Here is a 72089-nt window from a genome sequence, read left to right as displayed (position 1 = left end):
CAATGCCGCACTGCACATGGCTCTGGCCTGACCAGCACAGTGATATCCATGGTCCATGATATCCAGCGTTCCTCCTCTGGCATACGGGTTGCCTACTTTGTCTTGCACAAGCACAACTACCCAAATGGTGCAGTAGCCGTTTCCTCACACCTCGCTCAAGGTGTACACTCAACATGATTCCACACTGGTCCTTGCTCCCTCCAAACACCATATGTGATTTAGGGTCCAGGTCTTTTAAGTTTATGTTAGGCATCTGCTTCCTTCTGAAGCCCTTTCTTCCTCTTGAACGCAATCTGTCACAGCAGGAGCAACTCCAAAGCTGATAACCCCCAACACAGCCATGTGAGTGACTAGAGTTCGCTGCTGGATGTGAGCCACACTGGTATATGTATCAAAAGGTTAGCCCTGGGCCACAGCTCTAGTCTTTATTATTCTTAGATCAGCCCCATCATCTTACTGAGATGTGCCCAGGCCCCTTCCCTGTGATCGCTCTGAATCCAAAAGCACCCTTTGAAGTGTACAGGGTAAGGCAGGCTCTCCCCTCTGCACTGTGTCCCACACAGTTTACAGTAATGCAGCCATACCAAAATCTGTCTGGAATGATTTCTCTACTTCCTCTCCATGTTTCACTATGCAGTCCTGGATTTCCCACAATGGGACCCATAGTCTGTCGGGTGGCCAGGAAATACTTTATTCAGCCTATAAAAGACCATAAAGGTTCAAGAAAAAAACATACAGTGCATAAATTACTATCTGAATAAAACCACAATAAAAAATAAAAATGATATGACAGTACAATTCTAAACACACCCTTTATCAAACCCACCCAATTTATATGCAAGCTATCTGATTAAAACACATAGTACACAATGCTTCAAACAGTTAATAATTTTCCTTCTAAAAAAACATTAAAAACAGGTTAAAAACCAAAGCCGTTATAAATTGAAGTGCATAGTACAGTAACAATTAAACACACTGAAAGAGACTCCCCCACCACATCCTGCAATTTCCTCAATCTCCGTGAGAAAGTTAAGAAACTTGCAACAGGATATGTTGTGTATAAATCTGGAAGTAGCTGTAAAAACATAACAGTGGGCCTCACTTGTACAATATGAGTAGATTTAAATAATGGAAATAAAAACATTCTGCCAGGGATCTCATAAAAACTACAAAAGAAAACAAAGTGCAGCAGGTCTTGTGGGGAGAAAGTATCACAAGTACAGGGTCCCAGTTTCTTACTCCACGAAACAGGTTTAAGATGTGCCAATAACAAATTAAACTGGTTAAATCTACACCTCGTTAGAAGAAAACACTGGTGGAGATTAGAGGAATAAACCAAATAAGATGCGGTGGTATGAACCAGGGGTTTCGTGAGCTCAATTGCTTCCCTCTCTGTTTTTCTCCACAATAAAAAATTCTCCCGGGTCCAAGTAATATCTGCCTTTGTTATGGAGGGAGGTGACTTAAACAAAGCAGGCCTTCCCAGTTTAGCTAAAGTATCCCTGATATTCTTCAGTCAGCTAATCAGTCTCCAACCATCGAGACCGAAACATCCCTTTATAATCTTCTTACCCAGGTGTTTTTCCACACGCACCCAGACGGTCAGCCACTTAATCAAGGGTAGGAGGGTACTAAGGTCCGATAAGAATGGTAACCTTAATTCCTCATGAGCCATATAAGCAGATGTGGAGACAGGAACTGCTAATAAATGCCTGCAAAAAACATTTTCAACCACTTGGAGTTCTTTAACATTGGCATAGCCCCAAACATCACTGCCATAAGTAGCCACTGAGACAGATTTTGCATGATGGATCTTCAACAGGGACCTAAGTGGCTTACTACCTATTTTTGCAAAAAAGGAAAACAGGGCACCAATAGTTTTTGATGGAGATAAAATTTCTTTGCTTTCACCAAAGGTCCCCACGCAATTTGATTTCCAAAAACAACGCCTAAATAGTTATACATTTGAATCCTAGATAACCTATTACTCTGCACATGAAACAATCTTGACCTAGTCTTTTTGGGGCCCAGCATCATCACCTGAGATTTGCTATCATTAGGGAAAAATCTAAATTATTCATGTATTTTACAAAGCCATCAAGTAATGACTGAAGCCCCAATGTAGTCCTTGCCAACAAGGCAGTATCATCAGCATACAGAAGTGCAGGGATCAAACTAGAACCTATACGCAGACAATCCAAAGGCTTATCGAGTATTCTAGCTCCAAGATCCTTCACATACAATCTGAACAAAAAAGGGGCCAGTATGCAATCTTGCTGTACTCCACTTTGCGGCAATCTGAAAGAGCTGGTACAGGCCCCATCCATATTGTAATGTACTACTGCCCTCATATTCCTATTGAGATCAGCAAGGAAACCAACAATAATTTAACTACAGTATATTTGTTGATTAACATGTAAAAATTAAGACATCGATCACATGTGCCTAATCCTGGCTGAAAACCATACTGACGATCTGACAAAATAGACCCCTCCTCCACTCAAGCTCTCTCAAGGATCACCCTACCCATCACCTTCACAACTGAGTCTATTAGTGAAATGGGCCTAGAACAACTGGGGAGATCCCTGGAGCCCTTCTTGTTAACATAAATGATAATGGACTCAGACTAAGAGTGCAGCAGCTAAATTGAAAAATCTAGTTAGGATGGGGCCTAAAAACTGGGTAATGATTTAAACAAATCAGCCGGAATCCTATCTGGTCCAGGCACTTTGTGACTTGTCATTCCTTCAATTGCTCACTCAACCTCCTTTACATCAAAGATTAAGTTATTCTTAGCATATGCAACAGCCATAACAGGAGGCACAATCAATCCAACCTCACACTCTTCCCCATAAATACCTTCAAAATTCTCAACCCATGTCTCTGGAGCAATATGGGAAGAAGTATCGTGGGCGCTTTTATCATTGAAAAGGGGGCAATTAACTATCTCCCAGAAATTACCTGTGTCTGCCTTGTTAGATGCCTCCAGCAAATCAGCTCACGCTGTCTCTCTAAGTTCTCATTTTCTCTCATCAGTTGCCTGCTTATAGGCTCTACGTCTCCTAGAAATGAGGCAACGATCTTTAAGAGTGGCCTTAAGTGCACACAATAGTAACTTATGACAGTGGGAACATTTTTGGTTAAACCATCTGGCTTTATTACTGAGGAGCCTTTTGGAGGGAAGGGACAATCTGGTACAAAAATCCATTTGTATTGCCTGAAAAGTACTCTAAAAGGCTGCATCATCAGGCTAATCCCCCAACCAAATTTCAAACTCACTCCATTTAGCTACAACAAGGGTCCTCAACAGATCCTCAGGAACAATCTTTTCCCATTTTAGTCTCATTCCCTTGTCTGTAACTTTGGCATCCAAGTTAAATGTAATGTTTTGGACTGGGTTACTGTCAAAAAGATTACCAATATCAACAAATATGCAATAATATGCCATGAGCCAGGACCCCAAATGTAGGCTATTGGTACCACTCGGGGGATGGGTTCTCACATGATTTGTTTTTAGGATATGGATGCTTAGAGATGGAAAATATGTGATAGCAAGTCATCACTCTTTGCCGTTTGTCTAATATTATTGGATTAGCAACCATAGCCGAAAAAAATAATGGTTTTCATCTTTTTGATCAATAGCATACTATGGTGGTCATTACAACCCTGGCGGACGGTGTTAAAGCTGCGGTAATACCGCAAACAGGCCGGCGGAAAAAAAAGGTACAGACATGCAGCGCGGCGGTCACCGCCAACAGACAGGCAGAAGACAAAGTACCGCCCACAGTATTACAACACACCAATCCGCCACCTTTTCCGGGGCGGATTCACAGTGGATAAAAACATGGTGGAAACAGCTTTTGCAATGGGAAAACGCTCACCTGAACACACTCCACGAGGAAGGAGGCCACCATGGAGCCGAACTCCAAATACTCCCTGAGCTTGTCTTCCTGCTCCTCTACGAACACCAGCAACGGCGGCACCGAAGACAACGGTGAGTACTGCACCTACGACATGGGGGAGGCAAAAGTCAGGGGGACCCCCACCCTCAACCCGACCCTCGCACACTACAACACACACACCAATGCATTTCTAAACATCACAGGAACAACCCACAACCCAGCGGAAGAATGCAAAGACAAAACCAAATTACTTGAACCATTGTAATGTATCCAAATACAGTAAGCTCATATATACAGAAATATATACACATTCAAAATATATACATCACGATTAGTAGTGCAGGTATGCACATTTCAATGTCCGTGGACCACTGGGCCCACAATGCATGGGCGAGGCCCACACTAGATACCTGTCCACAAACGGAGAGAACACTGCGGGGGCATCAGATCGAAATACAACAGGCACCTCAGGGGGAAGGGAACGGGGGCACCTCAGCCGGATGACAGCACCACGCCGGCGCTCCATGCCCATTGATGTATCCTGGGGAGTGCAAAGCCACAGTCTCTCAAGTCTCTACAGTGGTTGGTTTGCCCACTGTACCATCCTGGGGAGTGCAAAGCAACAGTCTCTCAAGTCTCTACAGTGGGTGGTTTGCCCACTGTACCATCCTGGGGAGTGCAAAGCCACAGTCTCTCAAGTCTCTACAGTGGTTGGTTTTCCCACTGTACCATCCTGGGGAGTCTCTCAAGTGGATAACTGTCTCCACTGGTTCTGGAGGGGGACTGGTGCCCAGAGTGCTTCATCCTGTGAAGGATTCAGGTAGTGGATGCAGTTCTCCACTGGTTCTGGAGAGGGACTGGTGCCCAGAGTGCATCACGCTCCCCGTGACGGTCCCAGTTCCGTCACCCTCCCAGCTGCACATGGGCTAACGATGCTTGCCATGGCGGTCTTTGCCCTGTTTAGCGGTGCTTTGCCATGGCGGTCTTTGCCCTGTTCAGCGGTGCTTGACTTTGCAGTTTCCGACCTGTTCAGCGGTGCTTGCCATGGCGGTCTTTGCCCTTTTCAGCGGTGCTTGCCATGGCGGTCTTTGCCCTGTTCATCGGTGCTTTGCCATGGCGGTCCTTGCCCTGTTCAGCGGTGCTTGACTTTGCAGTTTCCGACCTGTTCAGCGGTGCTTGCCATGGCGGTCTTTGCCCTGTTCAGCGGTGCTTGACTTTGCAGTTTCCAACCTGTTCAGCGGTGCTTGCCATGGCGGTCTTTGCCCTGTTCAGCGGTGCTTGCCATGGTGGTCTTTGCCCTGTTCAGCGGTGCTTTGCCATGGCGGTCATGGCGGTCTTTGCCCTGTTCAGCGGTGCTTGACTTTGCTGTCTCTGACCTGTTCAGCGGTGCTTTGCCATGGCGGTCTTTTCCCTGTTCAGCGGCGCTTGACTTTGCTGTCTCTGACCTGTGCAGCGGTGTGTGGCATGACGGTCCCTCAGTGCTTGCGGGGCTGTGGCTGCCGGGGCCCTGATTGTGCTGCCCTCCTGGGCACTGACACTGGCGGCGGTCTCCTGACCAGTGACGATTGTGCTGCCCTCCTGGGCACTGACTCTGGCGGTGGTCTCCTGACCAGTGACGATTGTGCTGCCCTCCTGGGCACTGACTCTGGCGGTGGTCTCCGGACCAGTGACGATAGTGCTGGAGGTGGCGTCTTGGCCAGCAGGGAGGATGGTGGCCTTCTCCGCCGTGCTGCTCTTCCCAGACTTTGGAGACTTCTTCTGCCCCTTCACCACCTTGTGAGGAGTCACAGCTGACTCAGCACTCCCCCGGGACCCTTGTGAGCGGCTTTGCCGGCAGGAGTCTTCACCCTCTCACCCTCTCCCGTCGGGCACTGTCCAACTTCTGGTGCTTTACAGGGGGGGGACTGGCAGTGCTTTGGCTCCGTGTCACACTGGCTGCCCTGGTGCCCGGTGCACTCCATATACCTCTAACACGCACCACTGGAACCGGACTTTTTTTGGCTGAGGTGCTAGTACGGGACCTATGAATTGGAGGGGTGGGGGTGGTGGGAAAGAGGTCAACGTTGCTCAGGAAAAGTTTCTGACGAACACTGGGATGGGTAGCTGGAGGGGGTCTGGGAGTGGAGGAAGAGGAGGTGGTTGTAGGAGGTGTAACTTTAGATGATTTGGGTGCATGTTCTGGAGGCTGTTGTGAGGTGGATGGATGTTGGGTGTGTGGGTGCCCGCGTTTGTGTACTTTGGGAGGGGGCATCACAGACACACTGGGAGAGGACACAGGGGACGTGTAAATGGTAGTGGGGGTGGTGAGTGCAGGTGAGCGGGGTGTGGTGCTGGGTGTTCTGGTGCGAGTCCTAGTGGCTGTAGATGTAGTGCATGCAGGTAAGAGTGTAGACGACACTGGGAGGGAGGAGGGAGACGACGAGGAGGGGGACACAGTGGAGGCAGTGGATGTTGCTGTGTCTGTATGTGGGTGATGCTTGTGTGAGTGCCTGTGGGATGTGTGGTGCCTATGTTTGCCAGAGCCACTTTTGTGTGTTGAGGTGTGTACAGGCTGGTCTGATGGTGTGCTTGGGATAGGCTGGGGTTCAGGGGATTGTGTCTGGGTGGAGGAAGTTGGAGGGGGGAGGCTAGACACAGGGACAATGGCTGCCATCAGTGCTGAGGCCAGAGATTGCAGGGTTCGATGAAGGGCAGCCTGACCAGAATGAATGCCCTCCAGGAATGCATTACTGTGTTGCAACTCCCTTTCTACACCCTGGATGACATTCACAATGGTAGACTGCCCAACAGTGAGTGACCTGAGGAGGTCAATGGCCTCCTCACTGAGGGCAGCAGGGGTGACAGGGGCAGGGGCTGAGGTGCCTGGGGCGAAGGTGATGCCCACCCTCCTGGGTGAGCGGGCAAGGAGCGAAGGCTGAGGGGCTGCTGGGAGGGCAGTGCTGGTAGGGGGGGTGGCGGCTGTACCTGTTGAAGTGGGGGGCACAGATGGTGCCGCCACCACAAGGGAGCTCCCATCGGAGGACGAGCCTGTGTCGCTGTCTGCTGATCCGGTGACCGACGTGAAGCTCCCCTCGCCCTCCGTCCCACTGGTGTATTCGGAGTCTGTGGTGTGGCCCTCCATGGCCATGTGGGATGCAGCTCCCTCGTGCTCCGGTGCCACTGTACCTCCGCCTGATGATGCTGATGCACAAAAGAACAGGGAGAGCACAAAAAGGGGGGGGAAACAGAAGAAAGACAGGTTGAGTGCATGGCTTACCGCTACCGTTGGTGGACAATACAGACACAGCAGCCCCCTGCACTACGCCGTGCTCTTGGCCTCTACAGATGCAGTTCCTGGGATATGGCCTACATGGCTATGAGTGTCATCTACAGAGGTGGGGTGGAGTGGCACATGGCCTGCATTACGGAGGGGCCTAGCCTACGGAACTCGCCCTGGCCTAGGGAAACCCACAGCCCTCCTCCCCCACCCAGACCCCTACACTGCGTGCAAAGTCATCAGAATGTGAGTGTACTCACCCCCTTGTGTCTGCTGTGATGCCCTCAAGCACCCATCCAACTCAGGGTAGGCCACCGCCAGGATTCGGAACATCAGGGGGGTCATGGTGCGACGGGCACCCCTCCCACGTTGGGAGGCCATCCCCAGCTGAGCCTCCGCCGTCTTCTTGCTCCAGCGGCGAATGTCCTCCCATCTTTTACGGCAGTGGGTGCTCCGTCTCTGGTGGACCCCCAGGGTCCGGACTTCCTTGGCGATGGCACGCCAAATATCCTTCTTCTGGTGGGCGCTGACCTACATGACATGTACAGGGGAAGAAGAGAAGTCATTAGCAACAGCACCGTCGAAGTGAGTGGCCCACATCCCTGCCCTTGCCATGTAGCGCATGCATTCACACTCCTTCATGCTCGCATAACTCTGCCCCCTTCCTACTTACATCCAGCCCTCTCCACCCAGGCATAGCCCATACAACTTGCACCCTATGTATTCACCTGTTGGTCTGGAGGACCGTAGAGTAGCGTGTACTGGGGAGGACCCCGTCCACAAGCTTCTCCAACTCCTGTGCAGTGAAGGCAGGGGCCCTTTCCCCAGATGCACGTGCCATTGTCTCTTCCAGACCGAGGTCACAGCAGCACTTGCAGTGTAGGTCCTATGTTTGCCAGAGCCACTTTTGTGTGTTGAGGTGTGTACAGGCTGGTCTGATGGTGTGCTTGGGATAGGCTGGGGTTCAGGGGATTGTGTCTGGGTGGAGGAAGTTGGAGGGGGGAGGCTAGACACAGGGACAATGGCTGCCATCAGTGCTGAGGCCAGAGATTGCAGGGTTCGATGAAGGGCAGCCTGACCAGAATGAATGCCCTCCAGGAATGCATTACTGTGTTGCAACTCCCTTTCTACACCCTGGATGACATTCACAATGGTAGACTGCCCAACAGTGAGTGACCTGAGGAGGTCAATGGCCTCCTCACTGAGGGCAGCAGGGGTGACAGGGGCAGGGGCTGAGGTGCCTGGGGCGAAGGTGATGCCCACCCTCCTGGGTGAGCGGGCAAGGAGCGAAGGCTGAGGGGCTGCTGGGAGGGCAGTGCTGGTAGGGGGGGTGGCGGCTGTACCTGTTGAAGTGGGGGGCACAGATGGTGCCGCCACCACAAGGGAGCTCCCATCGGAGGACGAGCCTGTGTCGCTGTCTGCTGATCCGGTGACCGACGTGAAGCTCCCCTCGCCCTCCGTCCCACTGGTGTATTCGGAGTCTGTGGTGTGGCCCTCCATGGCCATGTGGGATGCAGCTCCCTCGTGCTCCGGTGCCACTGTACCTCCGCCTGATGATGCTGATGCACAAAAGAACAGGGAGAGCACAAAAAGGGGGGGGAAACAGAAGAAAGACAGGTTGAGTGCATGGCTTACCGCTACCGTTGGTGGACAATACAGACACAGCAGCCCCCTGCACTACGCCGTGCTCTTGGCCTCTACAGATGCAGTTCCTGGGATATGGCCTACATGGCTATGAGTGTCATCTACAGAGGTGGGGTGGAGTGGCACATGGCCTGCATTACGGAGGGGCCTAGCCTACGGAACTCGCCCTGGCCTAGGGAAACCCACAGCCCTCCTCCCCCACCCAGACCCCTACACTGCGTGCAAAGTCATCAGAATGTGAGTGTACTCACCCCCTTGTGTCTGCTGTGATGCCCTCAAGCACCCATCCAACTCAGGGTAGGCCACCGCCAGGATTCGGAACATCAGGGGGGTCATGGTGCGACGGGCACCCCTCCCACGTTGGGAGGCCATCCCCAGCTGAGCCTCCGCCGTCTTCTTGCTCCAGCGGCGAATGTCCTCCCATCTTTTACGGCAGTGGGTGCTCCGTCTCTGGTGGACCCCCAGGGTCCGGACTTCCTTGGCGATGGCACGCCAAATATCCTTCTTCTGGTGGGCGCTGACCTACATGACATGTACAGGGGAAGAAGAGAAGTCATTAGCAACAGCACCGTCGAAGTGAGTGGCCCACATCCCTGCCCTTGCCATGTAGCGCATGCATTCACACTCCTTCATGCTCGCATAACTCTGCCCCCTTCCTACTTACATCCAGCCCTCTCCACCCAGGCATAGCCCATACAACTTGCACCCTATGTATTCACCTGTTGGTCTGGAGGACCGTAGAGTAGCGTGTACTGGGGAGGACCCCGTCCACAAGCTTCTCCAACTCCTGTGCAGTGAAGGCAGGGGCCCTTTCCCCAGATGCACGTGCCATTGTCTCTTCCAGACCGAGGTCACAGCAGCACTTGCAGTGTAGGTCCTCTCCTGTCGAAGATCAGGTATCGAGTGATTGAACAGATGGAAAATGGCAGTGACGTCCGCGGCAGTGACGTCCGCGGCGGTGCGTATCATCACCGCCGGCGCACATCGTCATTGGCTCCTGGGACCCATAGGGTCCAATGTTAACCAATGCAGCATTGCGCCGCGGTCTTCGATCGCCTACCGCGATGGTGTACAACGCCAGCGCAGTTACCTCACATCCAATTGTCCCAGTTTAGAGGTCAGGCAGCCGCCATTTCAGGGGCCCACATGGCTTCATTTACAACTGCGTCACACATACCTAGGGCTGGACTCAACACACTTATAGACAACTTTTTGGATTATGTTTCGTGTACTGTGTAGCTGTAGGTACATACCTCTGAGTTGCTTGACTCTGTGGTCGCTGTTGTCCTTCCTAGGCACCTTCAGCTGGGACATGTGAGGAGATGGCGGAATCCTCCGGTGTACCGACCGCTGGTGGACCTGTTGACAATGGAGGAGCGACATTTAATCATCACCTACAGGTTTGACCGTGCCACAATCCAGGAACTGTGTACCCAGTTGGAGACAGATCTGATATCACCAATCCGCCATCCCACAGGAATCCCCCCTCAAGTGCAGGTGCTGTCAGTACTCCATTTCCTTGCAAGTGGGTCATTTCAAACAACAGTGGCCATGGCATCAGGGATGTCCCAGCCTATGTTTTCCAACGTGTTGTCCAGAGTGTTGTCTGCCCTGCTGAAACACGTGAGGAGCTACATCGTTTTCCCTCAGGTGGAGGATTTGGCTACAGTTAAATGTGACTTCTATGCCCTGGGACATATCCCTAACATCATAGGTGCCATTGATGGGACCCATGTGGCTTTGGTCCCCCCCCCACAGGAGTGAACAGGTGTACAGGAACCGGAAGAGTTATCATTCGATGAATGTACAGATGGTATGTTTGGCAGACCAGTACATCTCCCAGGTAAATGCTATGTTCCCTGGATCAGTGCATGACGCCTACATCCTGCGGAATAGCAGCACCCCGTATGTGATGGGTCAACTCCAGAGGCACCGTGTGTGGCTATTAGGGGACTCTGGTTACCCCAACCTGTCATGGCTATTGGCCCCAGTGAGGAATCCCAGGACCAGGGCAGAGGAACGCTACAATGAGGCCCATGGGTGGACTAGGAGGGTGATCGAACGCACCTTCGGCCTCCTGAAGGCCAGGTTCAGGTGCCTGCATATGACAGGTGGTTCCCTATTCTACTCACCAAGGAAGGTGTGCCAGATCATCATTGCCTGCTGTATGCTTCACAATCTTGCTTTGCGACGCCAGGTGCCTTTTCTGCAGGAGGATGGTCCAGATGACGGTGTTGTGGCAGCTGTGGAGCCTGTGGACAGTGATTAGGAGGAAGCAGAGGAAGAAGACATTAATAACAGGGACTCTGTCATACAGCAATATTTCCAGTGACACACAGGTGAGAACACATTTTTTTACTATTACATTTACTTTCACACTTCTACCTCTATCCTGTCTGTCAATTTGAAGCAGTATTTGGTAACTGAGTGGTACATTTCCATTACGGTTTCACAGGTGTGGTTACCAACGTGTGTCATCTGCTTGCATCCTTCATGGGCTTGTGATGTGTGACATAGGTATGTTGACATTACATTTTCAAAGGGATTTTGTCATTGTCATTGCTAATACACATTTTCAAAATCACAGACTGACTCCAGATTGTTTTGTGGTTCAAGGGTGTTTATTGAAGTGCTAATTATTGGAGGGGGTGGCAAAATGGTGATGGGTGATGGTGGAGGAATGTCCATGGCAGAGTCCAGTCTATTAGTCTCACAGGTGCACTGCCCATATGGGCACAGGAAGTGGAGCTGGAACAGTTCCAATCTGGACAGGGTGACAAAGTGGGACAGTGGGATGACAATCAGGGTGGTCTCATTTCTTGGCGGGGGTCTTGCCATCTTGCTCTGTCCTGTTCCTGGATCTCAGGGACCGCTTGCGGGGTGGTTCTCTGTCTGCAGGGGGTGGGGTGCTGGTGTGGTGGTCCTGTGGCGGGGCGTCCTGTCCACTAGCGCCGGCGGAGGTGGTGGGCAGTTCATCGTCCAGGCTAGTGTCAGGGGCCCCTTGGAGTGCAACGGTGTCCCTCATGGTCTTCTGTATATCCTTCAGCACCCCTACTATGGTGCCCAGGGCGGAGCTGATGGTTCTGAGCTCCTTCCTGAACCCCAAATACAATTCGTCCTGCATGCGCTGGGTCTCCTGAAACTTTGCCAGGACCGTCGCCATCGTCTCCTGGGAGTGGTGGTATGCTCCCATGATGGAGGAGAGGGCCTCGTGGAGAGTGGGTTCCCTTGGCCTGTCCGCCCCCTGTCGCACAGCAGCCCTCCCAGTTCCCCTGTGTTCCTGTGCCTCCGTCCCCTGGACCGTGTGCCTACTACCACTGCCTCCAGGTCCCTGTTGTTGTTGGGGTGGTGGGTTATCCTGGGTTCCCTGTAGGGGTGGACACACAGCTGATTGACGTGTCCTGGGAACGGAGGTATGGGCCCGCTGGGTGGGTGCTGTGCTGGTGTTACCAGAGGGTGGAAGGTCAGTGTTGGGCTGTGCCTGTGCGAGGGGAACCGACTGTCCCGAGGCCCACGATGGTCCGGGCTGGTCATCTTGATCCAGTTGGCCAGAGCTGCTGTCATCACTGTGGGCCTCTTCTGGGGGTGGGGTAGAGATATCTGGACCCTCCTGTCTGGTGACATTAGGTAGTGGTCCTGCAGGGGTATAAAGATTATTGCATGTGTGTGTGTCATGGTGTGCAATGGGTGGGTGAGCGTGTACCCCAGTGCTAGCTTTCCTGTGTGGGGGCTTGTGTGATGATGGTTAGGGGTTGTTATGGGTATGTGCAGTGGGCATGCTTTAGTGAGGGCTGTCCATGCTTTGTTGTGTCATGCAGGGCTTGGTGTTGGGATGGGTATTTGTGTTATTAGTACATTAGTGAGGAGCTGGAGTGATAGGGGAGGGGGTGAGGGTGGGGGTGTGTGATAGCATGCAGGTAGGGTGGGGGATATGATAGTTAAGATTTGACTTACCAGTGTCCATTCCTCCACCGACTCCTCCGAGGCCCTCTGGATGCATAATGGTCAAGACTTGCTCCTCCCATGTTGTTAGTTGTGCGGGAGGAGGTGGGGGTGCGCCGCCAGTCCGCTGAATCGCGATGTTGTGCCTGGAGACCACGGAACGCACCTTCACCCGTAGGTCGTTCCACCTCTTCCTGATGTCCTCCCGATTTCTTGGGTGCGGTCCCACTGCGTTGACCCTGTTGACGATTCTTCGCCATAGCTCCATCTTCCTAGCTATTGAGGTGTGCTGCACCTGTGATCCAAATAGCTGTGCTTCTACCTGTACGATTTCCTCCACCATAATCCTGAACTCCTCCTCCGAAAACCTGGGGTGTCTTTGGCGTGCCATGGGGTGGTGTAGGTGATGTGTGGGGTGGTGTATGTGTTGATGAGTGTGGTGATGTGTAGTGGTGTGTGGTGTTTTGTGCGTGGATGTTGTATGGGTGATGGTGTTGTGTGCCTCTGTGTGGTGGGGTTGTCTATTGCTGTGCTCTCTCTCTGTCGCCTTCGTCTCTAATTTTTGGTCGTAGGGGTTTGTGGGTGATGTGGGTGTGTGTTTTATATTGTAATGGGTGTGTGGGAGTGTTGTTTGTATGTGTCTCAGGTGTGTGCATTTGGAATTGTCCAATGTGGTGGTGTTTTGGAGATGTGTGTGTATTTTGAGCGCGGAAGTGTGTACCGCCAATGGAATACCGCGGTTGAAAGACCGCTGCGTGGATTCGTGTGTCGTAATAGCATGGGCGTGTTTCTGTTGGCGTGACGGTGGAGGTTTTGTTTTCGCCAGTTTATCACTGACCTTTGGTGTGGCGGACTTCTGTGGGTGTCTGAATTTCGGCGGATTCCGAGATGTGGGTCATAATAGCTGTGGCGGAATTCCACAGCCGTGGCGGTGTATTGGCGGTATTCTGCACGGCGATACGCAGCTTTTACCGCCGATGTTGTAATGACCCCCTATATGTGGAAATTAAATCTAATTCCACCAGATTGGTTTAAAACAATATAATTTAAAAATAATTATGATTATTAATCGTAATTATTAATTGTAATTTTAATATTATATAGTCCTTAAAATAACAATAAAACGTCATTATATTCCTCATACATTGATATAGATTGTATGCATAATTTTCACTTACAATTGCAAATGATAATAGTTGTCACATCTTACATAGGCAATGTATGTCATGAGTGAACATAAACAAAATTTTATCATTCACATTCTTCATCATCATCTTCTGAATAGGTGTCATAATTCTTTGCGTCTGTTGGATTTTCACAGGTGGGAAGTCTGCACATGTAACTGCACTTAAGGCCATTTAGACAGCAGACACATGTTGGCAGTTTGCAGTTCCTAATGCAATTGTAAGCTAGTAGATCTAACACAGCCTGAGGTGCTGGGTGGCCCTCCATCTAGTCCAATACCAGTTGCTTTGCTCCCTCGTGTTTTTCAAACTTCCACCCTCTCCCAATAGGACTAGGTTTCTGTGGCTCATTCAGAAGATGTCTCCTGTTTATAGCGGCTGTAGTGAAAAGCATCCATTGAAGAAGTTGTGGTTTATCTCTGGACGTTTCACTGCAAGTAATGTCATTTCGGCATAGTATACAGGAAGATATATAGTGTAGTTCATCCTGTCATAATACAAAACATCATGTGATCATATAGCGTATGGTGGTAAGAGGTAAATGCCAATTTACTTCTCGAGCAGTTTGCAGCAGAGTCAGCAAGATATTTTCAACAATATCCACAAACGACATCCAAAATGCAGAGAATTCTCCATTGTCATGGCAAAGATGTTCCAGGAATACATCCCAAAGCTGTTTTACTTCGGAGAGGCAGCATTCTGAAAGAGTTTGTCTAATCTCTGTTGGCATAGGTCTTTTGCAAAGTCATTAATATCCTCAGTGAAGGAGTAGACTACCTGAATGTTCTCTTTGTAATTCTTCTCCACCCAGGGGATCATTTCCAACCACGCCAGTCTCAACATAGCTTCAATAGGCACTTGTGTACCCGAACTGCATGATTGTAGATACCACCTTCTAGTACTGATGATATTGATCCTTCTGCTATCATGTCTGCTTCAATGCAAAGATCGCGAAGACGAGCGTCTTGAAAGCGTTTTCCAAGAATGGACATGACATTGCAAATGGTGTGAAAGGTGCCCATTTGAAGAATGGTTCTGTCGTACATTGCTTTACACTTCCACATGATTTCAGTTGCTTTTGCGTAGAGAGCTTGATCCATGACCACCACAAGTTTTACCAAATGCAGTGATTCAATTATCAGCTTTGACTGTTTAACAATTTCAGAAAGTGGCAGGGGCACTAATGGTGGGCAAGAAGCCAATGGAATCCTGTGATACACTAACTAGGTCTCTAGTACTAATGATACATCCTGTCCAACTTGGTATTATCTGTGCGAGGCTCACTTCTTGTCTTGTAACAACACTGATTATGTTCTTATTTTGTGCACATTTCAATTGGGAAAGACATTCCGGCATGACTTCAGTATTTGTCATCAATGGCTGAGGCCCAACTCGTTCACCAGAAACATACATGAACAATTCTTCAGTATTTGTGGTGGTCAATGTTCTTTGCTTTTGTTTCTCAATGCTTGGGAGAGGAGCTTTAAAAGGCTGTGGCCCAAACAACTTGGGCTGCAAACTATACCGTTGACTCAGGGAGTTGCCCCCTTGCCAGTAAGAGTCTCTTCCAGCCTATCAATGTTATCCTATGCTAAGTTAGTGAAGACATGAGGCTGAATGTCGGCTGGAAGAACAATTTGCTCATTTAAAGTAGCAGCAAGTTTTGGAAGCCACAATCCGGTATTATTTTCTTCCAGCTGTGGGTATGAAATCCCATGAACAAGTCCGTTTAGAATGCAAATGATTTCAACATTGCCTGTCAGCGTTTTTACGGCACATGGGAGCAACAATTGCTTCGGGGGGTTCTGCTGGCCATTTGAGACTGCATATATAATGTCCTGATTGCATAAGTGAGGCATCACTTTTGAACGGCTTTGTGTTTTCTGGATCTCCAGCCAGAAGTCCTCGTAGGAACCGTTTAAGGTAATCATGCAGTGTAAATTAATAATTATCAACGTCTGATAGTAGTTATGGCCATGGTGTTTATGTCAAGTTTATTTTATTCATTGTTCTTCTGTCCAATGATGTTTGATCAATGATCTTATTCATGTCCGTTGCCTTAACCTTTAAAACTGATCATTCTCTTTTTCAAAGTCTGGTTTACTCTTACAACGCTCTGTAGCATGACACTATCAGGTTGGGCCAATAATTTTCCTTGGTTGTCTGGGAATATGTGGAGGCTGCCACCAAACTCGGACTCCAATTTTCTCCTCATATGCTCCCTGGTTGATTTGTCTATTCTCTGTATTCCTCTGCATATCAAGAGGGTTTCAAACCTTTCAGTGAGAGTCGTCACACGTATTATCTCTTTGTTAGGAATAATCACTCTTTTAATGTATTGAAATAATTCACCACATGCTTCATCTCTCATATTTTTGCTGCAATCATCGGTTTGAATGCTAGACGCATGACCTTCCTCCTTTGCTTTAACCCTTGTATAGTTCCTATAACAAGATGCATGATAATGGGTTTCTGTAGCACCTATGTGCCTACTACAAACTGCCAAGAGCTTTGAATCACAATTAATGGTTGCACACTAGAAGCCTTTTCTCAACTCTAACCTCTGTGGCCTTGATTAATTTCTCACACATTGATGTTCCCTTGTAGCTATTTATTTTTCCACAAAATATACATTCTTCAGCATACACGTTTGACAATAATGATGTTCTTCTGTTTAAGTGTTTACTCATGCACTCACTCGTTCCAGCATCATCACAGACACTTGCTTCAGCTTTTTGCTTAATAGTATGTAAATCTCTCTTCATAGAAAACAGGCTGCTGCACTTCCTATGGTAAAATACTTGGGGAACCGTGTTGCTTTCCACATTTCTCTTGGTGTCTAACAGTGGAATGTGATTCCTTACTTGAGCTGCCTCTAACAAAGTTTTCCATGATGAGAAGTCCTGTGGGCTTGTCAACGTAACTCCATATTGGACATTTGACCATAAATGAAATATGCACTGGGAATCTGAGGGACAAGATGTGCTTTTTTCAGTCATTCACCACAAGCTCTGGAAAAAGAAATGAATTTAAAAAATCTATAAATTTTACTTGGTGTACTTAATATAATCACAATTACTATTATAACTATTATCAATTTATACAATCACATTTACTGTAATTGTAATTTTTAATAATAACATTCAAAATAATAACAATTATGAAAAGAATTCCATTTACAGCAAGGTATCTTGGCAGTGGAGTGTTAACTCACAAAAGGCAAAGAGTTATGACTTGCTATTACATATTTTCCATCTCTAGGCATCAATACCTTGCCAATAAATCATATTAGAACCCACCTCCCCAAGTCATACCGATAACATGGTTGGCTCAAGGCCTATAATGGTTACTAAAACCACTAATCTTAATATCAAAAGAGCCAAGCCAGTTCTGCAACGAGGCAGTACCAAAAATATAGTCCAACGTGGATTTTGCACATGACCTACAAAGTTTGGGAGAAAATGATCCTCTGAATCTAAATACATCTCAGTCATAATACAAACCAAGTTAAACCCAATCAAAATATTATTTAAAAAATCACTATTCAGAGTATGCTCAATATGCGAAATATTTCCACCGTGCATGTTATCACAAGAAGTAAATGAACGTGGACAGGGGTGTGAGTTGAAATCTCCCACTAAAATGAAGCTGACACGTATACCCTCCTTATACTCAATATCCATTAAATGAGACCTGATCGCCTGAAATGTGCCACAGAAGGAAGGGCCGTTAGTCACATTATAAAAATTCAACAACACAAAAACTACCACTGTAGTTGATGAAAAGAGAAAGGCTTGCACATTGGGTGACGATATTACCAATTGTTTAACCTTACAACCTGAGGACAAGAAACCAATGTTAATAGACCCCCTTTGGACCGCCCTCTGGAAGAGGGTACCACAGGATTTAACATAAGCGAACCATTCTGGGTTAGCTTTTTTACCTCTCACCCCAGCCACATTCCGAGAGGCTAACTTAAAAACCCCAGCAACAGTTCTAGTATTTAGTGATATAATATTCTCCGATGGAGCAAAGGGTGGAATCTCCCCATGAGTATCTAGGGTACCCTTGCTCTCAGTACTATCATTACTATATGCGCTAGCCCCTATTTCAGGAGGGACCGGCTTCAGACAACAAATCCCTAGACCCTAATTGCTCATGTAATAGTCTATCAGGTGTTAACATAGGCTGTCCTACTCGCATTATTGTTGTGATCAAGGAGCGAGAGAGTCAACCCACAGCATCCATCCCCAGAGCCTCAGACCTGTTATTTGTTGTTAGTACAAACTCAATGACCTCAGGTTGCCTTGTACCAACATTCTGCTGACATCTAAAATTTGCATTTAGCCGAAATACAGTTGGAGCACAAACTGGCCTGTAAAAGAAATCCAGCGGTAGGGCCCGGATAGGGCATGTACGGACTATCGTGTGAGCAAGATTTAAAACCCCAGGGACAACACCCCGACAATCAAAATTAATTACAACACATTCCCCAGCACAGTTCTTGGGGGAGGGTCCAACCCAATCACCCCTCCTAGACGTTACATCCCTGTTTGCCAGGTAACAACCTTCTGGGCCAAAACATGACAACCAGTGGTTCACTCTATTTTTTAAGGCCCAATAATCTTCCCTAACACCTGTCTTCAGTTCAGGAACTCCAGTGAGCATTACAACATAAGGGGCTGAGGCAGAGGGGAGGTTTAGGGTAACAAGTGCTAGAGTGGTAGCAGTATTTCTGTTATTACTAAGTGATCCCACCCCCACCTCAAGAGGGGCCTCTCAGCTACCCGTCCTTTACCTCCTTAGTCAATTCTAACATTTCAGGTTCATTTGTACCAGGATGTCTAGGAGAACCAGAACATATGGGTTAATTACCAAGATAAACCCAGATGTGACTCAAATCAACTGTGTGTGATGAAGATGAAGAGGTGGCTACATGCTGTCCACCCACTAAGGATGGTCCCAACTTCCTGTCAACCTTTAGAATCTCCTTCCGTGGATTTACAATAACAGAGCCTGCCACATCCACATCAAGGCCGCTTTCAGAAAGATAAGCTTTGCAGAACAGCAATATATTATTTAGGCTCATCTCAATTGATAAACGTTTATCCATAACTTTTCCTATACATTTATCAACCGACACCTCAATCAGGGGCTGCAATATGGGGGCAAGATCATTAATATTAATATGGGAAGAATCGTTGATGGTTGACTTCTGGCTATTACTCGCAACATTCACCTGTAGCACTGATTTATCCTATAGTTTGGACCCTGGACAATTAGACAGCATACCTGCTTTCTTTCCTTTCTTGTGTTTAGATGCAGGCAGACTACAGACCGTAAGCAAACTCATATCCCCTACCTCTGCCAAAGGATGATGTATGCCAGCAGTAATAGTCAAGTTAGCAGCAGAATCCCCTGGAGCCATCTGCCTCTTGGATCTCAACAAAAGAGTATCATCCGATATAGCTAAAATGGGTGCTGCAATATTAGAAGGGGAGGTAGATGCCGATTGAATACCCAACTTCTCCTCACAGGTGTTTATTTAATCATTAATCACCCCAGCCACTGTGGTTAAGTAGGAGAGAATAGATTATCTGGAAAGTCCACTACCAACAATGTCCTAAGTGGTGTCCCCTTGATATGTACTGCCAACATGCTCCAAACAAGTACAATCCGAGTATAGAGGCCCACTGATAACTGTTCCAGAGTCTAGCTTTAGTCATACGTCTCCCAGAAAAAAAGAGACCACCTACCAGGTGCAAGATCTTAATTGCTTGTTAATCCATGAGCTTGCGTGCTGTGACAAAGCCCCCTAAGACCCTCTGAGAGATGTAAAAAGAAGCACCTACTGCCAAGAGGATGGGTTAAAATCCAGTGGGTAACAAACACATCAAGGTGCTTAAAGCAAACCCTAAAACAAGGAACTAAGAGAGGGGTCCTGGCCTGGACTCCTCTGGTCTCTGTTGGGCACAGACGGGCCCACCCTTGGCCTGGGCTTCACCCGGGTGTGGCCCACCCGTTTCTCGCACAGCAGGAAAGGCCCCAGTTATTTATGAGGCCAGCGGCGTGAAGAGACGAGGCAAGCGGCCCCTGCAGCAAGGTACCCCGGGGCACATGGTCCTGGGCATAAAGTCGGCATCCCCCGCACTGGGGAAGGCACTGGTGATTTATGCATCTAGCGGCACGAAGAGACACAGCAAACAGCACCTGCCGCAAGGTACCCTGGGGCCCGTGATCCTGGGCCTTCTGTCAGCATCCCCATAGTCTGTCATGTATTGTACAATTCATGTGCAGACATACACCCAGTACATGCATATAACATACACACACTATGCATATAACATCACACACTATATCCTTCATGTGCTGCACCACTCACAGGCACACATATACCCAGCACAAGCATTAAACATGCATGTACTGCAAAGTACAGTATTATCTCTGTATTGTACCTTTCCAAGGCACACTTATAACCAGAGCAGATATCCCACTCGTGCTGCACATCACTCCACAACAATCTGATGTAAGCCAAGGGCTGAGTTAAGCACTCACTAGCTGAACTGTGAATGAGTGAGCCTGTAGGCCTCACACTTGTGACACAGATTAAAGAGGACTGGCTCACTCCTACTGATTACAAAATGGCTACCTCTGCACTCGTTCTGCTTAACTCCTGGTAAAGGCAATAGCCTTTCACCACCATGAAGGTTGCGCTTTGGGTGTCCCTAACGGTCCAACAAGACCACAACCCATGTGATAGGCTTATGTTGTGGTGCACATGCATGATCCACAACAAAAATCAACATTAGGGATCCATCAGTACAATTGGGGCACTCAGGTCAGGGGTGCACGCCCGATACTAAGCAGGGGGCTTTTCCGTCCCAACACCCATTAATGCTCTTAGTAGAAGGCAAGTACAATATAAGTAAAATAAAACTGAACCTCACATAAATAGCTTAAGTTGAGAACCCTTTTAGATAACTTGCTTGGCAGAAAGACCATGCTGTGTTTGTACAAAAAGCAGAAATGTAATGAAAAAGTTTCAGGTATGTTAAGGCCACAATGCACATCCTTAAAAGCAAAACTCCTAGGGGAAAGTAGCTATGCAGTTGCATTTACTACTCAGTTTAGATACTCAGACATGCCATGACAGATAGCATCATAAGTAGCAGAGAAACATTTAATACGTCAGAGATAGCATCATAAATGGATGAAAAGCAGTCAGCGAGCAGGTTTTTATTTTTAATGAATATCAATATTTCTTTGAATTAAAAAAAATCTCTCATCCGGTCGGCCTAAAAAAGGGAGATTCATCACTAGTCAGTAGTTGTTAGAGTCAGAGGGATTGATTCTGTGTTTTTAATATGGGTTTCCTGTGAGTAATTTGAGTTCTACTAGGAAGATTGCCTTGGTTAGGGAATGATTTATCAAGGCTAAAACCAGGATTTCAGCAGAACTCTTGAGGAGAATGTTCTTGGAAGTAGGAGATGGGTCTTTTGTGGAACCTGATGTGGGACCATTGTCTCTTGAGGGACCTTCTGTTTGATTTCGATGATTATACTTCCGGAGTAAGCTAGCCAGGAATCATGGGCAGCTTATTTGCCTACATGGATTTGAGCAGTATATGTTCAACAAAAACTGTAGTCAGGCGATGATAGCAATGTTGACTTGTTATTGCAGTGCTGGTTGTGAAACAGTGCCTCGCCGGGGGTAGTAAGCGCTACATATATACAATTTGAAAGTTGAAAGGCAGATTGTGTGGTGACAACCTTTTAATTGTGATAGCCTAGAGAAGTTGAAGGAAATTGTGTAACGATTGGCCCAGGTGTCTGATAGAGACTACATGACTGAGATTGTGTTGGAACAGGCAAAGTTTGCATCAAGTGTAGATCGCACTCTTTGGACGGGTTCAGGGCCTAAAATTCAAAGACTCATAGGCAAAGAGAAGGCTTTAGCTTGGTGTGATCCAGACCTATCGAACCAGATAATGAAATCCCAAAGCATACAAAGATTTGAGTGTGTTATGGTAATCTCAGCAATGAAGTTCAAGAAGGTTTCAGTGAACTATGTGGTATAGCGAGGGGGTCTGCAGATCAATAGAAAAGCGCAGATGTTGATTGGACGATGGACAGTGTTGGAAAACAATGATTAATGTTGAGCGACTTAAATGCCCTCTCTGCATTTGGTCTGAAGGACAGCCTTCCAGTGGCTAATGCACCACCAGGCCTTTTTGGTTGGATGAATGATGCCACCTTTGACAAGTTAGCAGAAGTGCAAAATTTGGCAAATGCCACACGTTAATAATGCTCTGTTAACATGAAATCTTTGCAGTGTGATCTTTTGGTGATCCACACATAATTCAATAATTGGCGTCTCGCGGGTACCTTTTTCGTGATATCATACTGGTACAAGGCGAAGAACATTAAGACAAAAATCTGCAAACATCTGATGCGTGTTATGTGCATACTACTAGCGCACCCTATCATGCAACTTGTGTCGATTTTTGCAGATTACCATACCATCCCCTTACTACTTTAAACTACTCTAAACCATAGATATTTACAGATGGCAACACAAGCTGCACCTACAGCCTGCAATATTAGAGTGGCAACTCTTCCAGGAATTTAGTAATGCTATGACAATATGCTGCAACCTACACATGTGAGTAGCAGTGTTCCTCAGTTTCCCATGTGTCACTCCCTGCAGGCATATACTACTGTAGCTGTTCTGATGGCCTGCACAGTTATTAGGTTCAGTAGTGAGTCCCAATTCCTAGAAGATGTCATAGCCAAGAAACAGACCCACTCTGTTTGCTGCAGACTTTAATCAATGGAATTATCTATAAAGTACATCCTAATGAATTAATGAGGTGGGGATACTGAGGCTAGGATCATGGCTGTGCCATTGGTGGAGTATTTGCTCGACGATACTGTCACTTCAAGAGATCCCTCACAGAAGTACAGATGTGGGGAAAGGAGGCTTGTGAAACTGGGAGAATAAGTTTGCCGAGCATGTTAATGAAATACATCCTACTTCTGGATCATCACATGCCCATGCACTTGCTGAACCTAATAATTAGTTGATGCTACCTAGTCCCTTGGTATCAAAGCATTATGATTTAACTATCATCTGGCAAAAAATACAATATTTTTTATAACAGTCTTAAATATTGTTTACAAAAATATCGCCCCACTAGAGTTTCCAATAGAAACCCCACAGCCAATTGTGAGATATTTTTGTAAATGACATTTGGACCACGATTTTTGTGTCAAATGATACTTTTGTTAATGTCACTCTGACCTACGATCGCTCTCTGATGCCATGGATGTTGACACCATTTCCACCGGAAATAAGATATAATGCTGCACCCATTCCTCCAACACAATTTTATTTCACACATTAGGTCCAACAGTCAAAATCCCTATATAAATGCCCTTCATGATACATTTTCATTAAATCACACAATGCTTCACTTATGCCATCACAAATAACATCATAGCATAATCAAGAATGTCACATAAGACCAGAAAAGAAATGGTAATGAGAGGGGTGAAAAGTGACCTAGTCTCAACACAGCATGAACAGCACCACAGGAGACTCTTACGACCATAGATGATATTTGCAGTAGGGCTGTTCCTGGAGCAGCATCTACACAAATATATAGCATAAGCTCCAGGTATTTTTTGTGTTTTTTGCTGCATTCAGCCGGTAATATGGCTTTTGCAAAAACAATATGAAGATGAGGGAAGTAAGGAAATGAGAATGTAAGAATAAAAAGGAAAACAAAAAAAGGAAAACAAAACATGGGGATAATTTGCTGAGTCTATTCTATCTTTACAGTCCTTATTTTCTATTTGGTAGTCTGTCTACCATCAGCCGCTTTCAAGCTTTTTTGTAATGAAGATTTTAGAGAAACATAATGAAGAAATTCCACTTGGCTACATCAAGCTATGGTCTAATGCTTGCTGGGCAGCATCCAACATATTTTGATTCTCTGTCAACAATTAGTCTCTGTTGTATCTGAACAATCTTGTGCTAAGGGTGCTTAGCAACCAGTGCTCTTCCACAGGATTCTAGATTGTGAATTCCTGGGGCAGAGAGAGCAGACAGGGAGGTTTAGCAGGGGTTGTTGTCCTGTACTCAATACATTCTTAAAACATACATGGATTGAGTCTTTGAACTTAAAAGTCTTTTGTTCTGATTGCTTTCTTTAGATAGGATGCCACTTGTCTCGTCACTCCTGCATCTTAATCTGGCAATAGGTAGGCAGCCTTTTCACTATCATCTTCAGATGCACATGGGGACAGAACTTTATTGTGGTAGTTGTTCTAAAATAGGAATATCACGGGCATATGACAGAGAAAGTAGATATATTTTGTTTTGACTATGAGACATAGGCATGATTTGATGTTACTGGTTCCCCATTTTTAGTTCTCGAAATGTTGTAATCTATTCTATGGGCTTTAACTACGCCCATCTCTTTCATTGGTTCCTGGGCCTACCTTTCAAAAATCCCTTGATGTCGTTGGTAAGTGCTTTATGCTTATCCCGCATTGAGGCTGGTTTGTACTAATTTCGAGACTGCAGTTTTATATAGCGTGAAGTCAATACAAAGGTATTACAGTGCTTTACATGAGCACGGGTTGCACTACACTTCAACACATCCATTTTTGGTAGCAAGGGGAGATGAAGTGATTTGCCCAGAATCACAGGATGTTGAGCAGGTGCTGAGACTTGAACCATGTTCCCCAGCTCCAAAGTCTGCAGCTGTGGCCCTTACGCCACATCCTCTCCCATAGGGTTCTTTGTCTGGTGCGTGTTGAAGCAGCCTGGGAATAATTTGCGTTTTTACATACCGCTTGGTAATACAGGTTCTGCCATTTCTTAGCGCTGCAAAGCAGGTCATTTGCAACGCCCTTGCAGAGATGAAGAGGTGAAAAAGCTATGTGAGTGTTCTAATCTGTGACATGCTCATTCTGTCAAGACCTCTGCAGTGGGTGCATTAATCAACTGACTTGAGTAGAGCTTAACACTAGGTGATAGCATGTGCCCTTGATAACCTCTAGAGGGTCACCAACCAAGCATATTGGTTAGTTCTAGGCAAGAAGATGGCGAAAGGAGTTGTCTCCAAAATGGTGGAAAAGGAGTCGTGACTCCAGACCCAAGCACTTCACGGCCTCAAGCTTGATAGCGGAAAACATCTATCCTTTGGATGTAAATTGGGCCTCTTCAAATAGAGTTCAGTTGGTAAAGGCAGCTATTTTCCTAACCCTGTAGCACAAAGAAGCTAAGACAAGGGTTCCAGAGTGAGAGGAGCAGCGTATGATAGAGAACAAAAGTGGAGGAAAGTCCATCATTTCCTCCTCTCAAAATTCACTGGTGTCATGGCTTTGACAGTCCCCTCACAGCTACTGCGGCCTTGCGGGTGCCACTTTTGGAAGCACGGTCTAAAACAGCACTCGAATAACGCTCCTTCCTGTTTGAAGAGAACCTCGAATACCCCCCAGTCGCTGTCACAGGCGCACGGCTCTTTCCCATTACCCTCTCGACTCCTGTGTATAATATCACAGCCAGTCTGTAGGAATGAGACAAAAACGCTCCCAAGATGGTGGCCTTGTTGTGTCCTCTCTCCTACAGTGACCGACCTGGGAGGGTTGCTGTGGCACCTGGTATACATCCACTACACTCCAAACCAAAAGACATAGGTAAAAGACATTGGGGGCCATTCCGACTCCCGCCGGCGGCGGTAACTGCACGCCCGGCGGGAGCCGCCGAATGACCACGGCGGCCATTCTGGGTTTCCCGCTGGGCTGGCGGGCGACCGCCAGAAGGCCGCCCGCCGGCCCAGCGGGAAAGCGCCTTCAACGAGGAAGCCGGCTCCGAATGGAGCCGGCGGAGTTGAAGGCGTGCGACGGGTGCCGTGGCACCCGTCGCGATTTTCAGTGTCTGCTTGGCAGACACTGAAAATCAATGTGGGGCCCTGTTAGGGGGCCCCACGACACCCGTTACCGCCAGGAACAGGATGGCAGTAAGGGGGTCGGAATCCCCATGGCGGCGCTGCAAGCAGCGCCGCCGTGGAGGATTCCCTGGGGCAGCGGGAAACCGGCGGGACACCGCCGGTTTCCCGTTTCTGACCGCGGCTGTACCGCTGCGGTCAGAATGCCCATGGAAGCACCGCCAGCCTGTTGGCGGTGCTTCCGCGGTCGTTGGCCCTGGCGGTAGGTGACCGCCAGGGTCAGAATGACCCCCATTGTCATTTACAATGCCAATAGCTCTAACTCTCACAAATGCGAGACCTATTGCATTGCAAATGCTTGTTTGACACTGTTGTTCAATGGAAGTAGGCTGCTCTGTCCAAGGCAAACCACTGTCCCATCTCCACATGGTGGGTGGTGGTGATATTTAGCTGCTATTCCTAATTTTTTTCAAATATATTTTGTTATTAATGACTTCAGAGTGTCTGAACCTTTTCCTGCCATGCTTTTCTTCACTTCCGCTTAGAGGCTAAATTCAAAGCCTTCTTCATGAAATTTTTCTTGACATTAACTGTTTCTTTGGAAGCCCTAATTTCTCAGATTCTTTTGCAATAAGGTTCTTCCAGGAACCAGGTACTGTGCTTGGATTTATTCAGTCCAGCAGCTGTCTATCAGGTGCTCAGAGATCAATGAGCTTCATAGCTGAGCACACTCTTGCACACTTCCAGCTCCTTTACAGCACAGCCAGCCTCTATCTAGGCTGAATGAAAGGCTAGAGGAAGAAGGGGGACTTTTTTCCTCACCTTTTATTGTATTAGTCTCAGGTTGGCAGGAGTTACCAAGTGACACCGATAGCTCTGTCCTGCTAACTGTGATTGATTCCATCTTTGTTGAATGGCTCGTAGGACATGTTGGATCAAGCCAACGCCAAGTCTGTTTGTGTATCTCATGATTCCTTTCACAGCCATTTCCATTTCCTTCTTAAATCTTGCCACGTGTTGGTGCCAAGTGAAGGGATAAGAAAACCAGATTGATAGGGATATTTAGTTGCCTTCTCCAGCATACTACCTTTCGGGCTGAATCTGCATGATGTGGTGCCTCTGTTGTTGAGATATACGTTGCAAAGGAATGAGGCCAAAAGGCTTCCCTATTTGGAAGTGTTTGTTGTTTGATGTTTTCTCATTGATATTCCCAGGATGCTATATGTTACCTGGGAGAGGTATTTCAGTAAAGTTTTTGAAAGAGATTGCCCAGGTGAGGGTTTATTTGAGGTGCTTTTAGTTTTGGTGAAAGCTTGACACTGTCAATGAGGTCAAAACTAATGCGTAATCTAGGAAAGCTGTATAATATTTCCCCTGTGATGTGTACTTCATGATCAGATGGTTCAGGACAAAAGTTTGGTTTCTAGATAATAGGCCCATTGAAACTCTCCTGACTTGCGTTACCACCTTCCCTTTATTGAGCCATTCCTGGAGGCTTTACAGTGCAATTTTGGTGAAACGTTTTGCTCTTGCATCAAGTAATTTAATCCTCTACAAGACATGGGTCTTCAGTTTTCCTGGTTTTATAGATGGAAATGATTACTCGAATACAGACTTTGACAAGAAACTCAGCACCCTAGACTATTGGTAGGGTGGGTAAAAAGTGCCTTGAGCTGGAGAATCCACCATTTTTTGAAGTACTTAAGCAGCTTGCTTGAAATTAGGTTAGGTCCAGGAGCTTTGCCATTTACAAGGTTGTCAATGACTTTGGAGAGATCTTCTATTTCAAGCCTAGTGACAACTGCACCATTTCCAGTCTCTTCTGTTGCGCTTCTGTTATTACATGAAGGACCTGGCGTGTCATACTGACCCTTACCTACATGGTTTGCTGAGGATCATGTGTGAGGCAAATAGCCCATTTATATGATTTTTAACTGAGGTTCTGGTTCCTGTGGGGCAGTATAGGTCTTATATAATATTGACCCAAAGTCCATGATTTAGGCCTCTGCCATAGTTAGTATGGTCTTTATATCATGATTGCCCCAGGTTGCCATTTATCAAAACAGATTGCTGTTTTTTTCACCATAGTTTTCTCGAATTCTCTCCATTTTCTGTCTAGAACTTCTTTCTTCTTTGTCATGACCAGTTATTTCTATTGTTTTCTGGTGTACTCTGTTTCTATGGGGTTTTGGCCTTGAAGACCTAGTTATACCATCCTAATTGTGCCTGGAAAGATTTTGGATGTTTTCTCATTCTTTTTGGTTGTTTAGAAGAGCAAGGTCCATGCTTCCATTTCTTTTACCAGTAGTTCATATTCCATTGTGCCATGCTCCTTTCATGACCCAGCAGGTGGTGTGTCCAATAATACTTTAATTGTATTTTCCTTTCTTGTACCTGCTTCCTCTTCAAAAGCCAACCTTTTATGAATTTGTGTTTAACCCGTGCCCTCTTAAGTATGTTCTATTCATGATCTCCAAAGGGTGTCTGAGAAGAGTCCCTCTTCCTTAGTATCTCCCATTTTCTTTGAAACAGGGAATTTTGATCACTCTCTACTGACAATTGTATTTCTGCTTCACTGAATTGTCTATAGCTTGCAAAGGGGAAAATAATTAATTAGTCAATTGTAGAGGTAGAGTGGCTGTTGGAGAAAGTCAGGATGGCTTGCAAACTCAAACTAGCCACTCCTTAGCAAATAGATGTGGAGAACCTGGCTTTCTTTTAATTTTTTATATTATTTGGTTATGAGAGCATTGGAGCTACAGTACATCTTCCATGTAGCCCTCTTGGGCCCATATTACGATAAGGGCACACTTACTGTGTTTGCGCCATGGCACACCTTACAACAGGTGTGCCAGGTGCAAACAGGGAAAGTGCACCCTACTATGGTAAATGCGCTGCCCTCTAGGCAGCTGTAATCTAGCTCTACCCTGAGGGCAGTGCATTCAAGTGAAATAACTGCTTCAGAGTTTCTCTGTGTTTCACATTGCAGGCAGCACCCGGCTGCACTTTCCAGAGGGATTAGAGATTCCCTTGCAGGTAGGTGCAGTGGGCGACTGCACCCGCCTGTAAGGGGATGTCTGGGGAGTCCATGGGACCACCCCTTTCTCTCTTTCAGAGGGCTGTCTTTAGGAGATGCATTGAACGTGTGCCACCTTTATGGGGCACACTTTCAGTGTGCCTCCTAAAGGCATGATTGCCTCTGCACCCGCATCCATATTACAGCGCTGGTGCAGAGGCAAAGTGATTCACTCATTTGCAAATGAGGGAACACTCTCTTGAGATAGCGCTGGGCTACTTTTTTTGCCAGTGCTATCAGTATTACAGAAGGAGCTGCACAAGCATCTGCGCCCTTCTCTAATACCAAAGTGACCCAGGGGCGCACATGCCTGTTGCACCCCAGAGGCACTTTCTGTAATATGGCCCCAGATATCCTTCAGGCATCCATCTTAGCACTGAAGCCTTCTTCTATGAATAGAGCTGAAACCAACACCCTCCTCCTAACACTTCATTGCCACCCTGATTACTGGTGTGATTAATATCTAATATTGTCCAACATTTTATCATACAGATGCAATTATTTGTCAGCCAGAATTTACCATTAATGAACTTAGGACATGTCCCTTCGTTGTGCTAGTTAAGGTTGTTCTTACACTAACATGCAAGCTCCCTGAATTTCTTTCCCTCAGGCTTCAGTGACAACCATAATTCTTGATGTGAAATTGTGATTGTGGACGTTTGTTGGAAAATTATCATTTTCACCTCAGGGAACTAATGGTTTATTTCTGTGTCATTTATCCTTGCCCTAGGGGGAGCTACATTCCACAAGCTGATGTTTACTGTGTTATTCCATATTTGTCCTTGTCAGAATTTATGTTGAGTTTGCATGAGTTGAGTAGGCGATGGTGGCAGGCGTGTTGGGCCTTAGTTTGATTTGCAACACATGAGTAGATAATGGTTGCATCTTGTCTGCTATGCCTTTTTGCAATCTTCTTCTGATTCTAAAAGAGAAAACCTTTCCAGGCAATACGTTTTTGATCTCTTCTGACTTTCCTTGGTTGGTCTGGTGAGTACTTGCTTGATTTTCTGTTGTCCTCAATGTTGGCCAAATAAATTATTTCCTGACGTTTTGCCAACTTTTCTAACCAACCAACCAACCATTTGTTTGTTGCTTCTCCTGCGTAGTGCATTGAATGTCCAGAGAAATTTTGCTTGCTTTTGTTTTCACAGAGTTCATGCAGGTTAGATTGCACTTTGTGGCATTGCTGAAATCATTGCATAGTGTTATCCTTTTATAAGTGGATTTGTTAGGGCGCTTGTTTTAATTGTAGATTCAATTAGAAAACTATCAGCCAAATGTAGGAAATCATTTCGCGGTTGCAAAACCTACAAATAACAAAATCAGAGGGTTTGCCACTGCAAAGTGACATTACCCAATGCACTAAACATCTTTAGTTTTAACGATTCATTCCAAGTTGTAAAAGGAAGAGCTATGAAAGGGATGTCCATTCCTAACTGCACATTTCAGTGAGTTATTGCAATTGTTATGATCACAATTGTGGTCGCAGACCTTTGATAACTTACCAACTTCACACAGAAGGTAATAGCCCATTAGCAAAGGGCAAGCTCCCTGTTTTACTGATTCTCCTTTGAGAATTGTGTCAGGCGGCCTCATGGGGACCAGGCAGTGAACCAGATGGGAAATATGTATTTTTATTTAGCACTAGTTCTTTTAAGAAACATTGTGTTTAAAAAACTGAGAATCCAAATGCAGGGATGGTAATCAGTTATTTCTCACAGGTTATCATCCCTGTGTTTGTAGCCATAAGTCGGGATGAACTACTCTGGCCCAATAGCATGAAAATGATAAACAGACACATTTACGACACCAGAAATCTCATAGCAGCCACTAATAAGTCACAAAATTTGGAAACTCTAAAACAGTATAGAATTCGCTAAAAAGAAAAGAAAGAGACTGAAAATCCCAGAATGGACCAGGAGAAAGATTTCAACATGGTTAAAATAGGCTCAGGTTCCCTCAGTGACTATTTAAGGAGGACTCAACCTCCCAAGAGTCCCCTAGCAGGCATCCAAATTGTAATCCCCAAAGGAGCAGACTCCCCAATCCACCAAGCAACAATACAGCCCTACCAAGAAGAATGAAGATCAAAACACCCAAACCTCAGGGCATGACAAAACAAAGAAACAAGAAAAAGAAGACAAACAAACTAGTGGATGTACCACAGGAAGCAACCGATAGAGCCAAATACCATCAAGGGATTCAACTGATTCCTGCACTGAGAGATAATGTCTAAATTTCTCTGTAAACATGAGAGCACAGAAGCTAAAAGGTACAACTAGCCACCAACATAACACTCTATCACACAGAAACTTGGCTGTAGATGAGCCTGGGGAATTCTACAATGCATCCAACGTTGCACCGTAACCAAACACAGAAAAACATAGATAATGATATCAATAAAAGCCAAGAGCAGAAAAAATAACATTAAAAATATCATGCTAGGCTAAGGTGCATAGTTGATGCACAACCCCACACCAAATCCTCTGCTGAAGAAGTTTGGTTTAGTGGAATGGAAATAACCAACCACCCAGATACAATAACAAAAATTCACCACACATTCTGAACTCAACCACCACCACTGTGACAGCTAAAAGCTAACAGTAAACAAACGCTTCTGATTACCATCCCCACAAGCATCCAATTGGTCAAAAAGGCTTACCACACACAAATGCCCATACAATATTGGCAGAATCTCGAGTAAACTAGTAGATCCATATTTCTCCTTTTTGTTAGTGGCCAAATCAATTATAGGACTACAGGAAACATGGTTCCTATAGCTTTGAAGCTGCAAAGATTTGGCACCGAATGCTTCCAAGCCATCCTGAACAGATGTGAGAGGAATTCAGCAGGACTTCAAATCAATCCCACTACTGACATATACCTTTAGGCCTGACTACCAAATTAATTCAAGCTCCCTATTAAGGATCTCCTTGGACCATTGTCCATATGTAGAGACACATCCTGAATTTCACCAGCTCTTTGGAGCAAAGTTGGATGCATTGCAAGAGACACTAGAAAAGCACTGCAAGCACAATGAAGACTACTCCACTATCTTGAGTAGTGATTTTAACCGAAAACTAGGGAAATGGGGCAATGACACCGAAGACTACCAAAAAGCGAGGTGGTTATGGGGCATACCAATACTTTGTCACAACTTTAAAAGTAAAGACAAAAAGGGCACAATCTTGGAACAATTCCTTCTCGAATGTAACTTATTTTCAACATTAAACTCACTTCTATCAGGTGCTATAACAACGCCAACTACAACTACAACAAATCTTAGTCTTTCATCGATTATATTCTAATGCAAGCACACAAAGATAAATGCTATGAAGAAATAACGATCCATTGGTGCTCCAAAAGCATTGACAGTTCCCTGGTATAGTAATTTTCCCTATACATAAACACTTCTTTTCAGGGACTATGTATCAACATGGAAGTAGATATCAGGCACATAACAATCCTACGATGGTTATGATCATTAAAGATGAATTGTCAGTCTTCATATCACTGTGTCAAGTGAAAATTGATGCACTTTGTGCAAGAACCAGATATGAAATGGACAAGGAAAACTTTAGCAAAACATACAAGGGTGGTGACTGGTAAAATATCCCATAGCTGACACATAAAATCGCAGCAAAAAGAACCTCAACTAATAAAACAAAGAAAAAACAGATACCATTTGTTTCACAATGAGTGCAAAGAGGCAAAATCAAAATTTCACCACCCCTCCCCCAAGTCATAGGCACATCACTAACGTACAAATAAGAATATAATCTCTATTAATGACCAAGAAAAGAGAATTTGGTAAGTATCAACGGCACCTTCTCATAGAAGCTTGAGTTGATCTTCCTAATTTTGAAGTGAGTAACATTTCAACACCACTGCCAATCTCAACTGAACCTCCAAGCATGCCTGTGGTGTGTGAGGAACAACACAGAAGGCGACAATGTCAGAGTGATCATCAATGCTCAGCTTATGCACCTCTGCGTACTACCAGACAAAATATCCAAACAGAGTCAGACAGTTAGTTACCTAGGCCTGCTCATGGTCAGGGCTCTGATTTTGTAGTACGTACTGCTATGTCTTTCCATGTGCAAGAAACATCTATGATTGCTGTACAAAAACACACAACTTTAACTTATCCGTACCCTTAATACTAGAGTTGGGACTTTTAATAAAACCATAAAGGGTGGTTTTAAAAGCCTTCAGGATTCAGGATGTCGTCCGAAACAATTTCGAGGTATGAAGATTCCATATCATCGCTTTGTGTTTGTGTACATGATGAGTCATTAACAAAGAAAAGCAAACAGGCATCTATTCAAAAGAAGGGATCTCTTTGGTGCATCTGTGTACAGGCTTACTAATGTGATGGCGTGCTTCCAAGGCGTGCAGTCAGCTTTCAGATTGAAATGAGCCACTATAGTTGAGCTATCGCAAAGGGACTACTCTAAGGGCCATATGTACAAACACTTTTTCCCTTAGACACAGAATGGGGAAAAAACCTTTGCTACATCTGGCCCTAAGTAACATTGGAGGAGCCGCAGACTTCTCGGGTCACTTCTGGTGAGCAAGCAACAGCTCATGAAAGTGAGTACGCCCCAAGACCCAGTAGCATCTCTGTGTCTGTAATGCCAGAGGTGTTTGGTGCACGAGCACAAAGATGATGTTGTAATGGAAGGCAAAGGGAAATCTATAACAGGTACCAGAAAGAGAAGGCAGAAGTAACTTTTGACTTTTTTTTAATTTAGATTACATGTGAAGTGACATAAAAGTATAAGTTTAATGAATATTGTATTTGATACAACAAATTAAATTTGACTTTATATTTTTAAGTTCCATACCTGTTGTGATGTGTGAATAAAACAGAACAAAGTTGTATGGAAAAACTGAGTGTCATGATTTCTTCATATTGGTTGTAGAAGTATGTATATTTGACTAATTTTAAAACAATTACTAGTGTCAGCTGTGCTGTATGCTCTTTCTTCAGCTTCTCGAAGGGCATCAGGACATGGAGTGAGTTGACAATGGGGTACAACTTCCTCTTCTGAGTCTTCTTCATCTGTATCAACAGGTGGCCCTCTCGTTGTTGCTACATTTTGTGGTATAGTTGAGGATAACACAGCAGTGCTTTTATGTGTTATGTGAAAACTCCCTTTCCTGAAGCCAAAAGTGTGCTCCACAACTCCACAACTGAGCGTGTGCATCTTCCCTCGCATTGTGTGCTTGGATGTATGTAGGGAGTTAAAATCTACAGACCTATTGCATAAGCACTGTCACCCACCAAAAGGACAAGACAATTATACTTATATGCCTATATTAATGTAAATTTTCACAGATAATTGCATTAAATGTGTTGTACTTGCCTAACAACCAACCATCACCAAGGTCTTCTCTAGAAAGGTGAATATACATTTCACAGTGCAGAAAAGTATATGGAACATGGGTGTTTCCGGGATAGTGTGGCACTAAGTATGTAACAATATTTTCAGACTTACAAACTACTTGTATATTTAATTAATGCTGAGATTCCTGATTAGTGAAAGTCAGTTTCTGAAGGAGAACAAATTAATATATGCGTTCTAACCACACAGCCAGACTTGTGAAAAATTTAGAATGCTATGAAAACCCAACGTGGTTTATTCCAACTATGTGCGCGAGAAAATGTTGTGTGTGACTGAATTCTAGATTAAAGGACATCTGAAAAGGCCCTAAAAATATAGCATGTGCAATTTGGAATAGTCTATGAATCTACAGATACAAAGCCTTGTTAACTGCCTGATGCTACCAGCTACAAGCAGCACAATGTTTGAAGTAGGAATGGAATGACTGTGGTGAGAGGTTCTCCCTAAAACAGTCAAATGTATCAGTGAGCTCTAATACGGCCTGTCTGCTTCTGCTAAATCTGTATTTAGGACAGATTTCTTCTTCTTCCTGATCAAACCTAGCAGCACTCAGTCTAAAAAGGCACTCATTTCTCCTCCTTCTCTTTTGGGCTGCCAAAATTCATGTTCTTCTCACCATCAGAAGCATATCTAGCATTTAAAAAAACTATTTGGAATTCTGGGACTCTTTTTATAGGCTACACCTTATTACTGCCTGCTACCACTCGGTAGTAATGTTCACCTGCAAAAAGTCCATATTGCGAATATTTGAAATTAACAAATGTTTCATACAAGCAATTAATACAGATTAACAATTTCTATTTCCCAAATCTGAATGCGGCCCGGTTCGCTCTGCAAAATTACTGAATCCACATTTTTGACACTATAATACATTTCAAACCACTATTTTTGCATTCTCAAGCTACTCTCCAAATGATCAGTAAAACGCAAGGAATTAGTACCTCGGGTCCCTGTGTGCTCTAATTATTCACAATGGTCGCTTTCGAAGAGCACACAGAGCGCCTCCTCATCTATGCAATAAAGAGACTGACTAGCACATCAGACCTGCTGGTCAACAGAGTATGATTTGAAGCTATCAAATCAAGAAACCCCATTACAGTGTGCCAAGCATTGGCAGATCTACACATGGAACACCATCCAGACCACCAAGGGGACAAAGGAATTCTCCAAAACCCATGTCAAGCCCCTAATGAAGCAACTTCTAGGAGAAAGGAGATCTCTAACATTAATCGAAAGGTGACAATCTAAAAACATATTAATTGGCCTGAACGTTTCAGCACCGATGCCAAAAGGTCCAGCTACCTGACTCAAAAAAAGTTGCTAGCACAAACAACACTGATTTGTAGGAAACACAGTAACAACTTACCACTAAGCAGATTCCAAGCAAAGAGAGAACAATGTAGCTCACCCGCTTGTAAAAGCTATAATTTCACAAACAATCTCTGACGACCTTCGTTCTTCTATGCAGAACAGACCATCACGCCTGAAAGAGGACAATTGGGCCACTACTACAAAAATGAGGCATACAGAATAAGAGTCCAATAAATGTTATTCCTCTTACCAGGGTAGGCTTATCCCTGGACAAAGCCTTGTGACACTCGGGGAAAAGCAGAAACTCATCCAAACCCTAACAAAAACTGACATAATGAACTTGCACTACCAGCACATAAGGAATTTGCTTCACCCGCATGAACAAATAATTTTGGTCTTCATATTTACTCTTACCATACTTATTTTATCCCTTTCTCGCTATTATGAAGAAAGATTTAGGGCTGAAAGTATCACATAAAAGCTATATTTGATGCACCCTGTTAGTGCATAGGCTGCACCACAAAATTATAGACAGGTCACAAAAAGTAATTGTGATCTTTGTGACCACTATTTGCAGCCTGTTTTTACATTGGCTCCCATCTACTACACCAAAGAGAATGACAACATTTACAGTAGAACATTTAGTCAATTTTATCTGTATATATTGCAGATATCTTCTACTGACTGTGCTTTATTCTAGGATGTTAGATCCTCAGCCATAGCTGTATTTCTCAAGGATTAGTTGCTTCCTTGAGTATTTTCTACAGAGTGATGCCCTGGTTTCACAGCACGGCGTAGTAACATCTAGAAGGATTCTGCATACTGACATTCTCCCCTTGTCATGCTTGTTACATTTCATGGAAGGTGTGCACCAAGCATGAAATAGGGGAATCTCATCAGTTTCTTACCTAACAGAAGATATTCTATCCAGGCTATACAGATGTCTCATCACATAGAAAGGGAGAGTAAATAGTTATTATATTACCTTCTCTTGAGACTCAGAGGAGCTTTTTGCATTGGGGTAGAAGTGAAATCCTCCACCAGACAGAATCAAAGAATCTAAGCAAACATGCTGAAGCCTCGAAAAGAAGTGGTGCCAAGATCAGACTCTGGACAACCACACAGCCTTCAAAAACGCCATCCGCAGACACCACCAACTCATCCGAACCGCCAAGAGAGCCTCCTTCAAAGAACACATCAACAACAATGCACACAACCACAAGGAGCTCTTCAACATCGTGAAGGAACTCTACAAACTTCAGCTCAAACGCCAACGTCATCATGCCATCACAAGACCTCTGTGACTCCCTAGCCACCTACTTCCACTGCAAGATCGCAGACATCTATGACAGCTTCAGCACTCAGCCCCCGTCAACCACTGACACCACAGACTCACCACCCACCAGCCTCCTGCTCTCCTGGACCCACGTCAATGACCACAACACCATTAAAATCATGAACACCATCCACTCCGGCTCATCATCCAACCCCTGCCCTCACCACACCCTCAACAAAGCAAGCTCTGTTATCGCACCCCAACTCCGGAAGATCATCAACAGTTCCTTCTAATCTGCCACCTCCCCAGAGGGCTAGAAACATGCCGAGATCAACGCCCTCCTCAAGAAACCTAAGGTGGACACAAAGGACCTCAAAAACTTCCGGCCCATCTCCCTGCTCCCCTTCCCTACAAAAGTCATAGAGAAAATTGTCAACAAACAACTGACCCATTTCCTCGAGGAGAACAGCACTCTGGACCCTTCCCAATCCAGATTCCGCAGCAACCACAGCACCAAAACTGCCCTCATCGCCGCCACCAACAACATCAGAACCATACTATACAATGGCGATACCACAGCCCTCATCCTCCTGGACCTCTCAGCCTCATTCGACACCATCTGCCACCACACCCTACACACATGCCTCAGCAATACAGGAATCCGTGACAGAGCCCTGGACTGGATCACCTCCTTTCTCACCGTCAGAACTCAGAGAGTCCGCCTCCCTCCATTCTGCTCGGAAGCCACCAAATTCATCTGCGGCATACCCCAGGGTTCGTCCCTCAGCTCGACCCTGTAGGAGGCTGGACTGGCTTGTAGTGAGTACCTAGGGGTACTTACACCTTGCACCAGGCCCAGGTATCCCTTATTAGTGTATAGGGTGTCTAGCAGCTTAGGCTGATAGATAATGGTAGCTTAGCAGAGCAGCTTAGGCTGAACTAGGAGACGAGTGAAGCTCCTACAGTACCACTAGTGTCATATGCACAATATCATAAGAAAACACAATACACAGATATACTAAAAATAAAGCTACTTTATTTTTATGACAATATGCCAAAAGTATCTCAGTGAGTACCCTCAGTATGAGGATAGCAAATATACACAAGATATATGTACACAATACCAAAAATATGCAGTATAGTATTAGAAAACAGTGCAAACAATGTATAGTTACAATAGGATGCAATGGGGACACATAGGGATAGGGGCAACACAAACCATATACTCCAAAAGTGGAATGCGAACCACGAATGGACCCCAAAGCTATGTGACCTTGTAGAGGGTCGCTGGGACTGTAAGAAAACAGTGAGGGTTAGAAAAATAGCCCACCCCAAGACCCTGAAAAGTGAGTGCAAAGTGCACTAAAGTTCCCCAAAGAGCACAGCAGTCGTGATAGGGGAATTCTGCAGGAAAGACCAAAACCAGCAATGCAACAACGATGGATTTCCAGACAAGGGTACCTGTGGAACAAGGGGACCAAGTCCAAAAGTCACGACCAAGTCGAGAGTGGGCAGATGCCCAGGAAATGCCAGCTGTGGGTGCAAAGAAGCTGCTACTGGACAGTAGAAGCTGAGGATTCTGCAGGAACGACAAGGGCTAGAAACTTCCCCTGTGGAGGATGGATGTCCCACGCCGTGGAGAGTCGTGCAGAAGTGTTTTCCTGAAGAAAGACTGCAAACAAGCCTTGCTAGCTGCAAGTCGTGCGGTTAGGGTTTTTGGATGCTGCTGTGGCCGAGGAGGGACCAGGATGTCGCCAATTGCGTCAGGGGGCAGAGGGGGCGCCCAGCAGGACAAGGAGCCCTCTCAGAAGCAGGCAGCACCCGCAGAAGTGCCGGAACAGGCACTACGAAGAGGAGTGAAACGGTGCTCACCCAAAGTTGCACAAAGGAGTCCCACGCCGCCGGAGGACAACTCAGGAGGTCGTGCAATGCAGGTTAGAGTGCCGTGGACCCAGGCTTGGCTGTGCACAAAGGATTTCCGCTGGAAGTGCACAGAGGCCGGAGTAGCTGCAAAAGTCGCGGTTCCCAGCAATGCAGTCTGGTGTGGGGAGGCAAGGACTTACCTCCACCAAACTTGGACTGAAGAGTCACTGGACTGTGGGAGTCACTTGGACAGAGTTGCTGGATTCAAGGGACCTCGCTCGTCGTGCTGAGAGGAGACCCATAGGACCGGTGATGCAGGGGGACGATTCCGTCGACCCACGGGAGATTTCTTCGGAGCTTCTAGTGCAGAGAGGAGGCAGACTACCCCCACAGCATGCACCACCAGGAGAGCAGTCGAGAAGGCGGCAGGATCAGCGTTACAGAGTTGCAGTAGTCATCTTACATACTTTGTTGCAGTTTTGCAGGCTTCCAGCGCGGCCAGCAGTCGATTCCTTGGCAGAAGGTAAAGAGAGAGATGCAGAGGAACTCTGATGAGCTCTTGCATTCGTTATCTAAGGAAATCCCCAAAGCAGAGACCCTAAATAGCCAGAAAAGAGGGTTTGGCTACTTAGGAGAGAAGATAGGCTAGCAACACCTGAAGGAGCCTATCAGAAGGAGTCTCTGACGTCACCTGCTGGCCCTGGCCACTCAGAGCAGTCCAGTGTGCCAGCAGCACCTCTGTTTCCAAGATGGCAGAGGTCTGGAGCACACTGGAGGAGCTCTGGGCACCTCCCAGGGGAGGTGCAGGTCAGGGGAGTCGTCACTCCCCTTTCATTTGTCCAGTTTCGCGCCAGAGCAGGGCTGAGGGGTCCCTGAACCGGTGTAGACTGGCTTATGCAGAAATGGGCACCATCTGTGCCCATTAAAGCATTTCCAGAGGCTGGGGGAGGCTACTCCTCCCCTGCCTTAACACCTTTTTCCAAAGGGAGAGGGTGTAACACCCTCTCTCTGAGGAAGTCCTTTGTTCTGCCATCCTGGGCCAAGCCTGGCTGGACCCCAGGAGGGAAGAAACCTGTCTGAGGGGTTGGCAGCAGTAGCAGCTGCAGTGAAACCCCTGAAAAGGCAGTTTGGCAGTACCCGGGTCTGTGCTACAGACCCGTGGGATCATGGGATTGTGCCAACAATGCCAGGATGGCATAGAGGGGGCAATTCCATGATCTTAGACATGTTACATGGCCATATTCAGAGTTACCATTGAGAAGCTACACATAGGTATTGACCTATGTGTAGTGCACGCGTGTAATGGTGTCCCCGCACTCACAAAGTCTGGCACATTTGCCCTGAACAATGTGGAGGCACCTTGGCTAGTGCCAGGGTGCCCACACACTAAGGGGGTGATTCTAACCCTGGCGGTCGGTGATAAAGCTGCGGCCAACCCGCCAACAGGCCGGCGGTCGGAAAAATGGAATTCTGACCCTGGCGGGAACCGCCAACACAGCCCGCCACATTAACACTCCGACCGCCGCGGCGGTGCAGACAAACAGCGTGGCAGTCACCGCCAACAGGCAGGCGGCAGACAATGTACCGCCCACACTATCACAACTCACCAATCCGCCACTTTTTCCGGGGCGGGAGCCCCGCCGATAAAAACACGGCGGAAACAGACTACGAACGGGAAAACGCGCACCAAAACACACTCCACGAGGAAGGAGGACAGCATGGAACCCGAATTAAACATCCTACCTGCTCTCGTCTACCTTCTCATCTACCACGAGTACGAACTCCGGCGCAGACGACAACGGTGAGTACTGCACCTACGACACACGGGAGGGGGGAGGAGGGAAGCTTACGGCACACACATATGCGACCCCCCCCCCCCAAACTATGTACACACTAATGCAGAGCAACAATGCACAGTGACACCACCCAAACCCCCCTTAAGAATGCAAAGACAGAAATAAATTGGGACGAAAAATTTATATAAAAAATAGACTCTGATATGGAGCGGTCAACTACGCAAAATATCCATAACAAAATGATACTATATACACTGGCATGGAGAACCGAGGCAATTAGTCCTGTACATGAAAGTTAAATGGAACAGTCCGTGGGCTACAGTGTAGCGACACAAGGGCAAAGCCCACACAGGAGACCTGAGTCCTTTGGAGAGAACACTGCAGGGGCATCTGATGAAAAAATTACAGGCACCTCAGGGGGAAGGGAAGGGGGAGGCACCACAGCCACATGAGTCCACGACGCCAGATCCACGAAGGGGCCACCATGCCCATTGATGTATCCTGGGGAGTGCAAAGCCACAGTCTCTCAAGTCTCCACAGTGGGTGGGTTGCCCACTTCACCATCCTGGGGAGTGCAAAGCCACAGTCTCTCAAGTCTCCACAGTGGGTGGGTTGCCCACTTCACCATCCTGGGGAGTGCAAAGCCACAGTCTCTCAAGTCTCTACAGTGGGTGGGTTGCCCACTTCACCATCCTGGGGAGTGCAAAGCCACAGTCTCTCAAGTCTCTACAGTGGGTGGGTTGCCCACTTCACCATCCTGGGGAGTGCAAAGCCACAGTCTCTCAAGTCTCTACAGTGGGTGGGCTGCCCACTTCACCATCCTGGGGAGTGCAAAGCCACAGTCTCTCAAGTCTCCACAGTGGGTGGGTTGCCCACTTCACCATCCTGGGGAGTGCAAAGCCACAGTCTCTCAAGTCTCTACAGTGGGTGGGTTGCCCACTTCACCATCCTGGGGAGTGCAAAGCCACAGTCCATCTGGTGGATGACAGTGTCCACTGCTCAAGGAGGAGGCATGGTGGGCACAGTGAACCATAAACAGTGCTTGACAGGAAGGGCCCAGCGGAGCGGTGCTTGAGACGGCGGGGCCCAGCGGAGCGGTGCTTGTGACGAAGGGCCCATCTGAGCGGTGCTTGAGGCGGCGGGGCCCAGCGGAGCGGTGCTTGACAGGAAGGGCCCAGCGCAGCGGTGCTTGAGACGGCGGGGCCCAGTGGAGCGGTGCTTGACAGGAAGGGCCCAGCGGAGAGGTGCTTGAGAGGAAGGGCCCAGCGGAGCGGTGCTTGAGACGGCGGGGCCCAGCGGAGCGGTGCTTGACAGGAAGGGCCCAGCGGAGCGGTGCTTGAGAGGAAGGGCCCAGCGGAGCGGTGCTTGAGACGGCGGGGCCCAGCGGAGCGGTGCTTGAGAGGAAGGGCCCAGCGGAGCAGTGCTTGAGACGGCGGGCCCAGCGGAGCGGTGCTTGAGACGGCGGGGCCCAGCGGAGCGGTGCTTGAGACAGCGGGGCCCAGCGGAGCGGTGCTTGACAGGAAGGGCCCAGCGGAGCGGTGCTTGAGAGGAAGGGCCCAGCGGAGCGGTGCTTGAGACGGCGGGGCCCAGCGGAGCGGTGCTTGAGACGGCTGGGCCCAGCGGAGCGGTGCTTGAGAGGAAGGGCCCAGCGGAGCGGTGCTTGAGACGGCGGGGCCCAGCGGAACGGCGCTTGGCAGGAAGGGCCCAGCGGAGCGGTGCTTGAGACGGCGGGGCCCAGCGGAGGTGTGCTCTTCTGCACGGCGGGGCCCTGTTCAGCGGTGCTCTTCTGCACGGCGGGGCCCTGTTCAGCGGTGCCTATCTTCACGGCGGGCCCTGTTCAGCGGTGTTCTTCTCCACGGCGGGGCCCTGTTCAGCGGTGCTCTTCTCCACGGCGGGCCCTGTTCAGCGGTGCCTATCTTCACGGCGGGCCCTGTTCAGCGGTGCCTATCTTCACGGCGGGCCCTGTTCAGCGGTGCTCTTCTGCACGGCGGGGCCCTGTTCAGCGGTGCTCTTCTCCACGGCGGGCCCTGTTCAGCGGTGCTCTTCTCCACGGCGGGCCCTGTTCAGCGGTGCTCTTCTGCACGGCGGGCCCTGTTCAGCGGTGCTCTTCTCCACGGCGGGCCCTGTTCAGCGGTGCCTATCTTCACGGCGGGCCCTGTTCAGCGGTGCTCTTCTGCACGGCGGGGCCCTGTTCAGCGGTGCTCTTCTCCACGGCGGGCCCTGTTCAGCGGTGCTCTTCTCCACGGCGGGCCCTGTTCAGCGGTGCTCTTCTGCACGGCGGGCCCTGTTCAGCGGTGCTCTTCTCCACGGCGGGCCCTGTTCAGCGGTGCCTATCTTCACGGCGGGCCCTGTTCAGCGGTGCTCTTCTGCACGGCGGGCCCTGTTCAGCGGTGCTCTTCTGCACAAAGGGGCCCTGTTCAGCGGTGCTCTTCTGCACGGCGGGGCCCTGTTCAGCGGTGCTCTTCTCCACGGCGGGCCCTGTTCAGCGGTGCTCTTCTGCACGGCGGGCCCTGTTCAGCGGTGCTCTTCTCCACGGCGGGCCCTGTTCAGCGGTGCACATCCAGTAGGTCAAGGGAGCCAGACCTGGCCTGGACTCCCTGCTCAGTCGCCCTCCGACCGTGATGCTTCTGGACCCTTCGGGGACGGAAACTGGGCCCTTTGGTGTCCTCCTTTCCAGCTGGGATGTGGCATGTGGGGCCCACCTGCTCCGCGCTCCTTCTGCCTGACTTCTCCGCCCTGCTGCCCTTACGCTCCTTAGATGGGGCTCTCGGGCCCTTGCCTCCCCTAGATGATGTGGCTGGTGAAGTGGGCGAAGTTTGCTCCTTGGGGGCAGCCGTGTCAGTCCTCGCACGGCGGCCCTTGTGTTTCCTGGTCCTCTTGCCGGGGGGGGGGGCTGGATGTGTCCTTGCTGCTGATTGAGGTGTCACTGCTGGCAAAGGGTGGACTCCAGAACCCATGCACAACAGTGACACCCGAAGCTGGGCTGGTGGTGGCTGTGGTGCTCTTGGGACTCTTTGCAGATGGAGGGGGTAGGTCATCGGAGGGAAAGAGGTTAAGATTAGCCAGGAAAACTTTTTTAGGGCCAAGGTAAAGGGTAGGAGAAGTGGTGATGGGAGTGGAGGATGTGGTTGTAGGAGAGTCAGGTGTGCTGTCATTGGGTGAAGGTGCTGGTGCTGTAGGCTGTCGTGAGGTGGATGGCTGTTGGGTGGTGGCTGCCTGCGTTTGTGTGTCTTGGAAGAGGGGGTGACAGACACAGTGGGAGAGGACACAGGGAACGTGTAAATGGCAGTGGGGGTGGTGACTGCACATGTGCGGACTGTACAGGAGGGTGTGGTGGTGATGGAAGCACTGGCTGATGTTGGTGTGCATGCAGGTGTGAGTGTAGATGTCAGAGGGAGGGAGGAGGGAGACGAGGAGGAGGAGGTCACAGGGGTGGCAGTGACTGTTGGAATGTCTGCATCTGGGTGTTGCTTGGGTGAGTGTTTGTGGGATCTGTGGTGCTTGTGTCTGGATGAGCTGCCCTTGGGTGTTGAGGTATGTGCAGGCTGGTCAGATGGTGTGGATGGGATAGGCTGAGGAACAGGAGACAGAGACAGGCTGGAGGCAGTCAGAAGAGGGAGGCTGGAAACAGGGACAATGGCTGCTGTCAGTGCTGAGGCCAGAGCAGTGAACGATCGTTGATGGGCAGCCTGACCCGAATGAATGCCCTCCAGGTAGGCATAGCTCCGATGCACCTCCCTTTCTACCCCCTGGATGGCATTCAAAAGGGTAGTCTGCCCAACAATGAGCGTCCTCACAAGGTCAATGAGCTCCGCACTGAGGGCAGCAGGGGTGACAGGGGCAGGGGCTGCGGTGCCTGGGGCGAAGGAGACGCCCGCCTTCCTGGGCGAGCGGGCACGGAGCGTAGGCTGAGGGGCTGCAGGGAGGGCGGGGCTGGTGCGCTGGGTGGCGGCTGTACCTGTAGAGGCGGGGGTCCCGGATGTTTCCGCCACCGCTAGGGAGCACCCATCCGAGGACGTGTATGTGTCGCTGCTCTCACCACCGGTCCCCGTTGTGGTGCTCCCCTCGCCCTCCGGATCACTGGTGCCCTCGGTGTCTGTTCCTGGGCCCACCGGGGCCTTGTGACTTGCAGCTCCCTCGTGCTCCGATGCCAAATCTCCTCCGCCTGATGATGCTAATGCACACATGCACAAGAAGATGAAGAAGAAGGGGGGGGGAGAAAAAAGAAGACCAGGTTGAGTGCATGCAATGTCAACACCGTTGGCGGAGAGGACAGACACAGGAGCCTCATGCACTAAGCCGCGCATTCGGGGTACACTACTCAGTACTTTTGACTAAGACAACAGGTCAAGAGAGGACAAACGCGCAGATGTGTGAGGCTGGACCATCAATAGCTGTACTTGTCACCCTACAGAGGTGGGGGCCGGGAGCACAGGGCCATGCCTAAGGCAGAGGACTACACTACAGAAAGTGCCCTGGCCTAATGTCACCCACAACCCTCCTCCCCCACCCAGACGCCTCCACTGCGCAGAAAGATAGCAGAATGTGCTGATACTCACCCCCTTGTGTCTGCTGTGATGCTCTCAAGCGCCCATCCAAATCAGGGTAGGCCACCGCCAGGATCCGGGACATCAGGGGGGTCTGGGTACGACTGGCACCCCTCCTAGGTTGGGAGGCCATCCCCAGCAGTGACTCGGCGGTCTTCCTGGTTCCGCGGCGGATGTCCTCCCACCTCTTGCGGCAGTGGGTGCCCCGTCTGACGTGGACCCCCAGGGCCCGGACTTCCTTGGCGATGGCACGCCAAATCTCGACTTTCTGATGGGCGCTGACCTATGTGACATGTACAGGGTGGGAAGGAAACATTCATCAACTTACTGCATGTTAGATGTGATTGGCCCCCCCCTCCCCAACCTTGCCATATGGCACATGCTCTCATCTGTCGTGCGTTGCACTCCTCATTCGCCCCCCACCCCACCAACTTACATCCACCCCACTCCACACAGGCATCGCCCATTCCATGTGCACCCGGTGTACTTACCTGTTGGTCTGGAGGACCGTAGAGTAACGCATACTGGGGGAGGACCCCATCCACGAGCTTCTCCAACTCTTCAGACGTGAAGGCTGGGGCCCTTTCCCCAGTCGCAGCAGCCATTGTCACTTCCAGACCGAGGTCACAGCAGCACTTGCAGTATAGGTCCTCTCCTGTGGATGATCAGGTCTCGAGTGATTAGGCAGATAGAAAATGGCGGTCACGCCCGCGGCGGTGCGTACCGCGGCGGTGCGTACCGCTACCGCCGGCGCACATCGTCATTGGCTCCTGAAACCCATAGCATTCAATGTTAACCAATGCGGCTCCGTGTAGCGGTCTTCGACCGCCTACCGCCACGGTGTGCTCCGCCAGCGCATTGACCTCACATCCCATTGTCCCACTTCACAGGTCAGGCAGCCGCCATTTCAAGGGCCCACATGGCATAATTTCTACTGCGACACACAGGCCTAGGCCTTGCATTGCCACACATACACGCCTTTCAAAACATAGATAACCGTGTGCTATGCAAGCTGTGGTGAACGTACCAGTGATTGGCTTGACTCTGTGCTCCATGTTGTCATTCCTAGGCACCGTCCGCTGGGACTTGGGAGGAGAATGATGAATCCTCGCGTGTACCGACCGCTGGTGGACCTGTCGACAATGGAAGAACGCCACATCATACTACGATACCGACTTGACCGTGCCACTATCCATGAACTGTGTGCCCAGCTGGAGCCAGCCCTGATGTCCCCCATCCGCCAACCCACAGGAATTCCCCCTCTGGTGCAGGTTCTGTCAGTCCTCCATTTTCTTGCAAGTGGCTCATTCCAGACAACAGTGGCCATGTCATCTGGAATGTCTCAGCCTATGTTTTCCAAAGTTTTGTCTAGAGTGTTGTATGCCCTGACGAAACACATGCGGAGTTACATTATATTCCCTGAGGAGGTTGATTTGGCCACTGTGAAGGGTGATTTTTATGCCCTTGGACATATTCCCAACATCATTGGTGCCATTGATGGGACCCATGTAGCCTTAGTCCCCCCAAAAGACGATGAGCAGGTGTACAGAAACAGGAAAAGTTACCATTCTATGAACGTCCAGGTGGTCTGTTTGGCTGACCAGTACATCTCCCATGTGAATGCCATGTTCCCTGGGTCAGTGCATGACGCGTATGTGATGCATAATAGCAGCATCCCTTATGTGATGGAACAGCTACAGAGACAACGTGTGTGGCTAATAGGTGACTCTGGTTACCCCAACCTGCCTTGGCTATTGACCCCAGTGAGGAATCCCCGGACCAGGGCTGAGGAACGGTACAATGAGGCCCATGGGCGAACTAGGAGGATCATAGAAAGGACCTTTGGGCTCCTGAAGGCCAGATTTAGGTGCCTGCATATGACAGGGGGATCCCTGATGTACTCACCAAAGAAGGTGTGCCAGATCATCGTGGCCTGCTGTATGCTTCACAATCTGGCATTGCGACGTCAGGTGCCTTTCCTGCAGGAGGATGGTCCAGATGGTGGTGTTGAAGCAGCTGTGGAGCCTGCGGAGAGTGAAGAGGAGGAAGACTCAGAGGACGACACAGACAACAGAGACAGAGTTATCCAACAGTATTTTCAGTAGCACACAGGTAAGAATCAACCATGCCATTTTACTTTTCCAGCAAGCCTCCTGCTTCTCAACTTTGTCTATGACCCCCCAGTTCTTTTAAACTGATGTTTGATTTTCCCTTCCCTTTTCAGTGCTGTATGACCCACTCCGTGACTACTGCTTGGTTAGCCCATGGACTAATGCTTATTGATCTCGGTATGTGTTCAGCACAAAGTTAACAGAACATAATTGATCGGTAATGTGTTATACATTTGTAAATAATACAGCCTGACTCCTGTTTGATTTCAGTGCATTGAGTGATTTATTTTTTGTGCTAGATAATGGTACATGATATAAACACAGTGATGGGTGGGGGTGGAGTAATGGCCATGGCAGAGTCCAGTTCTCAGTCTCACAGGTGCATTGTCCATATGCCTGTGGAAGGATGGAGCAGGGGCAGTTCAAGGTTGGACAGGATGGCAATGTGGGACAGTGGGATGACTTCAGGGGGTGTCTCATGCTGGCGGGGGTCTTGACATCCTACTCTGTCGATTTTTTTGATCTCAGGCTCCTCTTGCGGGGTGGTTGTTCTTCAGCAGGAGGTGGGGTTCTGGTGGCCTGTCGTTGTGGTGGGTCCTCCTGTCCACTAGCGCCGGCGAAGGTGGTAGGCTGTTCCTGGCTAGTGACAGGGGCCCTGTGTGGTGCCACATGGTCCCGCAACGTGTCTTCTATCCGGTTGAGGGCCTGGACTATGCTCCCCATAGCGGTAGAGATGTTGGTGAGTTGATTGGTGAACCCCATGTAGCGTTCCTCCTGCTGTGCCTGGATCTCCTGGAACCTGGCCAGTACCGTCGCCATCGTCTCTTGGGAGTGGTGGTAGGCTGCCATGATGGTGGTGAGGGCCTCTTGCACAGTGGGTTCCCTGGGCCTCTCCTCCCCCCCCTGTCGCACAGCAGCCCTCCGAGTTGCCCTGTTTCCCCCGGCCTCTGTCCCCTGGACGGTGTGCCCACTACCACTGCCCCCAGGTCCCTGTTGTTGTTGGGGTGGTGGGTTAGCCTGGGTGCCCTGTAGTGGCAGACACACCGCTGATTGACCTGTCCTAGAGACAGAGGCATGGGCCTGCTGGGTGGGAGCTGTGCTGTTGGTCCCAGAGGGGGTTGGGTCTGCTGTGGCCTGTGTGTGGGGAACCGACTGTCCAGAGGTCCCCGATGGTCCGGGCTGGTCATCAGGTTCCAGGTCGACAGAGCTGCTGTCATCACTGGGGGCCTCTTCCGGGGGGGGATGGACATTTCTGGACCCTCCTGGCCGGTGTGTTGGCGTTCGGGTCCTGCATGGGGTAAGAGAGTATGGTTATTGTTTCTGTGTGTGCTATTGCGTGCCATTGATTGGTGCCCTTGTCCCCCAGTGCTGCCATTCCCTTGGGGGAGGTGTTGTGGGGGTGTTTTGGGGGGTATGTGCAGTGGTCATGCTTGGGTGATGGGTGTCCATAGTTTGTGGGGGCATGCAGGGGTTGGTGTTGGGTGGGTTGTGCTGGAGAGACATTCTCAGGGAGGATATGTGATGGGGGGTTGGGGGTGAGGGTGGTGGTGGGGGTTAGCATGCTGGGGGGGGGGTGAAGTAGTTGAGATTGTACTTACCAGAGTCCATTCCTCTGTGTACTCCAGCGAGGCCATCAGGATGCAGGATGTTTAGTACCTCTTGCTCCCATGCTGTGAATTCGGGTGGAGTGGGTGGGGGTCCCCCGCCAGTCTTCTGCACTGCGATGTTGTGTCGCGAGACCATTGAGTGCACCTTTCCCCTTAAGTCGTTCCAGCGTTTGCGGATGTAGTCTCGATTTCTGGGATGCTGTCCCACCGCGTTGACCCTGTCCACGATCCGCTGCCATAGCTCCGCCTTCCTGGCTATAGTGGTGTGCTGCACCTGTGAGCCGAAGAGCTGCGGTTCAACTCTTATGATTTCCTCCACCATGACCCGGAGTTCTTGGTCCGAAAAGCGTGGGTGCCTTTGGGGTGCCATGGGGTGGTGTGGATGAGGTGTGGGGTGGTGTATATGGTGATGAGTGTGTTGGTGTGTGGTGCTTTGTGCTTCTATGTGGTGTGTGTGATGGTGTAGTGTGCCTCTGTGTGATGTAGCTCTCTATTCTGTGATGTGTCTCTCTCTCCTTCGTCTCTGATCTTCGGTCGTAGGGGTTTGTGGGTGATGTGGGTGTGTGTTTTATAGTTGTATGGATGTGTGGGAGTGTTGTTGGTATGTGTGTCAGGTGTGTGTATTTCAAATTGCCCAATGTGGCAGTGTTTTGGAGCTGTGTGTGTATTTTGAGCGCGGCGGTGTGTACCGCCAATGGAATACCGCGGTTGAAAGACCGCCGCGTGGATTGGTGGGTCAGAATGGCATGGGCGTGTTTGTGTTGGCGTGGCGGTGGAGGTTTGGTCATCTCCAGTTTTCCGCGGCCCGCTGATGAGGCGGCCTTCCTTGGATGTCGGGTTTTTGGCGGATTCACAGTTGGTGGTCAGAATGACCGTGGCGGTTTACCGCGGCCGCGGCGGTAGTATGGCGGAGTTCTGACTGGCGGTATGGCCCTTTTACCGCCAAGGTCAGAATGACCCCCTAAGTAACTTAGCACCCAACCTTTACCAGGTAAAGGTTAGACATATAGGTGACTTATAAGTTACTTAAGTGCAGTGTAAAATGGCTGTGAAATAACGTGGACGTTATTTCACTCAGGCTGCAGTGGCAGGCCTGTGTAAGAATTGTCAGAGCTCCCTATGGGTGGCAAAAGAAATGCTGCAGCCCATAGGGATCTCCTGGAACCCCAATACCATGGGTACCTCAGTACCATATACTAGGGAATTATAAGGGTGTTCCAGTATGCCAATGTAAATTGGTAAAATTGGTCACTAGCCTGTTAGTGACAATTTGTAAAGAGAGAGCATAACCACTGAGGTTCTGGTTAGCAGAGCCTCAGTGAGACAGTTAGGCATCACACAGGGAACACATACCTATAGGTCACAAACTTATGAGCACTGGGGTCCTGACTAGCAGGGTCCCAGTGACACATAACAAACATACTGAAAACATAGGGTTTTCACTAAGAGCACTGGGCCCTGGCTAGCAGGATACCAGTGAGACAGTGAAAACACCCTGACATGCACTCACAAACAGGCCAAAAGTGGGGGTAACAAGGCTAGAAAGAGGCTACTTTCTCACAGACCCTCTTCAACATCTACATGGCTCCGCTCACTAACATCGCCCGATCTCACAACCTCAACATCATCTCATACGCTGATGACACCCAGCTGATCCTCTCCCTCGCCAAGGACTCCGCCAAGACCAACCTCCAAGAAGGAATGAAGGCCATCGCCGAAAGGATAAAGAACAGCTGCCTTAAACTGAATTCCAACAAGACTGAGGTTCTCATCCTCAGCTGCACCCTCTCTGAATGGGATGACTCCTGGTGGCCTGCCACACTGGGAACCGCTCCGACACCCACCGACCATGCACGCAACCTCGGATTCATCCTGGACTCCTCACTATCTATGACCCAGCAAGTCAACGCCATCTCCTCCTCCTGCTTCAACACCCTTTGCATGCTCTGAAAGATCTACAAATGGATCCTCATGGAAGCCAGAAGCCCTCGTAAGCAGCAAACTGGACTATGGCAATGCCTTCTACGCAGGAACCACGGCCAAACTCCAGAAAAGGCTGCAATGCATCCAGAACGCCTCTGCACGCCTCATCCTGGACATCCCCCGCCACTGTCATATCACAGGACACCTGAGAGACCTGCATTGGCTCCCAATCAACAAGACAATCACCTTCAAACTCCTCACCCACGCTCACAAGGCACTGCACAACACCTGACCAGAATACCTCAACAGAAGGCTCACCCTCTACACCCCGACAGCTCCACTCCGCCGACCTCGCCACCGTCCCACGCATCCGCAGAACAACTACCGGTTGCAGATCATTCTCGCACCTCGCCGCCAAGACATGGAACACTCTTCTCACCCACCTGCGTCAGACCAAGGACCTCCTTACCTTCAGGAGACTTCTCAAGACTTGGCTGTTCTAGCAGTAGCAGCCCCCCCACCCCCACTCCGCCCACCCTCAGCGCCTTGAGACCCTCACAGGTGAGTAGTGTGCTTTACAAATTCCCTAATGATTGATTGATTGAGATCTTCTGAAACTGGAGACACATTGTAGCTTGAAACAGGAGACAGTGCCAGATATGAAGACCCCAGTGAAAGTGTTTCAAGTGTTAAATGTTCTTTAGGAACTATCACAGCTGGAATCTGGTAATGTAGGGCTTGCAAAGCCTAACACCTCTCTTTTTCCTCGCAAGACAGTTTTATGTCCCACGGGTGCGCTGAATGTCAGCTTGCAATTTTGAATATATTATGCATACAACAGAAATCATATTTGCTCTCATTAGAAGCCAAGTTGGTTTTTAAGATAACCCATCTGGCCTTTATAGTGGCTCTTCTGTCAACCCCAAAAAATCTGACAGAAAACCTATGGTAAGCAAAATATGAAAAACAATTGCAACATTGTAACATTGTTCCTGAAGTTATTTGGGTTGAATGATGGAACCAGTCTTTGTTCACTAACTCCTTCCTTCTAGCCCTGGCTAAGTTGTTTTAGCACCAAAAGTGCCTGTCTGAGTTTCTTGAGGTGGCCTCTAGCCAACATACCTTGGCTGAACAACAGGAATGTTGTTCTATACTTCAATTAGGTCATTCTCTGCTTCTGTGTCTCAGTTGTGGGGTTCCCAAGTGAGCAGATATGGCCAGGCTGGCTTCACAAAGCCTACAGCCTTCAGTGCCTTCAGTGGGGATGTTTACAGCTGATCTCACCCCAAGTTGAAGATTCCTCTTTGCCTTTTACTTGTCTCTATCAAGCTTAAATTCACATTACTCTTGTTGTACCGTCACTTAAATGTATAAAACATTATAAATCATATGAATATATGTATGTGAATAATTACTGCAGTATCAAACTGTTATGAAGCAAATTATATACGTTGTACAAACAATAATAAATAAATAAGCAAGTTTGGTCACAGCTTATTGAGCTGTGCTTTATCGCTGTATTACTAACACTGCGGTCATAGCACAAAGGGTGCCCTATGTCACTACATTGCAGGTAGAGTGACCTCACAGCATTGTTGTTTCAGAAATGCCCACTGGTCTTACAAGTGAGTGTGTTGTGTGTTGTGTGCGGCTGTACCTTGAAGAGCACTTTCTCATAAGTGCAGAGTGAATGCAATCCTAGTCACAAAAGTGTTGAATGAGAGCGGTGTCAGTAATCTGTCACTGCAGTGCATAGACAGTGTTGTCATGGTGGTGCCGTGTAAGTGTATCACAGCAGAGTAAGATCTGTCACAGCAAGGTAGTGTGAATGGGATGACTTCTAAAAATAAGCATTTAATGACTATAGAGCTTGTAGAGTCTTAGAAAAAGGCACTCCACACTCTGTTTTACAAACTAATGACCTGACGATCCTACTGTCAAACTGTTGAGGGTCCATGTTGGACTTGGCCCTATGTGCAGGGTCACCCCCAAACATTTGTCTTTACCCCTTCTCTTTCCTGAATTTCATTTTAGTTGGAATTTAGACCCTGTGCACCTTAGCTAACCATTGCTGAAATGCTTGTGCTCTCTCCTTAAAACATGGTACTATTAGCTAACACCTGATTGGCGTATTTCATTTACTTGTAAGTCCCCAGTAAAGTGGTAGTACATGTACTCAGGGCCTCTAAATTAAATGCTACTAGTGGACCTGCAACACTCATTGTACCACTTAGTAAAGTAGCACTTTAAAACATGTCTCAGGCCTACCATTACAGCCTGTAGTGCAGTTTTAAACTACCATTTTGACTTAGCAAAATACACCCTTTGCCAGGCCTAAGCCTTCCTTTTAATATATATCTCACCAGGGGAGGTTCGTTCATGGGGGCATTGACCCCCTGACCTCCCCCACTGCATCACAGCAATTCAGTGGGATGACCTAACGCTGTGTTAACTGAACTGCGCATGTCAGATAGGCCAGTGTTTAAAGTGTGGCCTACCTGAGATGCTCAGTTCAGGATTCTGCAACCAACAGCTGAAAGGCAGCTAAAAAGTAGAGGCACAGCCCCATAGGTGTCTGATAGAGCGTTATGTTTGCCTGCCCCAGCCAATGCTAGTACTGCTCTTATGCTGGTTAGCATGGTAAGCAGCAAGAAAGCAGTGGTTGGGATTGGCTCAGCTGCCATTGTCCAGCAAGCAGTGCAATGCAGCAGGCACTTCGGGTGTACGTGGGCTACAGAAGATCATCAGCCTTAACTTTTGACTTTGCCCCGGTCTCGCACAACCAGATACCCACAGTTTGTGTTTTGATCTTTGAGGCACAATTTTACATTTCAAGTTTTAAAAATTCATAACTCTGGTTCTATTGACTGGATGTTATTAGCTTTCGGGGCCATTTTATTTATTTAAATTTACTTTAGTTGTCTGAATTGATTCAGGATTTTTCCTGTGTTGCGTTTTCACTTTATTACTGTTTGAGTAAAGCATAAAACCTTTACACACTGCCTCTAAGTTAAGCCTGACTGCTTTTAATTTAGTAACGTTTTGGTTCACCCTGAAAAGGTTTGTGGTTGTTGCTTGAGAAAGGTCTTCTCCCCCTAAATAAAAGACCCAATTTCTTACAGAAAATATGGGAAATTCTGGTAAACGTTACCAATTTAAAAGTTGAAAGCATATGAAAATTCACGAAATTCGTAAATATTCCTGAACATTGCAGAATTCAGTTGCATCCCTAAAATTGCAAATGCGGATAAACTAGAAGACTATCAAAATTAACTAAACCGCTCTTCCTCTAGCTATTGCTTAGATCCTGTCGTAATGTTTTGGCAATACTCTTTTACTTTATTGTGCTTGTAAGGAAACTCTAGTAAGGTAAATGGTAAATCGAAACCGGGAATATCTGCAACGTTTTGCCACCTTTCACAAAATGTAACATTCCTTAGAAAGCCGTTCTATTTGTTCAGTCTCTATTTGTTTAAGCCTGTGGTAAAACGTATGGTTAAAATACATCCTTTCAGCAGATTTTTTATGTTCATTTTAATTGTGAGCACTGATGGCCTCACTATTAGCTCAACGGTACTGCTATATGCTGGCAGTTAGGACACTTATGTGGTTTCTCGGTTACATGCACTAACAGGAATGAGGCTTTCTAGGGTCGCCTTTTGGCTGTCAGGGACATTTTATCTACAATCACTGCCATCAATCTAATTAGTTCAATTGAAGCAAACTAAGACTACAACAGTCAGAAATAAAATTATAACATGAACCAGAGTCATTGATGACACCTGGATTGTAAGGACACACTAGTCCATAATAGCAAAACATGACTTCCTTCTCCCGTTATGCCCCTCTTCCTGCTTCTGCCTTCTGGATTCCATGACTGCTGATATTTTTCCTTTGGTGGTGCGATTAGAAAAAACATATACATACATACAGTGCTCTTTCACTCGCAGAACTGAGTTACCCTCCAAATATATGTTGCCTGTTTCTTCGCTTTTGAACCTGTACAACACTTTGCTTCCTTTCGGCTAGATTTGAACTGTACAAATAATGCACACACACACATACATAGATAAATATACATAGATACATGGGACCTTTAATAGAATTCATCCTTGACAAACACCACAGCCACATAAAGGATGGTAGCACATTTCTTTTCACATCTGACAGCCATCACAAATACTTGCAACAAACCAAAATACAGATTTCGGAGATGTGCACAGTCGACCTAGATGTTTCTGTTGTTTTTTTGTTGTTTCTGTTGCTGCCAAGTGGCCCCAAGACATGTGTGGCACCTTCAAGGAGTACTGCCTTTTCATCCAACGCCCCTATCCATTCTGGGACTTGTAGATTCACTATTAAGACTGAACTCATACAAACACGTAATAAAAGTGAACCCTGGCTGGTTTAGTCAAGTTTGTATTTGGAAGCCTAGCCACGTAAGGAGGGTCCAGTGGTGTCAGGTCACCGCACAACATTTCCTGGCTAAGAAAGTCGTCATGAAGTATCTGGGGAGACAGGAGAAGAGTACAGAAGTGCAGTATCAGTATCATGGGTGCTGGAAGCGGGCAATGGACACATCAGACAGTGGTGGCTTGTGATTTTTGAAAGTGGTGGGGAGTAAATACCCTTCATGACTTGCATCAAGTCTGCTAACCATGGATGTCAATCCACCAAAATGCCAGGGGTAGCGGAAGTGATATTATAGGGCCTTTGACCTCCACTTTCACATACACACACACTTGTACATGCACACACATACACTCTCTCTCATACAAACACACGCCCACCCGCAAGCTTGCACACAGCATACACTTAAACGCATTTTTTACTTACCTCAGCTGCCCTGGAAGGGCATATTCCAGCTACTGGTACTCTATTTTTAGTACGCTAATAGTGAATAATGTATAATTATTCACTACTAGTGAAATAAAAAATTGACAGAAAACCAAGAGTGGAGCCCCAACTGACGTCCATAAGGACCAGTTGCCCTTGTGTTCCTGGAACTGAATTTGCCATCTCTGGTGCCAGGGGTCGCAAAAGCAGTGCCAGGGGTCGCAAAGGGCAAGCCAGGCTTTGCAGCTGTGACCCCTAAATGACGTCCATGCTGCTAACTCATCTTTTTCTAAGGCAGAATGAGTAGTGTTGTGGGATGCGCACTCTCAGAACATTTTGTGCACTTTATAACAGTTTTCACAAACCGCATAGGTTGTGAAGGGATACTCAATACATGTTCTAATACATTCATGTTGTAGCAAGCAAGCCCTCCTGCCTCCAAAAAAAGTTTTAGAAAATGGAGGCAAAATGGTGCATTTTTCATCACAATTTTGCCTACATACTAACTAGAAACCATAGGTAATATAGGCAGTTGCAAAAATGAAATTTCAAGACCACAAAGTAAAGATGACCAACAGATAGGACATCCTCACAGACAGCTTCAATGCAATTCCACATGAAGGTCCCCTAAATATTCATGTTAATGGTCCCCTGCATGATCATGGTGGGTGGCCACTCCCTAAGCAGATTGCAGCATTGGGGACTAGGGCGCTGATTGTGGCATGAAGCTGTGAGGTGCTGGGGAGTGCCTTTGCTGTCTAAGGGCCACAGACTCCGATGGGATAAGAGGAGACAGAATTTGGATTCAATGCACAAGGTGAGTCTGCGGTGTGGCACTGGTGAGCTCCACGGTTCTCAAACAGTGGGCCCCACATCAAGTTGAACAGAGATGGTAATGAAAAGCGGCATACTGGGAAGCACACTAGATTTCTGCAGAAATAGAGGTGCCCTCATTGCTGCAGAGCAGATGTGCAGAGGACTTGAAATGGCTGAACAGGAGTCATGGCTACAAAATCTTGAGTAGCTTGCGTAGAAGTCATAGACGACGGTGGGTCTGCACAGGTGCTTGAGAGCTGAGAATAGAGCTTTGCCCCACACATGCAGCCTTTGGGCTGTAGATGTGCAGATTAATGAACACCGATTACAACTGCCTCCTGACATAGGCTGTTTTTGCTTTTCACAGTGCTGTGTCTGTGGATGTCCAGTACTTCACTTGATATGTACAACTTGTGTGACAGTTTGTTAAAATATGATGTCATGGGGGGCGTGGCCAAGGCGTCAGGATGGCGGTCGCACTTTCGTAGTGCTCTGGACCCCTCCGTCATCCGCCTCCTGTAGGGAACATCATCCGACCCCATCGACACTGTCTGCACCCCCTCGAGGTTCCACTACCCCATCCCAAAATGAGCGGCGAACTTTCCGATCCTCCCGGCCCGAAAATAACCGGATTTTGAGAGCGGGCTCTGCCGACCAAGATGGTGGCTGGGAGATAAGGCCGAGACACAGACTGCCAGGGATGGAGAAGCGGCGGCGGCTAGGAGCGCCTGTGCGCCTGACTGCGGATCCTTGGTGCGGAGGGGGAGTGCTTCACGACCGGGGACGTGCTGTGGCCGGGGTCAGCCACGAAGGAGCCCTAGGCCTGCGGCCGCGCTGCCCCCGATCCCTTTTTCCCCCTGCCACTGCCAGAGGGCGGAGGGAGGAGGTGAGGATATCTTTCCGGCCCGGGGCCGTGACACTGGCCAAACGGCGGTCCGGCGGCGGAGAAGCCCCGGAGTCGGACTGTGGAGAGGTGCCTCATTGCGGGGTGCCGGGAGTGCTGCTGGACCGGTCGGGCGCCCACTGACCTGCGGGGTCCCCGAAAGGTGAGCCGCCGCTGGAGACCGAGGTGCGGGGCTGGAGTAAGGTGCGCTTGGACACAGCGCCTTTAAACGGCTGAGCGGTACGCCCCACGGCCGGGGTATACAGCAAGAGGGACTGGCCCGGTGAGCTGGGCCTGTGGCCTCGCTGCCCCCCTCCTCCCCTGGGGCCCACGAGTCCTGGGGAGTGGAGAGAAGAGGATCCCTCCGGCCCGGTGGCTCGGACGCTGGAACACAGAGCAATAGCCCGGATCGGCAGAGATCCTGGGCCTAAGAACAAATAAACGCCTCATCGCAGGGCACGGTTCGCCCGGAGCCCGAGAGGACTAGCGCACCCCCGCTGACCGCCTGAGATGGGGAGAGGGCCGGACCGCCACTAGAGACCAAACTACTGGGCGACACTGGACAGAAATAGGCCGTAAGTAAATTGGGACAACCACCTGGAGATTGAAACGCGGAGCCATAGCCACAAGGCGGGAGAAATACACACCCTCTCGATCTCCCCTTTGCTTCTCTCGCCAAAGTGAGGGCCTGGCTTTGGAAGATGCTGCGCTGCAGATCGCAGGGACTGGTCTTCTTCCCTTCTTCCTCCTGCCGATCTCTTCTCCTCCCGGCCCCCACCACCCCCCTTGGCCAGACGTAGAACTGGACCCGGGATCGCCTTGGGAGACAAATTGGGGCACTGCAGAGACGAAGGCGACCACGGAATGAATGAACCAACCAACAAAAGAAAGATAAACTAGATACTGAAAGACTGTGACTTTCTGAATCCTTGAAATTGTCTGATTGATCCGTAATGTGTGAAATGACGCCGCAGAGCTAAATCGGATCTCCAGAAGATTCTCGCCTGCCCCTAAACTAAGGCAAGATGGCTCCGTTGAAATACACGGTCGATCGGCCGCTGAGACTCTTGTGGGGCCGGAACCGTATCCACACACCATGGGCAAAGACAAATCAGCCAAACAAACGATGGCACAAACTCGCATGGACCAGTTTACCACAGGCGCAACGGGCTCCCTGACAGAGGACCCGACCCCGAGTGGAGGTGTCGAGCCACGGACAACGTCCGGTGACCTGGTGGCAATCCTTCAGGCGATCCAGGCTTCCCAAGTGGCTGTCGAATACAAGATAGGAGAAGTTAGGGTGGATGTCGCCCTGGTCCGACAGGACCTTCGCAATGCAACGGCCTGAATTACAGAAGCCGAATCCAGAATCTCCGCAGCGGAAGATGAGATAACCGCCCTTAAAGCTGAAGTCTCAACGCTGACCACGCCCACATCAGAGCTACACAGGAGGGCCAAAGACGCCAAAAACAGATCTAGACGCAACAACCTTCACATGGTGGGTCTCCCTGAGGCCACTGCGGAATCATCCCTGGCCATATACCTTGAAGACTGGTTCAAGTCCTGGATACCAGCGGACCGCCTCACACCGTGGTTCGCAATCGAGCGAGCCCACAGGTCACTGTGTGCAAGGCCCCCACCCGGCTCCCCGCCCCGGCCGGTAATAATCCGCCTCTTCAATTTTAAAGACAGAGACATGATACTGCAGGAAGCACGCTCCAGAGGAGATCTTCTTTGCAATGGAGCGAAGGCCCTCCTTTTCCCAGACTACACATACGAAGTACAGCAACAGCGCCGTTCATTCATTGAGGTGAAACAAAAACTAAGATCAATGGACATCCAATACCGTCTTCTCTTACCAGCGAGACTCCGAGTGATCTACAGTAATAAGACCCACTTCTCTGAACAGCTGGCCGCGGCATGGACCTGGCTGACGGAAGAGATCCTGCTGGGCACGCACAAGCCAGGACTACAACCACTGCCCAAGACAATGCCAACTCACCAAAGGGGGCAACAGTCTGACCGACGCCAACGCACGTGTTCTCGGCGGTGAAGAGGGAGACATAGATCCTGTTCAGACTCCCCTCTGGAGACCCGCCGGCCGGAACCGCAAAACCCACAATCACTGGAGAACTCTGAAAACAATCCGAAAAGCCAGAGCCCACAAGATGCGACCCAATCCCAACTAGAGACATTGGAAGACACAGACTTGTCCCACAGCACGGTTCTGTGATCCCACAGATGAGAAACTGTTCTGGGAAAGAAGTGAACCATTGAGAAGAAGAACGCTATGCCTAATTTGATTACCTACCAATTACTGTATATCTCTCCATGATCCGACAATATGGAGGGGTCCACCACCACCACAGCTCTACCAGTTGAAGAACCACCTCACCAGTTCTCGAAGTGAGGTGTTATATATATGGGCGACAGATGCTTATGGGGGGAAGTATGGGGAGGGGAGGGAGTTGGGGGGCAAGGGACTTCAGGCCAAGTTTCAAATGCCAATGTTAGGATCTTTATGCTAATGCAATGTCTATACTTGTTAGTTAGTACACAAAGCAGAAGACTCAGAGATACGGTCGACACAACAGGGGTGTGTGATCTGCAACAAAGAGGTCAAGAGGCAAGCTCCCCAGAATCTCACGACTCAATAGTTTAAAGCTGGGACATCCATTGTGAAACTCTATTCAAAACCACCCACCCCCATGAGTCAAGTGCAGATTATCTCATAGAAGGTTAATGGTCTCCTTGACAAGATCAAATGTACCGCAGTGTTCACCTTTATACATAGATACCGAGCAGAAGTACTCATGTTGCAGGAAACACATCTCCTAGGTGATAATTGTCCCTTCTTGGCCCGCCGGGGGTTTGACAAGGCATATCATGCGGGGTTTACACGCGGATCACGGGGGGTAGCCATATTATTACACCGTACATTCCCCATGACACACATCCAGATATGGAGAGACAAACAGGGGCATTATGTAGCCATTACCGGCAAAGTCAAAGGGGTCACAATCAATATCATCAGTGTCTACGCCCCCCCTCCCAGGATCAGTGACCTCAATGGGCATGCTATGGGCGGCGGGTAAAGCGGTGTTACGAGGTATGGCTAAAAATCTGATACGGAACCAGGAAAGCACCAAAACTCAGCAAATTGCACAGCTAGAGCTCCGGCAATGTGTCTGGAAAACGAAAGTGCAATAAACCCAAGTGAGGGGTGGACGCGACAACTCCTAATCCGGGAAGAAATCCGAGATCAATCCTTAGAGGCTGCGAAACACATATGGATGGCCAGCATGGGGAAAATTTATGGATGGGGGACAAAACCGGGAAAATGCTATACTGGCTGGTCTGCCGTCATCATGCCTCCAGGATTGTCCCCGAAATTTATGATAGAAAAGAGAACCTCGTTACAGGACACTCCGAAATTGCGAATGCCTTTGCCAATTACTACCGCACTCTATACCAGGCGTCTACACGAATAGACCTACGTCAGGCCCATCAACTATTAGATGAGGTTCCCCTCCCGCAGTTACCCACGGCAGAAATACAGATCTTAGAAGAACCCATTAAGGCAGAGGAAATTGGGGTGGCAATCTCAGCACTGGGTACAGGCAAGACACTGGGTACTGATGGGTTTCCCTCTGAATATTACAAAGCATATAGGGAAGACCTGGCCCCACACCTGATGCGCCTTTTTGCAGAGGTAGAAAAATATGGATCCTTCCCCCAAGAGCTAGACACTGCCACGATCGTAGTGCTCCCCAAAACTCAACCCCCCTCGCCACACTGCGCGGACTACAGACCAATATCACTGATTAACACTGAAATTAAAATCTTTGCCTCCATCCTCGCCACTCGTCTCAAAAGGGTCTTACCGCAACTAATCCACCCAGATCAATGTGGGTTTATGGCAACCCGCAGTACACGACACTGTATCCGTCGAATACATGTGGCTCTGGCAGAGAGACGCAGACTGCCCCGAAACCTTGCCCTGTTGCTTATCGACTTCGAAAAAGCCTTTGATTCAGTTGATTGGGGATTTCTTCTCCTGGTGCTCCGACATGCGGGCTTGGGAATATGAATCTGCCGCCTGATCCAAGCGTTATACACTAACCCTATGGCCTGTTTGCAGGTCAACGGGACCTTGTCCTCCACGTTTGACGTTCGCAGAGGCACGCGGCAGGTATGCCCCCATCCCCACCCTGGCTATTGAGCGTTTGGCTCAGATGATCAGGACAGACCCAATTTACCAAGGATGGAAATGGGGCCCCTCCCAAGAAGACAGGATAGCACTATATGCGGATGACGTCCTGTTATACATAGAGGAACCTAGTATAACTGGTCCAAGAAGTCTCTGCCTTTTACGGCAATATGAACAAATATCAGGACTCAAGATGAATTCCACCAAATCAATTCTGATCCCACTGGCGAGCTCGCATGACTGCTTTGACTGGCAAGATACAGTACCCCTACACAGGCTTAGTTTTAAGTATCTAGGCATCTGGGTGTCCCTTTTGCCTGAAATGACATGGGCTAAAAACCTATCTCCTTTGCTAATACGAGTCAAAACAGATCTGCAGAGATGGCCAACCCTACCACTAAATGTGATGGGCCGAGTGGCCTTATATAAAATGATGATCCTACCGAGGCTCTTATACATATTTCAGAACTTCCCCCTCCCCATCCCTCACTCCTGGTTCAAAAACCTCGAAAGCATCACAGGAAGATTTCTCTGGCGGGGTGCCAGGCACCGAGTAGCGATACAACACTGCCGAAAAGGGGTATATGACGGGGGCCTGGGGGCCTCAGACCCCTATTTATATTACTTGGCCACCCAACTAATTGTGATCCATGATTGGTTCACTGGGGGCTGGGAAGACGCGGCCTACCGGACAGAACTGGCAATCCTGGGTTTCCCACGTATCCTCGACATGCTATACGGATCACCACTTCCCAGTGAAATGGAAAAAATAACTAAGGTGATCTTTTTGGCATGGCGCGCCGCATTGCGGTACACCCACTGGAATGCCATTGTCACCCTCCAGACTCCGTTATGGAGAGGGAAATGGTTGAGCGCCTCGGCTGCGCTGGAAGGATTTGCAGAATGGGACCTAATAGGCATTTCCCTGGTGGGAGACGTATGGAAGGGGAGAACTATGAAATCATTTCAGGACCTGCAGGTAGATTTTCAGCTAAATCAGACACAATTCTTTAGATACCTCCAACTAAGACATGCCCTGAGGGTCCACTTGCCCACCACAGGCCCCATACCGGAATTTAATCCACTCGAAGCCAAATTGCTCATGGGAAACCTAGAGAGGAAAGGAATTTCTCAAATTTATAAAACGCTAATTAACAATGCCCCCGATAACTTAAATCTAATTAGGACCAAGTGGGAGTCCTGGGTTGGAGCCCTGGAGGAGGCAGAATGGAGGGAGGCCCTGATGGCACCCAGGATACTGGCGGTGTCGACTAGACTCCGCGTGGTACAATTCCACTATTTGTACGGAGCGTATCTGACACCGTCCTGACTATACAGAATGGGAACCCGCCCCTCTGCCAAATGCCCAAGATGCCCGAGTGAGCCAGCAAATTTCTTCCATATGGTATGGACCTGCCAAACAATACAGAAATATTGGGATGGGGTGATCCGGGAACTGGGAAGGGCCCTGGGACAAGAAGTACAAAAAATCTACAAAATTAATCCTAATGGGAGTAATGGAAGAAATGGGAGGAAAACGTGCAAAGCTCGCCCTAACGGCCACGGCGCAATTGGTCACCAAGAGGGATATTGCCGCTCCCTGGAGCTCCCCCGAAGGCCCGTCACTCCGGAAGTGGAAAAGGGGGGTGGACTGGTGTGCAAACCAGGAGAAATTGGTATTTGAATCTAGGGGGTGCCCACAAAAATTTGAGAAGATATGGGGACGATGGTTAGAATTATTGACATAAACCAGAAGGATCACATAGCTAGTAATGTTGTAATGAGACATGAATTGTTGCTAGAACTATTGCCAGCCTCACAACCAGTAATGTTTTTGATTGTTAATATTGACGTTAAGACGATAATGAAACTTCATAAGATACATGTGTCTTTTGCTTTGTATTTTTCTCCACTTCCCCTTTTCCTTCTGAAAATAATAAAAACTCTTTATCAAAAAAAATATATATATGATGTCATGAAGGACCTTTAATGCAGGCACCGGCAAGTGACTGCTGGCACAAGAAAACAAAGTGCATGATTAAATCAAAGGCGTTAAAGGTAAAGGCACAGGAGGCACGATATATAGACTGAAGTCAAGAGAACATGTGGGGTAAGGGAACATGCGACACAACAGAGGGAAACATAAGAGGCTGCATAAATATTTACAAAGGCAAATTATTTAAATGTAAAAGTAGGTGCATTTTGCAAGAAAGAAAACAATACATAAAAAATAACCACAACACATCTCTTCCTGTAAAATAAGCAAATGAGGCATACATGTAGTCTTTGCGGAGACTTGGCCTTTAAACACAGTTTTGTGCTGTGCCTCAGAGACAGTTCGAGAATCAGAACTTCCATCTTTTTCATTGAAATTGTCAGCAATAGCTTCCTGGAGATTAGCACGAGAAGAAGCAGGCGCTGTGGGTAAGGAAGCATCAAAGGCTTCACAACGATCAAAGTAATCTTAATCCAACCCCTATGAACCTGCCAATCATTGAGAGCATTTGGCAGCTATACCTAGATTTCACCTATTACTATCTTCAAGTTTACCCACAGTGCGTGCCCTGCTAATTATTTTATTGGGATCAGCAAAGTTTGACAAGCCTTTAAAGTTGAACCCAAGATGTTTAACTTTGACAACATCCCCAACACAAATCCTACTATCCTTCGTGCCTGTCTTTCACTTATACCACTCACATCAATTCTTGAGGCCTGCTATAATACATTTTTCGTGCAATGTCGGGCATGGGAGCATGCACTTCTTATTCCATGATTTTATACATCCCGGAAGGATTAAAATCAGAACAACTAGCATGAATGTGTAACAGCTAAAAAATTTGTAAAACCTGTGGCTGAATGTGGTTTATAGTGATAGGACCACACCTTTTGCCGTAAAGATGTTACCACTTTATGCCTGTCTGCAACAGCAAATTGAAAACCCTCTGTAAATATAATTGTAATCCTTTTAACTAATCCATGGCTTTGTATGGAGTATAAAGGGGAGTGTGTTTGTGAGAAATGCCATGAGAACACAATAAATCCTTTATCTTACGAGAGTACTGTATTGATTTAGACAGATTCAGTGTAAACCCTGAGTGGGTGCACACATGGTTGCGCACACATTTAGCACTAATGTGCTGGAGGTCACTAACAGATAGCACCACATCATCAGCATACATTGACACTACATGTGGTGCCTCATGGACCTGCATCTCTATCTGAGCATACCTATGACATATTAGTCCACTCAGTGGCTCCATTGTGAGGGCAAATATCAAGGATTATAGCATGTGGCTATTTCAGGTAACACATTGTATCAAACAAGGTGCCAAAATGAGACAGATAGTGAGAATTCTGTCCGCCGGCTCAGCGTGCAGAACATAAGCAATTGCATGAAATGTTCTCTAAACTCAACTTGATGTAGCATCTGCTTCATAAAATCCCTCACTATGGGAACACATTATGGGTTTCGAGACTCCTAATGACGTAAGGAGCCTGCTCATCTAGTATGTGCTCAATTAAAAGAAAAGCTACTCTAATGCAAATCTGGGAACCATCTACAGGAGGCACTGCCTCTCTTCCCTTTTCTGCCAGTGTCAACACTAATGGTGCGATCAAATAATGCAGTACATTTTGTAGAAACATAGTTTGTGGATAATTTCAAAGATGGCGTCCTATCAACAAAAACGACACAGACCTTGGCCCACTTGTGAATTCACACTTGGGTCCAATTGTATGGGAGCTACCACTAGGCAAAATCACTGCAACAAGTGACCGGGAAGGAGTAAAAAAACAAAATGCGGGGTTCATTCTCTTCTCTCGACCCCGAAAGTCAGCTCTGAATGGCTGGAACGATTGCACATTTGTGACATTTCGAAAATCTCCTCTGGGAGACGAACTATGAATGCCGTGGTTACTCTAAAAGAGGCCCTGTAAAAAAATACAAATACCCTTTCTTGGAAACACAAGATGACGAAGCCCTCATTTCTGCATGTTGTTAGAGGCCAACTGGAGTCTGCAATGTTTTTTTAAAGTGTGTGCACGTTATAAGAGCTACGTTAAAACGCTTCCGCGCGAGCGTAGTGTGCTGGGTACGAGGCTGAAATACTCCAATCACAGGGGCCAGAGCTTCGCATGGATTGAATGCTTTAAGATTCCGGACCGTGACGTGGACCCGAGTGTTACGAAAGAGTGCTGGAATGAAACGATTCAAGTAGGGTGCCATTCACGGCATTCATTCCTTGAGTCTGCCCATTTCCTCCAGTGTATTACATCCTGAAATCCCTTTCTGCGCCGTGTAGGCAAATACAGAGCAAATTAATCCGGGCGCTGAAATGAGCTGGTATTCATGCACACCTGTAAATACTGGCGCAGGTAGGAAACCTACTGTGAAGTTGTGTGACAACTAAAATAGGAGCCTGCAGTTGAACAGGAGATTGACTAGCGTGTGGGCCTAATTTCTTTAACTATCATGCAACACGAGTAACCAAGTGTGACATGAACATCCTGTGCATTTACACAGGACAATGCAAAGCTTTTCCCTCTGCCCGGGCCTTTTCCCTATTACATTTTCCCCTTCTTTATTATAGTGAGCGTAATCAGCAGGCCATGAAGAAAGTGACCCCCTGCCCATACTTTCTGAGATGTTTTCAAAACCGACGTTTTACGGTCTTTCACATTGTTTTGTTCAAACATATAATTGCAATGGCTTTCTAATCCAACGACTCCAAAAACTCTTCAGGGGGCATGCCTATCGATAGGGTTTTTTTGTTTTTATACAAAACAGCTGTTAAAGAACTTTATGTTAAGGGCATAGAAAATACGTTTTTTTATGTCTTAGGTGTCTTTCAACACATACAGTGAAGTAAGCGTTGGCATATTTCTATAGCGCATGCAGCTGGGTTAGGTGGAAGCCCATGTCATTGGCGCCGTGGGGACAGAAAAGAGGGCTTATTACTTTACCCTGTCCCTAGGTCATTTATGAGGCTCCGGAGATAAAAGGGTGGCCACAGGATAGTGATCCGATGTGTCCAGCACCCACATGTCATTGTTGAAAGCCTTACTCGGTAGGCTGTAGCGTCTAAGGAAGTGGGTACTAGATATGGTCATAGGACACACTCTGTCTCCACAACCTATAGGTTATGGCTGAAGGCCATGCTATTGGACAAGTGTGGTATGGAGGCCAAACTGTCTTTCCAGTATGCTCTGATTACAGGGGCTGTGCGCACAGGACATGGCCATGGGCCTTGCCTTTTGCCCAGAGCCTCAGGGCACAGCCAAAGGCCATTTTAGCAACAGAAAAAAGAATGATGGATGGAGTGCTGAAACTTTTCAACACTCACCCCCAGTAACAGATCTGGGTTCAATTAATCATTCTTTTGCTCACCATGCCACCCCAGTTTGGACTCAGCCATATGCAAATCAGTCTTGACCCTGTTCCCTCATGAGAACAGTCCAGCCCAAACTACCAGGCCAGATCCTCCCTTGACCGAAAACAAGTGACCTGGCACCGGTTTTGGGGTATCACCCCTCATCAGCCAGTCTAGCTTAAATCCAGTTGGCACAGTGAGCAAGTAACCCATGTCTGGGTATACCCTGGCCACTAAGGATGAATTTAGCAACACAAAAGGATGATGGACGGAGTGCTGAAACTTTTCAAAACTCACCCCCAGTCGCAGATCTGGGTTTAATGCATCATTCTTTTGCTCACCATGCCACCCCAGTTTGGACCCAGCCAATTGCAAATCAGTCTTGACCCTGTTGCTGAACTGCCAGGCCAGGTCCTCCCTGGCCCAGAAACAAGCATCCTGAGACTGGTTTTGGGGTAGGATTTTAGTTTTAAGCTTAACGTATAGGGGAAGTTTTATTTTTATGTGTGTTTATTTTACTTACTGTGAAAGTGCCTTTTTCGAGGTGTACAAATTTGGATTGTTCTCTGTGCGGTGCTTCATTTAATGAAGAGGTTCTTTAGTATTTAAGGAGTAATACACATAATGGAAGAGAGAGCTTAATAATTGATTTATAGATTTGTGTTTTAAAATTATGTCAGGCTACATTGTAGGTGTTTTCATTTTTTAACTTACTTGTGAAGACACCTCGATCTTTTTTTCAAATCTTCCCTGTGTCATTTCTTTGTGTAGTCTGGCAGAGTGTTGTTTCTTGCAGTTGTTTAGTTTGTCCCATGAAAAATAACCACGGTTTGTGCTGTTTCTATACTGCTCTGTTAATTATGTTTGTATTTTTATTAGTTTGTTGGTTTAATGGTACATTTTACTAGCTACTTTGTGACTATTTTTTTCAGGTGTTACCTTTTTTGGTGGGTGCTAATTAATAGTTCTGTTTTACTTTTATATGTGCGTATTTGTTCAAATATGTTTAGTGATTCATTTATTTTGTTTATTTTTATTTAATTGATTTGTTTATTTTTAATGTATGTAATGTGTGTTGTAATATTTATTTTCTTGTATTTTTGTAAATGTGTATATTTTTAATAGTTAATGTATGGTGAATAGAGATGGTTTTATATGAGAATACATGTATGTTTCTTGTTTGATGTTTTTTAAATATTTTTGTGTGGTTCATTCCTTGATATTTGTATGATTATTCTAATTAAAAAGGAGTAGTTTATGATTTGAATTATTATTTTTCAATTATTTTAATAATAATATTGTAGATGATATTGTTTTTTTTGATATTTTTGATAGTGTCTATTTATTTACTTAGTAGATGATACTTGCTTGTTCGATATTGTTACATTTAGATATTTTTGTCATTGATGCATTATTTTAATTAAGTATAGGATGGAAACTTTTTTGTCAACTATATCATTTTAACAATATTTGGTTAGTCAGTCTTTTTTCCCATGATATTCTGTCATGGACCCAGTGCTAAGTGTATTAGTGCCTAACATTGGCATGATGCAGTGCCAAAAAGAGTTTGGGACAATTCTCAAAAAAATAGTAAATCTGAAACCATAAAAAGTACGTTTATATGTAAGTGCAGATTCTCTGCTTTTTGGAATTCACATATTTTCCCTGCATTACTTCTGTGAAGCTTTACCCACTATAGGTTTCTTAGAACACTACTGGCAATGCCTTGTGACATCTCCCCCAAGTTCCTTGACTAGTGTGCTTAATTCTACATAGGAATGTGCAAATATCGCATTTTCCTTTTTATTTTTCCATCAGGTGGAATCATTTTTTCTCTGGAGAAAGCCTTTCCCTGACACCCCTAGGAAACCTGGGTGTGACCTGTTCCCCTTTTCCATCCTGGAAGGGGAGTTACTGCAGCATTTGGCTGCAAGGGGAACTGACGGAAGCGGGTAGGTTTCAGTTTGTAAATGACCACAATCTACACGTTTGTGGAGATTAAAGCTTATAAAGCTACATATGCATTGTAAGGCCCACTTACACCCTCTTCCCCCTTGAGTGTGATTTACTACTGCAGATATCTCTGCGCTCGTGGCAGAGAAATCCACATTTACATCCATTCACATCTGCCAGGAATTCTTTTGTGATTCCTAAGCAGGCAAAATTGAGGTATTTTCAGGTGTAAGTATATGTCTATAAACGAAATTACATTTGTAAATTGGCTTTTATCTTCACTGAGTGCTAACTCCCTAATAAAATATGCAAAGGGTGTGCAGTGGGGTGTTAAATGTCTAACCCCACTCAAAGATTTGATTGAAAGCCAGACCTGCTATTGTAAAGCAAATTAAAAGGGAAGCAAACAAGGGAAAGCAGAATAGTGCATTATATTCCCACACATAACGTAATTTCAACAAAATTGCACACTAAAAGTGGCTCAGCCTTTGATCCTTGTCATCATGTTGAAATCTGTATAGAGGACTGAATCCAAGTGCAAATCTCACTGCTCTCTCATATGGACGTCAATTCACCAAAATGCCAGGGGTAGTGGAAGTGACATCACACACCCTCTGACCTCCACTTTCACTGACACACACATAGTTACACATACACACAAATTCACACTTACACGCACGCTCTCACATAAACACACTCTCACCCGCAAGCACGCACACAACATACATTTAAAAACATTTTTACTTACCTCAGCTGCCATGGAAGGGCATATTCCAGGCTAATTGCAGCCCATTTTTATCATCCTAAAAGTGAATAATATACTATTGTTCACTATTAGTGTTTTAAAAATTGACAGAAAACAATAGAAGGGCAATGGTGGATCATGGTAGAAAACTAAGTATTGGCTTTCTTTAGTTGGAGCGTGGTAGAATTTGGAAAGGTAGCAGGATGCCAGTTATTGTTTTGTGAATAATTCTATTACAGGAAGGAACGAAAAAAGGCTAGAGAGCAGTGAGACAGAGTGACAGGAAGTCAGGTATTTTATTTGTATTTAGGTTGATACCTTCCCATTCAAAGTTTTATATGCTATATGGATGGGTATGGTTCCAAATGGAAAATAAAGGCAGGTGTACAGACACTATTGGTACCTTGAGAAGGGGTGAAATCTTGCTGTGTAATGCGTTGATATAAGAGATGCCTATCACTTTACTAGGGGTTGATTCTTTTTCCCTAAAGCTATGCGGTCTACTTCTAGAAAATATATTGTTCTGTTACCACAAAACAAATACCATTGGGCATCCAGTGGGCTCATAGCCCCTTGGTGATATGCAAACAAATTGTCTGGATCAAGGATGCAAAGCCTAAAATCTCCTGTTTTTTGGAAGGGCTGGGAGTACACATGTGTAGGCTGTGGAGGACAATTTTCTAGAGAGTGTTTCTATCTATAACTCTTTAAGTGTAATTTTTGATGAAAGCTTACATGGCAACCACATTGGCAGCTGGTGTAGCTCAAAGTATTAACAATAATGACAACTCTTTTTTGCAATAATATAGAACAAGAAGGGTTGGGTTGTGTGCCTCTTAAAAAACAGCTTTTAAAGTCACGATTTCCCCATTGTGTCACTTTGTGGCTAGAGAGCAAGGGGTAAAAACTTTCCATCCTGTGGGCCTTAAAAATTAAAAAAGAAAACATACTCTACTGCAGCCTTGAACTTGTATAACGGTTTCCAGCCCATGAGATGAATTCAAGATGCATGTTCTGTTTTTTCAGGTTGAGGGTAGGCAGCATGCATGCGCCGTCTCTCGACATGCTGTAATCTACTTCTGTGGGCTTTCACCATGCCCATCACACGCCCTTCACTTGCATTCGTTCCTTGGCCTGCCTTTCAAAATTACTTTGGTTTGTTAGGTAAATGCTTTAGGCTTGTCCCGCCTTGAGGCTGTTTTGTTACCGCCTTGGAGACTGACCCTGTTACATGGATTATTGCACGATCGGCAATATACCTTAATGTCAGCACTCTACTTTTTTCTTTTGCCTCTCAGCTTTGCGCTTGTGGCAGTGGATATTTTCTTCCTCAGGCATCTTGCTGTTTCTTTGCGGTATCTTCACCCAACAAAGGCAGCAAGCTGGAGGGGGATTCTTTTTTATTTATTTGTATAGCGTGAACTTGACCGGAAGATTGGAGCGCTATACATGAGCACCGGTTAAATTTACAGCCCCATTCCTAAATTCTTCCCAAGTTTAGCAGTTGAAAACTATAAAAACTGGCACATTTTAAATAGAAAAAACATGAGAGAAACCCTCAATGTGATTGTCCCTGGCACGGTGGGAATGCTGATACTACAATATTCACTGTACTCTGGAACCTTGACCCATAATGCTTTACGGGGCATTCCTTTTACAACACATTTTTGCACATAACTCAGCTTGTGGTGGTCCTAGGACAATAAGACCACCACCAAAATGTTCAGCATAACATGCTCACCCTGTACAGCTCGTCTTCTGGGTCCCCACAGTAGGTTGTGGGGACCCCAAAATCATAACCTCTCCCACCATTCAATGTCTATTTCAGCTCTCTCATGGCTCAAGCTTCTTTTTCTTTACGCCTGGAGGAGTTTATGTTCTAAGGGCCTTGTTTGCAATAATATTCTGGTAGGCCTGGAAATGTGTAAGGCACTATGCCCTGTAGGGGCTGAATATATGGTTACACTGCAATGCTCTCTGTCCTTCTCTTTTCACGTGATTTTGCCCTCTAGTGGCTGACTATATGGTTACATGACCATGTTTCTTCCACATGCTATTTTTACTTTTGTGCCCGCTACGGGATGTTCTGACCCTTACAGTCTAATTCCAAGTGTATGAAGGAATGCACAAACAGTTTATTTCTGATAAAGGTTTAATGTGCTGCATGGCTAAATACTTTTAAACTCCCAAAGGTGAGACCTCTTGGCTATGCCAATGTTTGTTTTATAACAACGTTTTATTCTTTTTTGGTACGGCAAACCTTTTTGTACAAAGGACAATACAAAACAAAAATGCCCAAATGTCCAAGTCCTTCATTTAGCATTGCAGAAGTAACCTACCCCAACTCCCAGCCAACAGTTAACAATACATTAGTCTTTATTCTTTCCCTCCCCTCTTGGGTCTACACCTCATACTTTGTTATTGTAAGTTCAGATTTCTTCTTACTGGGAGTGATGTGGGTTTTCAACCCTTTGG

This window comes from Pleurodeles waltl, chromosome 1_1 (assembly GCF_031143425.1).
Source record: "Pleurodeles waltl isolate 20211129_DDA chromosome 1_1, aPleWal1.hap1.20221129, whole genome shotgun sequence".
Lineage (NCBI taxonomy): Eukaryota > Metazoa > Chordata > Amphibia > Caudata > Salamandridae > Pleurodeles > Pleurodeles waltl.
The sequence above is the reverse complement of the archived record's forward strand: the minus strand, read 5'-3'. Positions refer to the sequence as shown.